Source organism: Myripristis murdjan, chromosome 23 (assembly GCF_902150065.1).
Source record: "Myripristis murdjan chromosome 23, fMyrMur1.1, whole genome shotgun sequence".
In the NCBI taxonomy this organism is placed as follows: domain Eukaryota; kingdom Metazoa; phylum Chordata; class Actinopteri; order Holocentriformes; family Holocentridae; genus Myripristis; species Myripristis murdjan.
Genome location: NC_044002.1, coordinates 1,371,960 through 1,431,162, shown reverse-complemented (window position 1 = coordinate 1,431,162; position 59,203 = coordinate 1,371,960). Strand labels below are relative to the sequence as shown.

General features: G+C 39.8%; 1 protein-coding gene across 1 annotated transcript; it reads right to left on the bottom strand.

Annotated features, from left to right (window-relative positions):
- Positions 1-1,896: 1,896 nt before the first annotated feature.
- Positions 1,897-47,806, bottom strand: cnot4b (CCR4-NOT transcription complex, subunit 4b). The gene is made up of 14 exons (XM_030045744.1): positions 47,583-47,806; positions 36,052-36,145; positions 34,673-34,909; positions 33,063-33,260; positions 28,008-28,094; positions 26,823-26,924; positions 25,400-25,525; positions 24,775-24,899; positions 23,387-23,590; positions 21,631-21,688; positions 20,207-20,462; positions 19,224-19,805; positions 10,109-10,348; positions 1,897-4,104 (listed from the first exon to the last, which is right to left on the bottom strand). The coding sequence occupies exons 3-14, from the start codon at positions 34,844-34,846 to the stop codon at positions 3,803-3,805; spliced, it is 2,454 nt and encodes an 817-aa protein (XP_029901604.1). The 5' UTR covers positions 34,847-34,909; positions 36,052-36,145; positions 47,583-47,806; the 3' UTR covers positions 1,897-3,802.
- Positions 47,807-59,203: the final 11,397 nt, after the last annotated feature.

Here is a 59,203-nt window from a genome sequence, read left to right as displayed (position 1 = left end):
TGACTTTAAGAAAAACTAATCTTGGCTTGGTGCGATTTAAGCCACCTACTCTGAGTGCATTGCGGCCTGCAAACCAATCACTTGCCGAGCCATCAAATTGACAAATGAAACAAAAGATCATTTTCTTGGAAACAACTTTTATTTTATTCTGATTGGATAACTGACTTGGATAATTGGGTCAAGCCTTGAATCGTGTCTATGGAGCCTGAACAAAACAGAAAAAAGTATACATATTTTTTTCTCCCTTCATGGAGGGCCCCTTCCTGCTGAAGGGCCCCAGGGCACGTGCCGTAGCAGCCGCACTCTGAGTCAGAGAAGTTAAATGCTGCAGCTTTTTCTTACTTGTTAACATCTTGCACAATTAATGGTGTGTAGTTCATATGTTGTAATTCAAGTTCAACATAATTTGTGTTTCACGCTTACAGATATATGTGTTAATTCTGACTACACAAAGCTAAGCTATCTAGCCATGCAACGTCTCCATAAGAAACCATGGTTGGAGAAGGCTGCACTTCAACAGAATGATTTTAGTGGAGTGCTAAGCCCAATATCCAATGTTCAAAAAATGTAAAAAGGTAGCACATCCCAGTTCATGAAGTCAAGGAGGACAAGATAAGGTTTTCTACTGTGATGTACTCGTTGGTTTTGACAGCAAACCTGTGTCCACATCCTAATGAGCTCACATTCACTGCTTACATGCATGAAGACGACTGTTTCACACCACGTGGCCCACGCTCTATAGGACTGTTTTGTCTCCAAAAGGGTCCAACCCAGTTGTTTTCAAAGTGTGGTCTGGGCCCCTTGAGGGTCCTCAGAAAAATATGGAATAGTTTAATTTCACTAGAGGCTGTGTTCAGTGTTCTGTGTTGTTTTTGAAAGAAATCAAGTGAATTTGTTAATAATAGTATAGTAAATTTTATTTTTATTTTATTTCTGCAATTTTGATTTTTTTTGGGCCATTTTCTGTTATTTTTGTGTGCCAATGTTTTGGTAATTTACTTTGACTTTTTCACTGATATTCTGCAAATTTCTTGCTAACTTGCTAATCACCTCCGTGTTATTTCATATCAGTGGGCCTCATCCATCAATAATTGACCAAGTTTTTCTTAAATTTGTTCTTGAGAAAGGTCCTAAAAAAAGTCTGTCAGATTCACAATGTGTTCTTAAACCATGTATTTGCTCACACCTGTTTTCTCATAACGATTCCCTCTGAGGACGTGTGCCAGTCGAGCCTATTTAGCCTGGGTAAACTTCACACAAATCCCCATAAAGAGACATGAGCTGTGAGCTGTGTGCACACAGTCTGATCAAGTTGAGAGAAGTCAAGAATAGTCAAACAGTCACCAGAGGGTGTAGCTCTGGATTCCAGATGTTTAAAAACCATCAATAATTCTGAAGTGCAGGTCCTGCTGCAGGAAGTGAACACCAAACCAGCTGTCATATTATATTATACTGTATAATTGAGGAAAAAAAAACATTAAGAAATGATTTTGCATTAATATGTCAGCACTCAAATGTGGGTAAGAATGACTGTGTGTAGATCAAATAAGAAAACATTGGTGCGATGTCCGCGAGACTAGAGAACCGATCTTTTTGAAAATTGCTTAAGTGGGTTGTAAGAACAAATTTGTTCTTAACAACAGCTGGTGAATGAGGCTCAGTGTTCCGAGACAAAATCACCTCTGATGGGGGTCTAAGCGAATTTGGTTTTTGACGCGCACGCACGCACGCACACACACACACACACACGCGCACACACACACACACACACACACACACGCACGCGCGCACACACACACACACACACACACACACACACACACACACACACACACACACACACACACCATGGAGAATGTTAAGGATATAATAAATAAGAAACAAACAGCACATTCCTTATGTTTTCTCTTTTATTTAAGATTTAATTTTTTTTCTTCCAGACCTGTAAAGGTGCAGTTCCTTCAGCTCTTCATTTTAAACTCATGTTTTTAGCACTGTGTAAAACCAGCCCATGGTTAAACTGCATCAGTGTCTTAATCCTCAAGAATACTGTTGAGTAGTGAAAGTTGTAAGGACCTTACGGAGAAAGAAAAATAAGACCATTTAAAACACTTGGAGTTTTTTTTAAGAATGAAGGGGTAAATGTTAAACCCCTGATGTTACCAACAGTTTGAGTTGCCTTGAAGCACTACTATCCCAGCACACATATCCTTGAGAGACAAAAACTGATGTGATAAAATGAAGCAGGAATTTACAGAAGAGCATTAGGGCCACACTAATTTTTGAAAATCAGAATTGGAATTGTAAGAATGAAGCCAGAATTCAATCAGAATTCTGACTTCAACCTTAGAATAAATATTAAAGTCAGAATTCTGACTTTGATCTTAGAATACTGCCTTTATCCTCACAATTCTGGCTTTTGTCAAAATTCTGAGATTTAGCTCAAAACTTTTTTTTTTTTTTTTTAAACTGTGGCCTTAATCCCTTCCGTAGGAACCAAGTAGGGAAAATGTGAGAACAGACTGAGTAGAGCAACCAGCTGCAGCTTAATCCAATTAAAAACAAACAATTTTTTTTGAACAGCTCAAAATATAACTCTTTACCCTGCTTTGAATCTCTAAAACCTGTGAAACACTGACAAATGAACACTAAACAAAGTGCTTTCTCTGTCCAAACACACAAACCACATGCCCACATTAGTGCAGTACAGGCCCAACATGAACAGGAACTGTGCTCAGCCTGCGCCCCAGTCTAAGACCATGGGCAAGGTCTCAGGGTCATCACAACTGACAATCAGCGCCACACGGTGGCACCTACTATGTTAAGCCCACTCTGTACTGTGGTGCTTCATATCTAGCGCCAGTCTCTACCCTCTGATACAGAGGTTTGGCTGACAGATCTCGTGGGGGTAAAGGGTGAAATTTCTAACTAAACCTCCACTCACAAAGCTCCTGAAATCCAGACCCCCTGCCTTGTTTTAGCAAAACCTTTACCAACAGATCCCAACTGAACAAAGCTTTACTCAACACAGACTTGGTTTTAGGGAATACAGACATTACTTGTCTTCCCATCGAATCAGATAAGGCTTAGCTGTTGCTTTTCAAATTTCTCCCCAAAATTCCTTTGATCCTGTGAATTAAAAAAAAAATAAAAAAAAAAATGCAAAGCTCCCGATCAAAGAATCGAGGCCCTGATGCTAAGACGCAGCGCAAACCTTGATTTCTCACAATCACTTGCCTCAGGGGTTCGAAGGAGGCAGCTTCTCTCATGTAGACAGATTGAGATGAGCTTTTTTGGCAAATCGTTTGAAGGCAGACAATTGTGTTCTGAGACTTACCCAATGGGAGTCAGTTGTGTCTATTCCAAAGTGCCTCTCAAACTTTGTCTTATTTCAACAACACAATGAATGTATTTTCCATCATGATCCAAGTGGCTTAATATCTGGATACCACTACTTACGAATAATTCAAAAAGCTTTGGAAATTCCTGTCAATTCTTAGCCAATCATAGGGAATGAATAGGTTTCTGTTTCATTAGATGAGATGCTCCCAGCAGAGCTGTGTAATCATGATGCTGGCAGACAGTGTTAGGAGTGTGGCTGGGGTAGCGCAACTAGACCAACTTCAATAACCAATTGAAAACTGAGACAAGAAAACACAAGAGCTCAGAAGATCATGAGGAGGAAGAAATGAAAATAGTATATCATCTTGTTATTATTTGTTAATAGTTTTGTATCTCTGCTGATTTGGTTGAGTGACTCTCTGTGGTTGTTGGAGAGGGTTAGGGTTTACACTGACAGTCCCTAGTGGCGGTCGACGGTGGCGCTCTGTAGCAGGTCTGTCTGGCTCTGGGCCGGTGGTCTGAAGGCCGTCTGGAAGCCTGGCGGGGGGGAGTGGAACTGGGTAGCTGGGGCTGGGTAGGGTGCCCAGCCAGCTCTGCGAGGGGGGGGCTGGCTCCCGAAGGGGCCACTGTGTGGGGGCTGGTGGGGCGATGCGGAGCTAGATGGGACATCCATCTCTGTGAGGGTCTGCAGGGACTTGAGCCAGTGTGGAGGATTGTCATCGTGAAGAGAGTCCAGACTGTTGCCACTGGAGGCCGGGATCCCTGCAAAAGAACACACCAACATTAAAATAATGTTTTACTTTAAAGACAAACTGCAACTTTTCTTACATATAGCAACGTTTGGGTATGATTAACATAGTTCCAAGCCCCATGAATCACACTGCAATTCAATGGGGTCTGGCCATTTCTCTATCTGATGATTTACCAACATCAGTGCTTGTCCCATCTATGAGCCAAGACCACCGGTCAGTATTAAAGTGACATGTGACCCATAAAACATCATCTAGTTTTTGAACAACCAACATCCATGTAAAACGCATGGGATCCATGGAGTCACAATTTTTGCCATTTAAAAAGTCAAAACATGTGAATTCCAGCAAGTTGTTGTTGTTGTTGTTGTTGTTGTTGTTGTGCCAACAGTCATCTCGGACCATCTAGCAGAACAAGCGCAGAGACAGGTGGAGTTGACTGAAGTATGTAGCACAAGGCATTGCGGTTATTTGAGTGTTTATGATTCTGGACCTTAAGACCCGAAACTATGACCAAAATCTAATAAAATACAATTTTTTGCCCACTTTTTAAAATTTTTATTAAAACATGAAAATTAAACGTTGTGTGAGGTTAAAAAGCCATTGGGTTACCATGCACTTGAAAGTAATCACAGGGTTAACTGTGTCATCGGGCATTGCCACAACAGCAGCAAATTTTAGCTTGGCTAATTGTTTGTCTTTCCACCAATCTATGCCGAAACATTTCTTGGCAACAGAAGAAACAGTTAAATCTAACTCAAAATGTGGTTGTGCCGAGTCATGAGGGGCTAGAAAGAGGCTATGACAAATATGACATTTGACAAATATGTCATTCTCTCTTGAGTGGGATTTGTGGTACCCCTTTGAAGCAATCAGTGTAATTTCAAAAATGTTAAAACATGATGACATGAATCTTTCGTTCAACACCAAATCTAGCAAGCACTGTCAGAGATGCCGTGTGTGATGATGTGACAGATGAACTAACATACACTGACTGAGCCATAGATTTCCCTTCATTGTCTCACTAACAGAACTCCCCTCCACTGATGCTAGACTGATGCTTTAGGTGGGGCTAGAAGCCAAGATAAGCAAGGCTGGTACTGAAGAGGCTCAGACAGAAGGGATCGATCACCTTCCATTAAGATGAGTAGCTAGAAGGAGTTGGCTCATCCCCGTGTAGGCCTGTCCTGCAGTTGAAAGCGTGGAGCCGTGACTTAGTGGTGAAACCCAGTAGCATAACAGAGGAAATCCCTTAGCTAGCACAACGGCTCTTCTCAAATCCAGGCCATTCCTCCTGGCCATCAGACCACACAAATTGAATGGAGTAAAACAGACTTTTGCAGTCAAATCAACATTTTTTGTGCATCACTGCCAGTGCAAAGAACTATAGTTTTAGTGTAGTGAGCTCACTTTCATATAAACCAAACTGCGGCAAGTCGCCGACTCTCAAGGTGAAACGTTTTGCAACACTGACCAAACGAGCAGTAGAGTCTGGAGCATGGAGAGGCGCCTTGTGCTGCTGGAGGTGAATTGAAGATTGTTGGACCAACTGGTTGTAACTACTTACGTTGATTACTGCTTTTATCAAGCAGCCATAGCACAGCATATCGTCTCTGTTCTCAAACTAGTGTGACACACTTCAAGGACCTACCAACATGCAGTGTACCATAGCAACTAACTACAATCACCATTTTGTGTACCAGCCAATGACCATGACAAACAGTTCAATGATCATTTTACATCATACAAGTTCTGTGATCAAGACCTAGCTAGAGAGTATCACCTAGACATTATGTGGGAATAACACTGTCAGCTCTGGCTTTTGGAATAACACCAATCTGTCTGTGTTAACTAGTGGCAAATGGGCTAGCACCTTGATTAACAGCAGAGGCAGATCTGAAATCACCACCCACCAAGCAGAACATGTCAGTGAAACTTGTCTGCAATTAAAATAAGTGGGGGTTTGACCACTGATGCTCCCCAGGAGTAGTGTATAATGGAGGAAACCTAAGTTGGGGGGTATGTATGAAATTGAAAGGGTGAATGAAATAGGTAGAGTGTTAAGATTTCTCTTTGTGGGAGCATAAATGTAGTTAAGAAATTTAATTTCAGTGTTTTAATTACATGCATTGGTGTGCTTGGTCACTGTCTCACCAAAATCAGCAGGATTGATTCTCTGGGAAGCATAGGTCCACACAGCAAATTATATGACAACCCATTCACTGCATTCGAAGATATGTTGCAGTCAAATATTTGGCCTCAGGGTGGTGCGAGGAGAAAGGTCATGGGGTCACACCCGGTCAAACTGACAAGGTGTATGTTCTGGGTAGAACATGCTTCTACCCAGAATGTGCTTACCAAATTTCATGGCAATCCCCGTAGAATTTAAAATGTCAATTTGACATTGTGGCCTAATGGTGGCATCAGAGCACGATGTGATCATCAAATTTCATGGAAATCTGACCAATAGATTTTAAGATATGAAATGACATTCTGGACAAAAAGGAGTCACCAAATTGTAGTGGTTTACACATAGCAGTAGCATCTCAACTTACGTTTCTCTGGATTGTCCTAATGGTTATTTAAGCTTGGAATCCATTCCATGTACACTGGTCAATAAATTTAGGTTAATACAATGTCAGTAAATTCAAAATGTCCTAGATAGGATAATCTTAAAATTGGTGTATCGTTACACACATAGACCTTAACCTTCTGGCTCTTCTTGAGAGAAAGCAGCGGCCATGGCTGGAAAAGTTAATTGATGGGTAATGTTAAATCTTAAGAAAAGGGTTTAAATTAAGTAACTGTTGTTGTGGAAATAAAATGTTTTAATCTTGCTGCAAGAAAACAGCAACTGCAATGCTCAAACTTATCCAGCTAACTCAGTTGCCTATGTTCAAAGAACAGGGCCCTGATGAAAGTGCAAATGAGCACATTTTATATTAAAATATGCTCTAAATTTTCCTGTCTCTTCATTGAGACTTTCAACACAGTAACTAATGCTTTACTTATTTGTTTGGCTGGGGAACATGCACATACAGTAATGTGTTTTTAGTTCACAAGCTCTTGGCAGATGAGTAAAGAATCTCATCCTGGACCCTCATTTTGAGAGTCCAGGATGAGATTACAATAGTATTGTTACAATAGTATACATACAACTGATACAATAGTATTGTTATTGTTAAACATTAGAGTGATGAGCAGGTGCTTGTGTCATATCTAGGCCTAATATCTCAACTGAATCCGCCTTTTCTTGACCCACTTCCCTTACTGATGTGAGCCCTGTGGCTTCAGCACAAGGCCAAACACCACACATTAGAAAAGCCTCAGGGGCGGAAACAGTGTAGACTGCTTATCACTGAAGCAAAAGGTTTTCTGCTTCATCAACTGGCATGTTTGAGAGCTGCAAAGTATGTGGAGCGGGGTGGAGTGGTGGGGAGCTGGCATAAGGGTTAGACTGAAAGCCATCATCATTACATAAACACACAGACTACAGAGTGGGAAGAGATTTGCCATTGTAAGCCTAATTGGCCTGGAGGCGGATGTATGAGCATCGCTTCTTCCTGGTGGAAAGTGTGGCGCCTTAGGCCAGTGACGGGAGGTAGGAAAGTTGGTTCTCCAGCCTCTGACACAAAGACTGATATTTTATATATTTGATGCCACTGGAAAATGGTGCTGTCAGTGAACCACAGGTCCTGACCAACACCATCAAACAGTGGGCAGTGTTGCTACTTACCATGATCATCCTGCAGTGGCACAGAGGCCAGTCAAGATTTTATTTTGGTTGTATGGCCTGGCATTGGAAAAAAATCTGACAACTGCTTGCTACCGGGGCAACTGATTTTGTAACTAGTAATTCTTGCATGCAGTATGATCCAGTGGATGAAATTGCTTAAGTGATCTCAGCAGAGGTCTCTGACACAATTTACAATGGACATTAGTCTGTTTTTATCTGAAATATTGCCATAGTAGTAGTTGTATGGTGTTAGCATGTCACTTTCTCTGATGGTGCACTTCTTCCACCTTCTTCCCACCTCTCCACCTCTCAGCCAAACCAATCCAGCATGTCTGATCCATGCGACTATCAGATGGATGTGATGTTACTGCTTGTTCCTCTATTGAGGTTCACAGCAGTGTAGACCCAACAGGGCATATCACTGCCCTCCACCAGTTGGTGATAAGGTCACAATTAGTGCTACATGAAAGGCGAGCAATGCTTTCTTATTAACCATTTTATTGAATGTTCATTACATCTATATGGTGTATAAATTCTTTCATAATAGTTATCTTTATCGCTTTATCGCACAGTCCTAGTCACTTAAAACAAGTTGTTGAGTATTCAACCTATGAGAGTTGAACAAGTTGCCAGAAGCCCACTGTATCATGAATTTCACACTGAACTTCTTTGGTCGTACCTGTTCTAACATATTTACTCTATTAAAATCAGTGTTATGGATGGCTGGTGCAAACGCAGCCTCATCTACAGCGGCAAAAATTCTGTCTGCCTAAAATAAAGTCATTTTACAAGGTCAGGAGTGATCCAAAACCAATGGACCCTATAGCTTGGACCCTATAACTCCAATTAGAGGTGAAATTACAATACACTCTGTTTCTTAATATCTTCCTCGAATGAGGAAAAAAATGTATATAAGGCAATGTGTACATGCACACAGCACATAATGCTGTGAGAATGAGGTGAAATCTGCAAGAGGCAGACAGAGAGAATGCAATCTGTTTAGTTTGTTTGCATTTGAAAGTATCCCCCCATGAGGCAGAAACATTGTTAGCGCCCAAATGTAAAAACGGAGCATTATCATGGCCTGCGGGTATAAACAAAGTATCATCATTGTTCACACAGGTAAAAACATCAGTATCGCCTGCCGGTAGACAGGAAATGTCATCATGGCCCACAGGTAGAAACATCATCACTGCTGGCAGGTGCTAGGATTACATAGTCATAGCAGACAAAGGAGAAATATAAACTGTACATTAACATTACCTGCAGGGTTTTTGTTGCCACCTCTTCACTTACTTTGCATAAACAGAAGAGGTGATCACAGTACACATGGGAATACATAAAAACTATGAGTAAAAATACAAGGGCATGACCAAAACATTCATTATTCAAGTAGTATATCAAGATGCAGATTGTGTTTTAATACTAAGTATATTTGTGTCCACTTTATTTCATTTTGTTATGCCAGGTTTCCCAATTAAGAGGAACCCTTTCTATGACATATCAACATCCATCTCTTTTTAAACATAAACCCTTGTTTTGGGGGGATTAATTCCTGTAGTTGGTTCAGATTATGCTCTAAGTGCTAATGAAAAAAAAAAACACCACAGTTCTCTTGGAAGAGGACTGAGACATTTTCAGGTATCTTGATGCGGTTATTTCAAGTATCATTGCTTTCACCTGCAACATGAACTGAACTAAGGAAGGTAACACTCGAGAGCCCGCCCCTCCCAATTGGTGAGTAGGCAAAAAAAAAACCCAAAAGTCATTAAAACAACATGGAACTCGTATCTAAACCTAACACAGACTTGGAATTGTTTTGGATTCAAGCCAGATGACAGAGGAAAGCCGGTGAATCTAGATGAAGCCATCTGCTGTCACTGTTTAAAAAAAAAAAAAAAAAAAAAAAAAAAAAAAGTGATGGCAAAATATGGAAACACTTCAAATTCTCAACAACACTTCTTGGTTTCTAAAAAGCCATATTGCAACTTAGCAAAAAACAGCCGTTTGCACTAGTTGTAACAGTGGCAAGCGATGTTTCTGTTGGATTTGCAAAGAGCAATTAAACTCCGGAGTTCCCCACTAATGTATCAAACTGTGGTTGGAGTTTAATGTCTGCTGCTACAGTTTCATGTTGCTGAGATAAAAAAAAAAATAGTATTATTGTCATTTCACTGGTCTAACCATGGAGTTCTGTAACCCTGGACATCCACAACTTGCTGTGGTTGTGACGTAGTTCCATCTAGCTTCATAGTATGCTTGAGGAAGCGTTGAGTTCTACCTGTAATGATAGCTGGGTCCATCCAGCTGGCTGTGTTGTCCCAACTGAGGCTGTGAGAGATGCCCCCCGTGCCCACTGGCGCCCCCGTGTGGTTGATGCTGGACGTTGAGGAGGAGGAGGAGGACGAGGAAGACGAAGAGTTGGGTAGCCCACCAAAGTTGATGTTGATGTTGGGTAAGAGCGCTCTGAGGCCATCTTGCCACTCTTTCACATTTATACTCTCTACACAACCGCTGTTCTCTGCATGTAAAAAGAGGGAAATATGCAGCTCTCAGCAAAAAAAACCCAAAACACTAGTAATACAAAAATTTGTTCACAACATATACACTCAGTGGCCACTTTATTAGGTCCACCTGTCCAGTCTAATGCAGTTCAGTACAGCAGCTCTGCCATAAATTCTACCTTTTAAGAAAGTTTATAATGTTCAGTTTGTGTTGACATTGTGGAGAATGTGTCAGTTTAATTCTGTTTTTATTACAGAGGTTGTAGTTTGCAGAGGTTTTGTACTAGACTACATTATATTGAGGTGTTTCTATTTTTTGTCCTCCCTATTCATATACGTACATGAGGGGGACAGAATATGAGAAACAGCTCTCAGTAAAATGCAGTCCAGTCCAACAGCCGTACTAACTATGAGCTCAATGCCAAAAACAGAAAAATCTGAAAATTTGAAAAAACATAAATAAATAAATAAATAACAAATAACAGGAAAATTATTATTAAATTACCACAGTATGACCAAAAAATGTAAAAGTTGCAAGAAAATCACCCTCCAAAAAAATGCCCCAAAATTTAAAAGAAAAACAAATGAAGTGAATTGTGTTCATATGTTTAGATAAGACTAAATAAAAAGGGATACACAGGGTTAAACTATTTAAATATTTGTCTTTGGGTGGCTCCTAAATAAACTTTTTTTTTTTTTTTTTTTGGTTAAAAGACCTCCAGGATATGGTCCTGGGATGGGCAGGTGGCTGGGTAGGAGAGGGGACATGGAGTGGATAGGGGATGTTAAGTTGCAATGGCCCTGCTCATCTCATTTTTGCTTCAGGACTGAGCATCTCCCCATGGACCAACTAGCTGCCTTCTAGCCAACACATATATATATGGAATTCTCATAAAAAGGTACATCAGGCCTTAGCCTCTGCCAGTCAGGTATTCTCCTGAGACACCTCAAAATGGAGTGCAGCAGGCAGCATCCTGTATGAGGAACAGGGCAGACCTGCAAAGGTAATTGTACCCTTTGCGGTTTGGCAGGCATAACACAGCGGCCTACAATGTTCTGCCTACAACTTAATAATAGTGGCATACCCACTGCACAGAGACCTGGGAGACTGGAGAGTCTATCCTCTTTTAACCAACTTCCACACACACCTTGTCTCTGGCCCTGACAGCTATCTTCATGCCTCTGGAAAAAAAAGCCTGACTGGAATATTCTTCAGTGATCTGTCCCAGCCTGAACCATCATCACCATCAATACTGTTCACCAACAGGAAACACTGCTGCACAATCACACCAACAAACTGAGAGCTGATTCCAATATTTTTGTGAAAAGACAAGTAGCCAGTGGATCCGCCTGAATTTGATTATCATAAGAGTGGAACACTAATCAAATTCTTTGAGGTTTAGGAGCAATTTAAGGCAGGGTTTCCATTTGTTTAATGATAGGTAAACTATATTAAAGGGACAGTTCATCCATCCATTCGAGTGCTGGATAGTAGGGCTGGGCGATAGGGACCAAAAGTCATATCCTGATATATTTTGGCTGAATATCGATATACGATATATATCCCAATATTTTTTTCTGCAAAGTGAGAGCAAATGTTCAGTCAAAGTCAAAGCCAAATGTGACATGACAGGGCTGGAGCTTTTTCGGGTTGTGGATGGCTTGTGGCTGAGGCTTCTGCAGTGTAGTATTTGGGGGGCAGGAGCTGCTACAGGAACATCCTCTCGCTCGGCCCTTTCACCTGCCGTGTCTTGACTGAGAGGGCTGAGTAGGAGGAAGGTTCCTGTAAAGTTACCGAGCGGATGCGCGACCATGACCGGGGCATCAAAATGCGTGTTGTTAAAAAAGCGTGTTGTTAGCGCTAGCTTACGTCTGCTCAAGCTAACGTTAGCGTCCCTAAAATGCCGGCTAAAAAGCCTGTTGTTAACATTAGCTAACGTTCCCTAAAGCGTCCCTAAAAATGCCAGCTAAAAAGTGTGTTGTTAGCATTAGCTAACGTTAGCTAGCACGTTATCGTTAGCTTGGTAGTGTTGGCCGTGTTGCTAGGGACGCCTAACGTTAGCTAAAGCTAACCCTAGCGCCCGGCTGTTTGCTTTCTGTTGACACCACATCGCATCGTGAGTAAATCCAATCAGCACCAAGTAAACCCCAGGCCCCACCCAGGAGTTTTTCGGGGCCGCAGGGCCTTCTTTTAGCCCTTGTAAAAGTTCAGGAACTCTCTCCTTTGGGGTAGTTCCTGCGGTGGAGACACGCGACAACGGCCCCGGCCACAACATTTTTGCCAACTATCTTTTTAGTATTCAAGAGAAAGGTGTTATTTTTGTCCTCCAACATATATACATGTATTCAGTAAAGAAAACAAATGATAGCAAACTCTATCTACTTGTGTCTCTGTGGTAGCTACTGCTGCTCTGGCACAGGATGATACAGGAAGCGCAGAAGTTACTTTACATATGTTGATAACAGGAGAAATACAGACATAAACAGTCATTTCAACAAAACTAGCATCTATGTGCAAGTGATGTTAAACTTTAGAACTTTATTGATTAAATTAGTTATTTTAAGAATGTTAACCAGGGGAAAGGCCACCTTAATGGCAGTAGGCTAACAGTTAGCATGTGGAGCATCGAGCCAGTATCCAGCACTCAGTAACAATGAGAGGAAGATAGCACCACTACTGTCCTACAGAACAGCTGGGGGGGAGTGAAATAATATCACATCTGTCAAAATCAAATATCGTGTCAGGTTCATTGTGTTATTTTGTAGTTGTGCTCTGCGAGTAACTTCCATCAAATCAGAGATGGACAACACTGAGTAGTCAATATCTCATATTTAATAAAAGGGCAACATGGCCATCATAAGCTGAATGGTAATACCACTGTTTCTCATCTGAGGCTATTTTCCAACATTAAAATGAATATGCTTGTTGGGACAGGTTGGTGCTAATAACTTCAGAAGATTCAATCTGGGCGGACCCTGAAAAAGTGTACAAGGCAGTGTTGGTACTGAGTGTGGAGAGGCTGCTGAAGCTAATTATTCAGCTGCCATGTTTTCCTCTTGCAGCCTAACAGCAATGTGGATGTGCTGCTGTTAGGAGTGGGCCTCATTTAGAGCTCTGCCTAATGAGAGACTGGTGACACCAGGCCTCATGAAAAAGAGAGCCCTTCCAGTTACCATGGCTCTGTGAATAATTCATACTAATTGACAGGATCACTGTCGGTCAACTTATTAACCCATACAGCTAGCTTCCCAAAACATAGCTAAGGGACTGCAAAGACACATATTGTGGGCTGAATGCTACAACATCCATCACTTGTGGTCCTGCGTCCTATGAACATTCCGTTAATTATATTAAGATGCTGAATTAAATAATGGCAAGCAACAACTCAAAAAACAAGAATGATTAAGAAGACACAAGTCTCCCTTTAGTATTCCCCTGTGATCCTCCCTTGGCACTCAACAAGCCCCTTCTTTTCATTTTAATCGGCCAGTCAGACAGGGAAGCATGGCTGGAATTAACATCATCACCTGTGTTGCCATTTGCATCCGCAGATAAACAAGTGCTACCATGTTTAATTCATGAGACAGAGAGACGGTTTCAAAATCAATTTTAACAAAGTTATAGAATGCCACTCCTCCAGTGGGCGGAATTATTTATCATTAAATTAGCTGGACCTCTTTTATGATGGTGCTATTAGGGAAAGGTCGCCTGCCAATGTAGCCTCATCTTCTTTAATTGCTTCCATTTTACAACCAATATCTTCTGTTTGGACATTGCTAGCCTCATTACAGATGAATTGTTAATGAGATGACTGCAGCTCACAGACACCGGACAACTGTGAGGGCCAACAAGCTGAAAGTCAGAGTCACTGCATCTCAGACAACCGACCTGTGAGAGAAATCGCTGCTCGGTTTGACTGCTCTGTTTCTGTACAACTACCAACCTCTTTCCAGTATCATCAATAATACACCAACCACAGGCAGCTGGGTGCTGCTGAGTAGATGCGACAGTCTGACACAATACATCATTTTCAATTTGCTGCTCATTTATCTGACTCCATCGCTGCAGCAGGACAAGGCGGGAGGATAAAACATGGCTGCCTGTCTGGCCTCCTCCTGACAACAAGTTAGAGGTCGAGAGGGAGGCTGAATAAAAACGGAGAGGCTGCTGGACCACGCTAAATTAAATTAACATTCGGCAGAGCTGCTGCTGAGGCAGAGAGAAAAGTAGAAGCAGAACTGGCATTCCCAGCATACCTTGCTGGTGTTATTAAAACCAGTGACTATATTGGTGTGGACCGTGGTGAGGAAAATGATAAATGATGATGGCCTGCGCACTGAGTAAACACAGAGCTCCATGGACAAATAGAGAGATCACGAAGAAGCAAAACTGATGTGTGCTCTGTGGGTTTTTGTCTCTCACAGGGGTGATGGTGAGGCTGATGGCTGGGAGATTTCTAACAAGTCTCACATTTGCTCCAGGACTCTGCCCTGCCCTTACAGAAGTATTGTAACCTAAAAAAAAAAAAAAGCTTGATCTTGCAGGTGGTTTTGTGAAAACATACAATGTGATCTGGTTTTGCTGTATAGCTGAATTTGTGCATATCACCAAAAAGTTGTTGTTTTATTTATTTATTTATTTTTTTTCAAACTACCTCCCATTAAAGAAAAGGGAAATTATGTGGCATCCAAGTGGCTTACCTGGTAAAGCATGTACCTTAAGTCGTTATCACAGTGACCAATGTTCAAGTGCGGCTTGGGCCAATTGCTTTATCTTCTGTTACTACTGCTGAGGCTACTTCTGTATTAGTACTACTACATTTTTACATGTTCATGAATGTATTGAATGTTATGGGAATTTAATGGGTTAAGCTCAAAAGAAGTCAAACTACTAGGCTACAACTACTTCTTCTATTACTTTAACAACTGCTTGAAATGCTTCAATTACTGATTCAGCTACTTCAGTTCCTGCTTATCTATTTCAGCTACTGCCTGAAGTACTTCAACTACTGCTTCAAGTACTTCACACTGTGCGTCAACGACTTTCAGTAATGCTTAAACTATTTTGAGCACTGCTGCAACCACTGCTTCAATGAAATCAAGTACTGCTTAAAATTCTTCAACTATCTACTTTTTCGACCTGAAGCGAGTGCACAGATTTTCTTAAGAGAATTTAGCCTTTTCAAGTTTTCATTTATGTCTGAGGTTGACTTTCTGCCCCTCTAACCAACAAGATGCAAATCACAGGCTCAGGATGAATGGAACGCTACTTATGCAGGTTAAATGAAAAACAAAGCGACTCTACTTCTTAAAGCTAAAGACAGAAGAAATACAATGAATCCACCTCCATCTGCTCTTCCTCTATAAAGCTCCACTGTCATGGCCGCAATAGCAGATGACCCAAACAGTTTGCTGACCAATGGTATGACACTGCTATTATGTGCAGAAATATTAGAGTTCTTTTACAAAACTGAAAACCTCTTGGACTGGTTCAATATGCATCAATGATCATATCTGTAAAGAAACCCCCGAGGGACTGGTATGAGAAGTTCTACCAGCCTGTAGGCAGCATATTCCTTTGAGTGCATCAGGTCAACATCAAGTTTAACAACAGAATGGTGACATGACACCAACACCTTGTTCCTACAAACTATGAACATGGAGGTCAGGCCACATCAAGGCTATGTCTTCATCTGGCAGCTTCAAATTCACAAAAACAGAACACACGCGTTCTCCAAAAGGAGTCTAGGCAACAGCCAGAGCTGCCTTTATTAATACTTTGTTATGGCTTGACTATGCATATGAATACATGAATAAATCCACATTTCTACCAGCTTCATTGGAAAATCATGTAATATTTATCTAAGATGATCATATTGTAGATTTCTAGTTAAAAATATCAATACTGTTCATCGTGATCATGACCTTGATTTATGAAGACTGCACTCAAAATCCCTCTGGAGACTTTGATTTTCAAATCTGCGATGTAATCATGCTGAATATGAGATGTTCATAATGAATCATTCATGATAATCATTCCTACATTAATGTACCATGAAACATTACATTACTTATGTGCTATGTTTTATGTGCTAAGCTTCTGGCAGGCTTGTTTACACAGCTCCTGTCTGAAGCGATTTCAGTACTTTACAGATAACGCCTGCTATGCTGCTTGTATTGTGATAGTGAGGTGGCATCTAAAAAATACCAGTATTTTTCAGGTGCTGCTGTCCTTTAGGTTTTCAGTCAAAACTTGATCATATGTGCAGCTAAACCAGAAAGCATCCAACTTTTAATATTGCACTTTCAACTATACATGTTCATAAGTGATTTTTCAATGTGTATTGTGTGCATCGTTTACAGAGCAGTCTTAATTTTCACAGCTAATTTTGATTTAGTGTTAGTCTTTCATTAAAATCTGTTTTCGTCACATTTTAGTAGATTGTTTTGTAGAGGTTTCAGTTGTTGAAAACTGTGCTTTAGTCTAATCTTACTGAATCATTTTTCACTTTTCCATCTCTTTTGTGAAATTTCCACTTTTAATTACTTGCCAGCGACCATTATATACAGATTATGCTAATAGTAGCTTCTTGTATTTTCTAACGTAGTGTACTCAATATCAAAATTAAAGTTTGTCCATATGTCAGTTCTTCTTTTACCTCCCAAAAACTGGGCCTTAGCAAAGACATACTGCACAGATATGTCAGGTCTGTTCATTTTAGTTAAAATTTCTGTTGAATCTACATTATCCAGTGGTTTACAAACTAATAACTGGATCCCTTCCAGACTGAAATCAGGGGCTGGTTTTATTCATCTATTTGTGACATTTTTCACTTTTTATTTGTTGATGTAAATTGTCATATTTCGTCATAGTTTTTTTTTTTTTTTTTTTTTTTGACAAAGGTTAATTTTTCTTATGTATTTGTGTTATTATTGTACTGAAAAAACTGTAATTGAAGAATACTTTTGTCATAGTTTTAGCTGATGAAATTATCACAGATAGTATCTCAAAATAAATGGTGGTTTCTGACTTTCTTCAGTTTGATTTAAATTACAGTTAAAAAAAGCAACCAGTAAGTATGGTTGGGAGCTTCTTTCATTTGGGCTGGTTGATAAAGCAGCAGTTCACATTTCCCTCAGTGATGCAAGAAAACGGTGTTTCTGCTCTGTGTGCTGTCTGGATGGAGACGAGGGATGGTTTCTAAGGTGCTCTCTTTAAATCAGTGTACCTTAAAGGGATTTTAGGGTAAGTCTACACCCTGTGGCTACTGCCAAGCTTTACTAAGCCTCCAAGACATTTTATTTTTACAGCCTCTCTTCTTATCACACATCAACAGTTTCAGACTTGGTGAACATATGTTTTTGAGCAACTTCATCCACTTACAATATTTACGACAACCATAATACTACTACTACTACTACGACTAATAATAATAATAATAATAATAATAACAACAACAATAATATTAGCAACAACAACAATAATAATAATAATAACTAATAATATTTTTCTGGTAATTCTTGTAACTTTTTTTAAAATTTCTTGCTTGTTTTCAATCTAGCATTACTGATCTGACATTCGAATATATAATTTTAGTAATTACAAATACAGTTTTCCCATGTTAAAGATATCAAGTGAATTTGCCTTTGAAAGTTTCAAAGCGTTAAGTGCTATTAAAATTACTGGCAGATCTTGTCAGCAGCTTTTGGAAGTCTTGGCCTGAGGTAAACTGGGACTTCAGGTACGGAATATATTACAGGCACAGAGCAAAACTGAGACCTGAAGTGGCAGCGCTGGGACTGGGACTGTGCTTGATAGGGTGACATGATACTAAGATACAGATTCTCTGTCCACTCTTCTGCCAGATGCCTCTCTCGCCTCTCTAAATATTTTCCCAGACGTTTCGCATGAGTTGGGGGTAGGAGCAGAATGCACGGCTGAGGCAACCTGAACAAAACTTAAAAACACAAGTTTAAGCTCAATAACGGCAGATAATTATCACCGTATCACAGTGACTGACTGATTGTCAGTTTGGTATAACGATTAAAAATTGTAGGCCTTCCATTACTGCATTCTACTAAAAGCCATGTAACCTCCAGCATTTTGCATATGGTGATTTCAGCCAGAATGGCAAATGATGTGCTGCCACCCAGAGGTCAACTGAATGATCTGTACATTTACCCACAATGCCATGGACTAAAATGACGTCATGGTTTGTTTATCTCTGGAAATCAGCTGAGTTATTCTGCAGAAAACAGCCACTGAGCCATGACTTTAGAGAGCACATAGCTAAGGCACGGATCCCTGTGTTCTGTGTTCCCAATCAAGATTAAGTGTCCATCCTAACTGGAAGAGTTCAGTAGAAGCAGGTGGACTGGGATATGCAGGATTTGTAGGATAAGAACAACATATGTAATGAAATAATGCATTATGAGGGAACCAGATCAGTGACAGAAAGAAGGCCTTGTGTGTACCTACATTGTTAAAGCCCTTAAAAAAGGACCATACCAGTGATTATGAATGTTTCTTTACAATTTGCCCACATTTTGCACTGCAACAATCTATATTAAATATTCTGAAGATTCACAACTGGGAACTACTTTCCAGCGGAGAGACTGTTTACTGTGTTACTAGTGTGAAGAAAGTTTGAAGTCTCTGAAAGTTTATTTTCATATTGTAGTGGAATGAATGGATTAACAAAGGCCAGATAAAAGGGAATAAAAATTATACTGGAGTTCTAAAACACGACTGCTTGATTTGGGAAAGATTGGCAGAAACTAGAAGTATATACATTTTGTAGATATTAGGCTAAACATGCAAGATCACTGATATGGTCCTATGAAACAACAGAAAACCATCACATGTCCCAGACAGCCTTGGTCCCATCTTACCTGTGATTGGGATTCCTCCTAGCCCAGTACTGTGATGCCCTGACAGCAGAGTCAAGTCCAAGAAGCTGCTGTGTGAGGTGGAGACTGTTGGGCTGACAGTGTGGTTCAAGTGCGCAAAGTTATTGCGTGAAGAGGCTGGGGTGGCACCCATCCAGGATTGGCGGGGAGCTGAGGAGGAAGTGGTGGAGGAGGAGCAGGAGGATGAGGAGAGTGGAGGGTGCCCAGGAAAGCTGAAGGAGTTGTAGACTCCACGGTGAACGTGCTGGTGCTGAGAGAAGCGGTGTGGGAGGCCAGAGTTGGGTGGGAGGTGGTTGGGGGCCAGGAGACCTCCAGGGGAACCGAGGCCTTTGGTGGGAAGGGAGGTGAGGGAGGGCCCATGGGGGCTGTGCGGGAAGGAGCTGGGCGACAAGGAAGAGGTAAAGCTGTCCTGAACAGAGAGCTCCTTCTCTATGAGGTCAGCCAGTGCCTTGCGGGTGATGTCGAAAGGGTCGAAGCCCAGGTCATCATCCTGCTGCTGCTGTTTAGATGAGCCAAAGCCGAAGGCCGCCTGCCAGTCTGTGGAGGATGACACTGGTATGGTGTCTGCAGGGGACACATGAGACAAACAGCACATCATCCACATTGTCCACAGTTTGAAAACAGACACATATTTATTATTTTGTTATTTTTTTAACACATAAATTTCACTGAGATTAAAAATCTCTTTTCCAAGAGAGACTTTTCAGATTATTTAACCATTTGAAACCTAAGCAAATTTACTTAATTTCTTTACCAGTAAAGTATAAAAAAAATTTAAAATTTACAAGAACATTATTATGATTACAGGTATATATTTAAAATTAAATTGCAAACAACTGCCATAAAATTCCCACAAAATTCAAAGTGTTAAATGACCCATGGGCAGCTTGTAATCAGCAGGAGCATGAACCAACACCCAGGCCTCTTTGTATGTTATTAGTCAGGTTTTGATCCCAAAAACCCACCTGAGGTGAAGAGGCTCTGTGGTTCTGGTGCTGTGGGCCAGTCAGCGTTGCTGTGTGGGGAGCTGGGAAAGCCAGCCAGGCCGCTGGGGAGGGGGTTTGGGTGCCGGAAGTTGCTGTTGTCTGAGAACAGAGACTGTGACTCTGCAGCACCGCCCTCGAATGGGGAACGAGCTGTGAGGCCTGCCACACTGATGGGAACCACCAGGCTAGGTTTACTGAGGCCAGGAGGGGGCGACGGAGAGTCACTCCCCGGGAGCTGGGAGAGAGAGGGAGGGCAAGTTGACATTTCATTACTAATTAATTCAGCCAGGTAGCGTAATCAAGACAGAGATCTCTTTTTAAAGAGAGACTTAAGAACAAAACACATCCATTAAGATGGACAAAAAAAAAAACCACAAGAAAATTAAGTCAACTGGTCAGCAACAGAAAAGGATATACATTATAAAAGAAACTGCAAACCTTAAACAAAAAAAGAAACTGCAAACACTGCAGCGACTGAGATATAACCCCATTAAAATTATTGACAGTGACAAGAAATTCTAACTTGAGAGGTGCTTTGTTTCAAGCACTGTGTGTCTTAATCAGTGATACAAAGATTATAATTTTTGGTTTTGGTTTTCTATCAACACAATGACAGCATCAGGTCTTAAGGCATCTTCCTACATGTCTTGTTTGGAACAGTTAATTGGAACCCTCAAGTCTTTCCTCCCACAGTGTGTTTTGTTTGGCAGATGAGAATAATGCCATTTGAACTCAGGTAACATCAAATTACAGTGGTGAAACATGTGGACAAGTATCTGCGTCCTTGTACAATAAATGTGTGGTGCACTACGTTAGGAGTGAGAATATAACCTGAACCAAAATGCACAGGATTATGCAATGAGACAAGTATTGACATCTGGTAGAAAGCCCAACCTCATTCTTAGAAAATCTAGCCCCCCCCCCCCCAAAAAAAAAACCAGTCTAGACTGATGTTCACATGCAGCTACTTCTTCATGTGTTCTTAAAAATGTAGAATAGAGTTTTCCATGTAAACAATGAGGATGTGTTTACATTCATAATAGGAGGGAAATGAAATAATATCAGTTTTTCAAAATGAGTGAACTATCCCTTTCCTCTCAAAAGTCAGCTGTGTCTATTCTGCTGTAATGATTACTACATAAACAGTCCGATTTAGTGTTTTGCCAGCCTTTTTCTTTTCTGATCGGAGAATAGAAATTAGTATCGGATTTCACCAATCTCTTATTTACACTAAATATTGGTCGATCTAACTGGCTGCTGATCAATCTGCGGCATCTCTAATTCTAATCAGTGTAGCTGCTTTAGGGACATGGCTCTTGTGATAAGAGTTTTGTACAGGAGCCCATGTTGCTTACTTGTGCCACTGCTCATCTTTAACTGGTAAAACCAAGTCCATTTCTTACCAGTTGTGACGTTTCACCATTGCCTATACTGATGATGTCTGGCAGTTTGTCACTCGGGCTGTAAAATAAAAGGAGAAGAATTTTGGTAAAGGGTCCAGCATCTACATGCCTACATATCTCACATCCTGTGGAATTTTCATAAGGTTCTTGCTGATTTGCTATGTGTGAAATGTCTGTGCTAGTAACCTTAATTGGCTATCTGAAAGTCCTCCTGGCACTAATTTTCACTGTAGTTACATTGGAAGATGGATTTTCAATTTCATATTTCTCTACTTTTCAAATTAATAGTGGACGTGTTTATTTAGCAAGTGAAAGATTAATCAAGTTTCCTTTTAAAGGACCACACCAGTGATTTTACCAGTGGTACATCTTTTGCACAGCGGCAACCTTTGTCAGTCTTCCTCGGAAGAGGTCCATCTATTGTCAAAGATGGCTACTGTGTATATAACCCAATGACCCACACTTACCTCAGTTTAGCTGATTCTTTACTGTATTGCACCCAGCACCCAGTTGTATTATAATGATATTGATTTTTAGGTAGTGTGGTGTTATTCTTTAAGGCGCGGATTGCAGCAACGTGATTTGGGTTGGTTTCGTGACGACGGAAAACCTTTTTGCCACTGTTTCCATACATCAACTTTTTCGAACAAGCGACGCAAAATGCCATACCTGGCTCGTTCAGCTTTTTGCACCATGTATTTAAATGGTTTGCCCTCAGCGCCCTCCTCCTTGACACTACATTTATTTTTCACCCCTCTCTCCAATTCTGCTGTATTGACACCGGGTTCAATGTATTTCGCTTCCATCTCTCTGCCCTGCTCTACTCTACTTCAACGCTGCTTAGCTCTCTCTATCTACTCTACCAGATGGTAGACTGCCGCATCCCCCTGTTGAACAAAACGCACACGCCATGCTGTTTTTAGACCCTCCCCACTCAGCTCCTATTGGCCAGCTGAGTTTGATAACACTATACTATTGGTGGATCTAACAATGTGCTTTGCTGAAAATCAGAAGATTATTCGTTAAATGCTAACCTATGCCAAATTGTTGCCACAAAAAAAAAAACAAAAAAAAAAAAAAAACAGAATGTCCGTCATGTCGGAAATGCAGCACCACACCAGAGTACTTTAAGCCCTGCATATAATTATAATCCCACTTTTTTCAAATATTATTTTTTGGTTATAATCCCCTTACAATGTTCTGCATGTACAGCTAACAAGGGCGTCACCATTCATAAACCACAGCACTGATAATTGGCTGTGTAAAGCAAACTTTTTTCCAGCAGAGAGACCACTTGACTCAGCCCAAATTCAATTAATCAAAACACAACAGTGCTGCTGCTTTTAGGAAAACTAATGTGGACAACTTTATTACAGTGATGGAATACTGGTGTGAACAAAGTTTGAAGTCAATGAAAGTTCATTTTCATATCGTAGTGGAATAAATGGCTGGAAAAAAAAGGGAGGAAAAATTATAGTGGAGTTCTAAAATATGACTGCTTGATTTGAAACATAAGAAACATGAAGTATATACATTTTGTAGATATTACGCTAAACATGCAAAGTCACTGGGATGGGCCTTTAGGATCACTAGTGTCACAAATTCAGTTGGCTTAATAAAGTAATGTAAGTGTAGCATTCCATTATACTATTTGCAAAATGAAATTAAAATTAAAATAAATGACAAATCACTTGAATAACTCAATGGAGGTAAAAAAAAAAAAAAAAAAAAAAAAAAAAAAAAAGAGCTAGTTTACCTGGCAGGATCACAGTTTGAAGAGAAAGGGGAGAGGGCTGCTACAGGGCCAAGACTGATGTCAGGTTCGGGCCCCTCAGGGGTCATGTGTTCAGAATCAGATCCGTCCAACGTGGGACTCTTCCTGTGGTCTGATGACAGACCGTTGGCTGTCTTTCCCAATGGCTGCAGCAACGGCCAGCCATCTTTGTTGGTACTGTTGGATCTGCGAAGGGATAGGCATGGCAAAGGTGAGCACATATGCATGCAGGGTTTCCGCTACATGTAATTGATCGTGGCGCACCGCCACGGCTAAATAAAAGCCGCCACGGCTTGGGAATGATGATTTTTTTTTTTTTTTCGGGTGTTAACACAATTTAAAGTATATTGTATGAATGACCTGTGAAAACGACCCTACATACACACATAGCATATATTTGCGCACATATACTTACTATGATCAGAGTTTTAAATGATAAATTAAATATCACGACATGTTACACTACGCCGCAATTAATTTTATTTTGAAAACGCACCGGAGTTATCACCCGCCTGCTTTGTGCTACTGCTGCGCGCTCAAGAGTGGAGGCGGTAAAAAGCAGAGGGAGAGAAAAGGGCGAGAGCAAGGTACCTAAGCAAGATTAAGTTTAATCCATTTTTTGTTCAAGCCTGTGAAAACGACCCTAATGTTATTAATGTTAACATTGCATTGCGACCGACAGTAGGGCTGGGCGATATGGACCAAAAGTCATATCCTAATATATTTTGGCTGAATATAGATATACGATATATATCCTGAATTTTTTTCCTTAAAGTGAGAGCAAATGTTCAGTCATAGTCAAAGCCAAATATGACATGACGGGGCTGGAGCTTTTTCGGGTTGTGGATGGCTTGTGGCTGGGGCTTCTGCAGTGTTCCTGGTAGTATTTGGGGGGCAGGAGCTGCTACAGGAACGTCCTCTGGCTCGGCCCTCTCACCTGCCGTGTCTCCACTGAGAGGGCCGAGTAGGACGAAGGTTCCTGTAAAGTTACCGGGCGGTTGCGCGACCATGACCAGGGCATCAAAATGTGTGTTGTTAAAAAAGCCTGTTGTAGCGTTAGCTAACGTCCGCTAAAACAAACGTTAGCGTCCCTAAAAATGCCGACTAAAAAGTGTGTTGTTACTGTTAGCATGCATGCTGCTCAGCATCAATGGGCCACCTCTGGCTGAGTTGAACTACAATAGAGCCTTAGAGCTCTTTTTCAAAAAAAAAAAAAAAAAAAGAAAGATGAAGTGCTCTCAAGCCAACCTCAGCACCACAGTTTCAAAAAATCCTGGGGGAAACCCTGGCATGGATACGACACATAATCCTCTGTGGATAACACCCGTGTCAGATAAATGTAGGAGTGGGCAGACAGAAGGGAAGACTACCTTTGTAAAGAGTTGGATTTGCCCTTTGGTTTCTCCCCTGCCGCAGCTGAGGTCTGTAGGAAGGTAGGGTTCATTTTGTAGAGATCTTGTAATAGTTTCTGCTCGTACTCTTGGTGCTTTCCTGCCTATAAGATGGGAAAAAAGTTTTCAAACACCAAAAACAGGAAAAAAATAGTGTGGTTTTGGTGAAACTCCACAAACTGGTTAGAATTATCTGACAGATACAAAAACGGACTTTCCCCAAGTCCTTAAAAATGGTGTCATCACCATAACGTTGGCGTGTGTGTGCATGCATCTTCATTTTATCACACCTTATCTTTTCGATAAAATGTTGATAAAATGTCTTCTAGTCTTTCTGATGCATGAAATGTTTTGCCTTGGTTTAGAGACACCCAAAATAATGTACTATATGCCTGCTGCACACATAGATAGATACTAACAAAGGCACCACAACTAAGACAATTCAGAACTGCGTGTATGGTCTGGATTGAAAACATAAAAGATTGTACAAGCTGTGGACCAGTACACTGGAGAAATCTGAAAATGGAAAGAAATGGAAGGAAGCCGTGAAACAGGACTTTCCTTGGTTGAGTAGCATATAAGTTTCTTCCCAGGCTCATCATACCTGCATCTCCTCTTTTGTAAAACTAGCAGCTTCGTCCCCGAGCTCATGCAGATACATGCAGTCCGGTTTAGGACACTGCATGCTCTTTAAAAAGTAACTGCAGTATTTTGTTGTTCCTAAAGAAGCCTGGAAAACAGAGAGATTAGAAAATAGATAATTTCAGAACATCCTCAAAATACACAATTTCAGAACATCTTCACCGTTTAGTTCAAGGCTTAGCGTACAGTATACAGTATATCTATCTATCTCTATCTATCTCTATGTCTATCTCTAGATAGAGATAGAGATAGATAGAGATAGATAGATAGATAGATAGATAGATAGATAGATAGACAGACGTGTTCTAAACCCAGCAGTGTGCTGTTGTGCATTCTATGTTCTGAGAGCCAGTTTAACCAAAGATTCACGATGAGATGACACAGCTACTTGCAAAGGAATCTCAAAGTATATGATCTGCAACATTCTGAAAGCTCCCAGTTTACACCAATAGGACTAGACAAGACTGTGTGTCATTTCCATAGCAACTACTCTCTTTACATCAGTGTTTCTAACTGCTAGCTTTTGAGTTCATATGTAGGTGGATACTTTGCAGCACAGTTACAGGGATGGGGCATCAAGAGTATCATCTATGAAACTGACACAACATGACGTTTACTGTGTCAACTCAGGAAAATGAATGCTCTTGTCCTTGGTATACACCATGGGAGAAAATTCATTGTTTCGTCTCCTTGAAAGCATTAATTTCTCCTGGGGTTATATCGACAACACCACGTTATTGCAGGTCAGATACAAAAGACGCCAATATGCCACATTAGCTGCAATATACATCTTTATATGTCATAATGCAAAGACAGAGGGGATGAAACTTTGAAACATTTGTTATTAGATAAATTGTTCGGCTGAACATTTTTGACAAACAATGTTTTAAAAACTACTTTTTAGTCCACTTTTATTTGTGCTGTGTTTTATCTGTGTTGCCCCTATCTTTTAACTAGCAGCAGTATTGTATATATGATTTGGCATTAAGTATGTTTGTATTTCATGCCAATAAAGCCCACTTAAATTGAAAAAAATTAAAGTGATATTCCATGTTCTGACTTCCTGTGAAAGCAGCTTAGCATCCAGACACACTATCTATATTGCAGTGGTGAGGAAGAAAACAACCAATCTAAAACTTGTGATTTCAAAATAGGGTGCACAGATTTTCTTTTTTTTCCCAGCTGACCCCGGGGGGACTATAATTTTACAATTAGAAATGATTTCAATGTAATGGCACTTGAGATAAATTACATAAATCAACATGTTGATACTAACAGTAATTAGAAAATGTTTCACCACTTATGAAGTAGTATTGATGAATTTAATAATTTAATACATTCTACCTAAGTTCCAAGTGTACAGACACTAAACCCTCCAAGCTTACCTTAAGTGTTCTGCCATCTACTACTACATTGTTGACACACTGGATTGCCCTGAGGGCGTCTTCAGAGCGAATGTAAGTGACATAGGCACTAGCACTAGGCCCCTGAAAGAACATGAAAAGATAACAGAGTTCAGTGAAAAGTCAGGTTATCACTACAGCGCTGCTCATTCATATCATGCAAGAATATGAATCTCTTGTTAGACATGCATATCTTGATACAGTGTTGGAGAAATATCTTCACAGGTTCATTATTTAATAAAAATACTTATTTTTGATCTCACACAATTTAATACAGATGATGAAGCTTAATGAAAAATGTTTTTATTATGGGGTTTCTATTTTGACTTGCAGGACTGAAACTGTAATGAAAGATAATAAATATAACTTGGCAATCAGCTTTATGCTACAATAAAACAGAAATCTCAGTGTTGTGATCTTTCCATATAGGCAACGCAAAATGGTTTGCTGGAAAATATTAATCACCACTTAGGATGATATTATAAAGTATATATATTATATGATATATGTTTGAACTGAACTTGCTTCCAAGCTTCCTATATAACTATCTCTGGTTATGGTAAAAATGGTAAATGGACTGCACTCTTCTAGTCTACTGACCACTCAAAGTGCTTTACAATGTTTTCCTCACATTCACCCATTCACACACACATTCACACACTGAGAGGCTGCCATGCAAGGTGCCTAGCTGTCCATCAGGAGTGGTGAGGGGTTCAGTATCTTGCTCAAGGACACTTTGACATACTCTGGAGGAGCTGGAGATCCAAAGGGGAAACCTCAAATTACCAGACAACCGCTCTACCTCCTGAGCCACATCGCCCTTACAATTTGTAGAAAATAATGAGGAACTTTCCTTGATCACTTTTTTGAGTGATAATGCTTATAATAAAACAAGTCATTTGAGACAATATAATTTTGCATTATGTATTTCTGAAGTAAGAATGTACAGGAATAATGCTCAGGGAGCTTCCACTTCCTGCAAAGGTCATCATTCACCCAGTCAGAGCTTATTTTGCAAGAATAATTGGCTCACTGACAATCTACTGCCTGAGCTTTCACCTGGTCTCTTTGGTTTGAGTCGCTACACCCGGCCTGCTTTCCAAGAGCCACATTGGAAAAATCAATCCACCTCTAATCCATGACACAGAGGAGGTTTGTGGGCCTTACCTGTGAGCCCGCGTATGATGTGCTGTTGTTGATAACCACTTTGTGAATCTTCCCAAACTTCCCAAAATACTCTGGCCTCTTCAAAACCTGTTTGGCACAAAGCCAAAAAGGAGATTTACCTGAACTGTTCACTGTTCAATAGGACAGTGTGATTCTTGTCACATCTGCACCTGACACTTCACAACCTGAGCAAATTCACTTGATTTCTTTCAAAACATGGGAAGAAAGGCAATTAGTAAATAAATTACCATACCAATAGTAAATAATAATAATAATAATAAAATAAAAAAAAAAACACTAGTAAACACCCGAAAATTTGCAAAAACGTAAAAAATTTAAACAAGAAAATTACAAGAATCTACTTTTAGAATTATTAAAATTACATATTTAAATGTCAGATCCCTGATGCTGGATCAAAATCAGGCTTCTCGTCTTAAAATGTTTGTGAGAGACATTTAGAGGCCACTCACACTGGCAAGTTTGATCCGCGCCCAAGCACGATTGCCCCTAAGATAGATACCTTTCAAAAACATTTAACCCTTTGCAACATGAGCAAATTCATTTGATTTGTTTCAAAAAGAAGGGAAAAAGGTGATTAGCACATTACCAAGAAATGATGCAGAAATAAGTGACAAATTACCAAAAATCATAAGAAAATAATCCAAAAATTACCCCCCCAAAACTTCCCTAAAAAATTACAAATAAAAAGGAATACAATGAAGTATTTTAAGAGGGTTTCAAGATTTCATTTAGTTGGGTTTTCAACAGACCATGAGGTGGAATACATTTCAGAAGCCTGGCAATAGTTGTGAATGGAGCGGCGGGCTGCATCTCACCATGTGGATAAGAACCAAATAGGACTATTTTCAGATGAAAACAGAAGTTGAAAGCACTATGGCAGAATTATGAAAACAATAAACAACTCTGAACACACAAATAAACACAAAGGAATATCATGCACTGAATCCCTGTGTGTGTGTGTGTGTGTGTGTGTGTGTGTGTGTGTGTGTCAGTAGACTGTGGATTTGACATTCTGGTCAGTCTTGGCTGTGAGTGGAAATTTCTTTGTAGCCTTTGCTTGACTACAGCTGTCCGGCCTTCACAGGCTCCCACCCTCTTCCTCCAAAACCCAAAGAGGGATGCAGATAAACATAGAGAAAGACAAACCAGTAATCCCTTAGTTCTTGTGGTAGCTTGTTTGGCAATGAGAAAACAAAGGAGTGAATTAGAAGATACAAAGCCTGACTGTGTGGCTCACTTAAAGGCAGGGCCAAACTAGATGTTTTTAACACTGATGATAAGCCGTGAGTGCCTGGGTGACCCAAGGCAGAGAAGGGTAGAGGAGTCCACTCAGTCAATTTATCCTGTGGTGTGGGGGCGCCCCTGGTGGCTAACCTGGTAGAGCACATACCACTCAAGTCTTGAGCCAAGCCCTTTGCTGCATGTCATCCCCTCTTCTCACCACTGTCTTTGCTCTCTCTCTCTACTGTTGCTATCAAATAAAGAAGAAATGCTATCAAATATGATCATTAAAAACAAAAAACATTCTCCTGTGTATAAACGGTGTGGACACCAGACCAAGGGCTCATGATCCTGGTGACAGCCAAAGGGAGTTTAAAGCAAGTGAGAAGCAAAAGAGAACTAGCATGTTCTGTTGGTCACGATGGTGTGGGTGTACCCCCCGCACAAGTTTAGGAGCTGTTGCCAAAGTAGTTTTGTCAAAATATTTAACACATACAAGTTTTTTTCCAAATTACTTCTCACTCAAGGGGAGAAGAAAGACATTTTGCCAAAAACAAATTGTGATCTCTACAGTGTTCTCAAGCAATGTGTCTGTGAGGGCATAGTTTTAAGGAAAAATGGCAATACTGTTGCCTCGGTAATGAAAACCGATAGGTGTTGTGGCCTAACCACAAACCTGTGCCCATATCAGATACTTAAGTAATCGTCACAGCAGCTACTTTGACATGAAATAACAGGTAAGCACAAGTCTCACGAGTGACATGAATTAAGCTTCCTTTCCACTGAAATGTAGCAGAGCCTTTAGAAATGAACCTGAATGGACAAGACCAAGGCCCTGGCTCTGTTAGACCTTAATGGAACAGAGTCTTGATTAATGTCGTTAAGGTAGTTGTCGATCTCTTTATTTCCACCGCAGTCAAAAGACCTATGAAGATGAGGCAAATTAGCCCGTTGATGTTTGCAACAGCGGTAGCCATTTTACACATCACTTTTTACAGTCATGAACCATCAGGCTACTTCACCTATTGCAAACCCCACTTGTTGACAGATTACTGACACGTTCTACAGTGTTTTTCTCTCATGAGCAGCGCTCCTTCTTCCTTCCTACAGGAGAAAAGCCGCTAAACAATGTTGACAGGGATGGGGGTGTTTCAGTGAACAGACAAAGCAAAGTGAGAGAGGGAAAGGAACAACAGAATACATATTTTGAAATTGTATTTGTAATACACAATGAACAGCTGTGGACAAATGTTTCTCAATGACAGTGTGGTCTCAGAGGGCTAGAGCATTTCCAAGGCCTTATCCTTCATAATAATCTTTATGCCACTTGTAAACTTTTGACACTTTTCCCCTTTGGTGGACAGATGAATAGTCTGCTGAGGACTATTCATGGCATGGAACGTCATCATGGATGCCATCAGGCACGAAGGCAACTCTGTTTTTCAGGACTGTTGTGCGTGGGAGACACACTGGCAGACTAAACTGCTACTGTTGCCTTACAAACCATTCATTTTTAGAATAGTACATAGCAGCTAGTGCAGCTGACGTGGCTTCACTGAAATTTTACCAAAATCCAAAGTCAACATCAGACCAGGGTCGAGCATTTGAGATTACAATTTGGTGTCAAATGAAAATTGTGTGAAACATGCAATAAATCAAACAGCATCATATAAAAGGTGACTGGTCAATGCCTTATTTCTCATAAAAGAACACTATAATTTCCTGGTTTGTATCTGTTTATACACTGCTTCCTAAACATTACATTGTGCTGTGAAAATGAAGCCTGACGTCCAGAGCTGCACCTTCCCAGTTCAGTTTCTTTCCAACGGCCTCAAGGCTTACAACTCCAGCTAATTACATGAATCTCCAGGAAATAGGAGGATAATAACTTAGCTCACAGTGAACAAATATTCCCCTGTAGTGCCTTATTGTTGCGCCTCTGTCATCCCCTTGGCAGAATGACTCTAAGAAGAATCTGGTCACTCAGAACACTGATGTCCCAAAAAACCTTAGCATTGGTGAAGGGGTTTGGCCAGACATCCTCAGCTCTTAATGCCTGTACTCAAAATTATGCTAAAAGCAAATAACAAAAGACTAAGACAATGTGGTTCATTTTTTAAGCAACAGTCTGGAAATATAGCCATATTTGCTGCTTCACGTGAGAGTAAGGGCCTGCTCATATTACCGAGTTTGTACCAAGCACGTTTGCCCCTAAAATCCGGATTATTTGGCTAGTGTGATCGCTCTGTTCTGTGCTTGAATACAGCACACTTCCCCCGCTCTGGCACGGTTGGATGCTTCAGTGCAGTACGAGCGTTCATGCATGAGCACATGCACGGTCATGCACGCAGCGCGTGAACATGGATAGGACGTAAATCCTGAGACTTTCCTCCTGCCTCTGCAAAATTGTTTAATGCGCGCAGCGCGATTACCGGCGAATGGCCACGTTGCGCAATCAATAATCAACCATGTTGTCTGTGTCACTGTCCGTTGTGCTGCTGCAACTGCGTATAAACAAAAGTTGATTTATGATGAAAGGTATATATGGCAGTCTGTGTGGGCCGGCTGCGGCACCGCATGGTGTGCGCGGCCACCCAGTTGTTGAATGTAGCAGCCAGCTTACATGCCGCTCCGGCTGTCAGTTGGACCTTTCTGAAGAAGGAGGAAGTTACCTCCGAAACTGTCAAGGTAAATAAACATCTCTTAACCCATGTCTGATTAAAAGGACCAAAAACGTCTTTTAGTTAAAAGGACGACATGATGAATGTATCTGAACTATATTGATTTATGATGACGTCGGACCATGCCTGTTGTCGTATTTCAACGTGATGACGTGCATACCAGGGGCAATCGCGCTTGGGCACATTTGGGCTTTAAATAATGTGAGTGCAGGCCAGCCAAGGACTGGGGAGAGGGGCATTTTTGCTTTAGTACAATACGGTGCAAATGGCCCTAATGTGTGCAGGCCCTAATACATCCATCAAGTTTGGCCCCTCAACACCTTCTCTGTTGCAAGAACGAGAGCCTCACCCAGCAGTGTACTGAGTGCAAGTGGATAGACACCAGCAAATAACATGAATTTGAGCATCAACAGAAAAATGTTTCGAAGGATCCACAACAAACACTTGTCATTGAATCATTGTTAACACTCTTTCCAGCCCCCTTGTTCCAAAAATGAAGAATTTCCTTTTCCTAGAACTGCCACTGTATCACTACACAGCAGCACAAGCTGCTAGCTCTAGCTACACAAACAGAGTAGCTTGACTATGGGACCCGAGTGTCACTGAGTGATACAGCGGCTGTTCTACAAAACAAAGAAGTTCTACCATTTTGAGAAATTGCGTTGTTTGCTGTTCTCTATCAACGTCATTTTGGAGCTGTACGCTCCTGGTGAGGCTCTCGTTCTTGCATCAGGAAAGAGGTTGACGGATCAAACTAAGGATCTATTACAATTGTATAAACTTGCAAACACGACACAAAATTTATTGGGGATGCACTCAAATGACCACCTGTGGGTCTAAGGGACTCTCTACATCATAAAGTATGTTGTTTTACTATCACAAAAGATTTGGCACTATTTTGTGATACTTCCTTGTACAGCATCCATGCAAAATAACCAAAACTGAAATGAGGGTTATGAGATTCAAAGTATGATATAAGACGTGAAGGTTCACAGTCAACCTTAAGTTTTACAATATAAAGTTTACTTACTTTTATTTATTAGATAATGCTCATTTAAAAAAGGACTTTATGCCCAGTCTGACTTTCAGTCTTGACAGTGGTAAAAACTCAAGTGTGTATTTTTTATCTCACCTCAGGGTCAGCCAGCCTCTGAGACAGCCCCACTACAAACACCAGGTTCCTCTGGACCACGCGAACACTGGCCAGATGTTTGCGGTTCTCTGTGATCTTCTGCTTCTTCTCGTTCTGTTTCTGCTTTTTCTCATTCTTTATCCTCTGCAGCTCCTCCTGTGACAGGGGCTTATACACCGCAGGGTCTTCTGGGTAGGGCTGCACCACACAGGACATACATACACCATTGAAGGAAAATGCAACCTTTTGATTGCTGTTACGTATTATCAATCCTTAATGCTCAGTACAACAGACAGAGAGATATTTTGTGATGACATGTTGTAATTACATCTCCAAAACTACAGGTCAGGGATATTATAGAGTTGCCACTGCAGATCCTGGCTGTGAATGCAATCACAAACTTTGCTTGAATATTTAAATGTTTGCTTACTAAAACAGTTTTTGAATCTTTTCAAATTAGTTGTATAGGGCCATAGTTACAACGTGCCATTAAGGATTCTGGTAGTTTTGAGGATATTACCCTCTGTCCTTTACAAAAAGCACATCTAGTTTGGTTTTATGATGCACCCATTTTCTCTCATTCTGCCTCATCTCCTATTTCAATTTATGATTTCCCACATTTCTCAGAATGCCTTTCAGCAACCGCCAGAGTAGGGATGAGAGTAGCGATGGACAAAATCACAATTAATGTTTTTTGTTGTGAATCACATCACACCATTTTTGACCAAATACTTCAATATCAATATTGTGACGTTACTGCAGGAATGTCTGTTGGTGCTTTTACACAATATTTACACAATGAGATTTATGATAAACAGTCATTATTAACATGGGCAACCAGGCAAGTAGCGGCAAATAATAGAACAGCTACAGCAGTCTATTAAGTTCAGACAATTGCATCTCCTTTTCAGGAAAAGACATCACTTATGTCATATCACAATACTACAATACCCAAAAACCTGGACAATATCTAGATTTATTTCACAATATCAACATAATATCAATATATTGCCCAGCTCTACCACAGAGAGGGGGTATGAACTTACTTTCAATCAAACTGGGCAGTGGGCATATGAGCATAAAGTATAAAAACAGCTAGCTGGTCAACTGGTGTGCAACCGGTGTGCAATTTTGACAGCCAAATATAGCAGAAGCATACTGATTATCAAAAATCCAATTAAGTACTTTTTTCAGTTTGCTATGTGTGGATAGTTGTGTCTCATCTCAAGAAATCCTGGAAAAACATGTTTCTATTACTTAAAGTTGAAAAGATTTTAAGTGCATTCATTTAGCACCACTATGAAATCAATTGGTATATTTTTTGTTACCAGAGTAATGGGTGACATTTCCAACTAGTTGGGTCATTGTAGTTCTTATGAGCCAGATACAAAGAAGAAAAATGCAAACAAAATCAGTGGGGCTCAAAGTGTTTGCACGTCTAATAATCAGGGTTTCAAGACTACATGCTTGGATTGTAATAGTTTCACCAATCAGTTCTTCTTCCATGAAATCCTGCCAACTCCTGTTCCCAATGGCAGATGTGTTGCCCATTCATTCCTGAGATAAAGGAATACTGGCTAAAACTGGCTACAGAGTAGAATGTGGTCTACCTTCCTGCAGGCGGGACAGAGGCCATTCTCGTCTGTACGGATGCGATGCCAACAGAAACGGCATATCTGGTATCCACAGGTACATGGGAAGAAGTTGACGTCATCAATCTCCAGTGGTTCCATACACAGTGGGCACTCCATGGGGTCGTCCTTCACGTCAGGGCTCCGGGACATCCTATGATACCACGCTACAGGACTGGCCAGCTTCTACAGGACAGTGAGGGACTGTGTGCAAGGCTGAAACAACAGAGAGATGAAAAGTTAAACAAATGCTAAATCCTGAAGAAAAGCACCATGACGTTATCAACTGAGTGGTTTTTCAGTACGAATATCAGGCTTAGTCTGAAATGGCCCCCAAGTTCAATTTCTGTGGGATGTAGTTTTCAGTCAACACAGCAGCTGCTTTATCCACTTGAGAATACGGCTGTGAAGATAATTAAAAACGGGTTGTTGCAATGTGCCACCATACAGTGGTTATGTGATGTCTACTTCACAGTTGAGCGCATCACCATCATCACCGCATTTTCTTATGGGCCAAAAATCAATTTAAGATATGCAAAATTTTGTCCAAATTTTGTGTTTCTGGAAAACAGATAGAAAATGGCTCCAAGTCACTGGGGTGTTTGGTTCTGGAGATGTGGGCCAAAAGGGTTTTTTTATGTGTCAAAATTTTATGTCTCTGGAACAGAGGGTTGTAGAGACACAGGACAGCATCTTCAAAGACTCCAAAAACACAAAGATTGTCTTTTGTTCCAAGTTGCTGGGAGGTTACAGAGATTCTGAGTGAATCCTTACCATCATAGCCCTCATTTCCAACACTATTTAAAATCAGTCTAACTTAGCTGCTTTAGCCAACTACAAAACTGTCAGTCAGTGTTGACACTTTGCGCTGTTTATGTCAGGTCAATTTGTTGGAAAAAGGGCTCATAACTAGCCTGGGGCCAGGCCTGTGAATCGTACTTTTACTTTTAGAACACTGACCAAAACAGAACAGTCAATCAGTCTGAATATCAGACTACTGGTGGGACTAGTTGATAAATTAAAATTTAGCCAAATCCCTCAGCAGAACACAGAGATGTCTTTAACACACAATGCTGCTTTGAGTGTTTTCTGTTTAAATTTATTTAAAAACAACATTGATAAAAAGTAATAAAAAGTAAATGTTACTTTCCAACTGTGATATTGCGGTTGAATTACGCAACACCAGACTCACTGAGTGGCTGATTTTTTTAAAGGGAACCTGAAATTCACAGGTCTGGAACTAGCCAATATGACAAAACCTGAACAGTCACTCCACTTGTCAATAAAATAAATGACAAACACTCTTCCCTCTGTCAACTACTACTGAAATGCCCCTGAGCAAGGTACTCAACACCTACCTGCTGCAATGGAGATGGTCAGTGGTCAGCAGTAAAAGACTGTGGCTGTACTGGGCAGCTCACAATATGAAGCATGGAGATCTGTCAATTTTCCCTATAAAAAAAGAAAAAGAAGCTAGTGATGTCTCCAACTTGCAGTTGTCCTCAATGAACAAAGGAAATTCAACAGCAAGCAAATGCCAGTGTTGTCTTCCAACTTCTCTACTGCCAATTTTGTCAGTATATGTCGTCCAGTGGTTTTCAAAGTGGGGCCTAGGGACCCCCATGGGTCTTCCAGGGAGTCATACACACAAGGAATAGTTTAAAGCACCCCTCAAGTTATTCTCCGTCCATCAATATTACATATGTACAAGTTCTTTTTCCCATGGAAAATCATCCCTTTGTGCCTTAAATACTGTATAACTCAAAACCCTGTCATCATTAATCATAACCATTTTAACAATAAATGACCTGAAATATTTTTTTTTAAAAATGACCCCCCCAAAAAAAAAAAAAAAAATTTGGGCTGTAACCGGTCAGTTGCAGGGGTATTTTAATTGACCAAGATTGTGGTTGGTTTGTTGGTCACTTCATTTCTTTTAATTTAATTTAATTTATTTAGTTAGTTAGTGTAATACTCTTGTAATTATTTAATATTTTGTGGCAACTGTATGGTAATTTTCTTGTAATTTAACTGAACTGTAACTAATTGTTTTTCTTGCAACTTTTTACTAATTTCTTGGTAATTTTCAGGTTATTTGTTGCTAATTTGCTCATTCCCATTTTTCTTATGTTTTTGAAAGTAATCAGGGGAATTTGAGAGCTCTGACATAAGCATAACTATGTTATCAGCTCTGTTTCATGGACTCAATGGTGGAGTCAACACAATGGTGGAGACAAGAGGGGTGATTAACTGGCGTGATTAATTGTTTTATCGATGGGAAAGAACGGGATTTGGTTGACCAAAAAAGCTGTTAGCTGTGGACAGCCCAAGGATTTATAGTGGTTACTTCATGGCACTTACTACAATGACTTCCAAACAGTACTCAAAAGGCAAGATTTTTGTTTAATACATTTTATCTATATTATGACAAATGTTAGAGGAGTAAAACTGTAAAAAGTAAAAAATGCTCCTTCCTCCTTACTGACAGGTATTGAGGATTTCCATGTGGGTCTGTCCCAGGCAGCAGGGGATGGCAAGACTGACAGCTAAAAATACCCTGGCCTGTCCCTACCATGGAGGGGTAGCGCCAGCCCACGTTTCTCTCTTTTAAGGGAAGTCAAGACGGGAAGCAGAGGGATCTGTGGAGGCTCCCCACTCCTCCCTGCTAGACATGTATGGTAATTAGGCCTTCCTCAGTCAGAAGAGCACAGAGAAGCCAAACACAAGCTAGCCTCTGCAACTTGCAATGAGCAGATTTGTACAGTGTATCAAATTAGTAACAGCATTTTTAGTAGGCTCTGCATTGCTGATGGCAAAGCTGGCTGCTAGGCTCATATATCCATAACCCTGGGATCCCCACTGGGCCTGACAGAGATGAAAATCTCACATCATTCAGCTGAGAGCTTGAGGTCCTCCTGCAGACCAGAATTCCTTGTTTAGCCTAAAGCAAATAGTATTCATTTTGAAGATCTTAACTTCCACCACCACCCATCCAATGCGATATCAAACACTTAAAAGGACCACACCAATAATTTTCAAGGTTTGGCCCATCTGCAACAATTTACCCATATTTTACATGTAAACAAACCATTTTGCAAATCATTCAGGGGTAAAATTTCGCTATATTTAATCAAAATGTGTAACTGTTGTAAAATACTACTGATTGCTCTGGGAAAACAGCAGAGATGCAATATACATTTTGAAGATATTACGCCATTGTATGGTACTTTAATCATATGAGGCAGAGTTCTTGAAACCAAGATGCCACTTAGGCCTAGACTGTGGTGAAAATGTGATGCAAATATCAGACAGGAGAGCCCACTGAAATTTGAGCTGTCATGGCAAGTGGTCGGTTTTTGTCAAGTTTGAGGAGTTACCGGCTGCAATCAGTTTCATACCTGGTAGCTTAGAGGAGAGCAAAATTATACGTAGATGGTATTGAGGAAGCGGACTTCAGCATGTTGTATAGAACACATGCCAAGAGAAGGCGTCTGTGCACTTGTTCAGTGATGACTCAGAAGTAAAAAGATCATGCTGAGATTCACAAGATTTCTACACACTAAAAAGCAGTTTAAGGATAATTCCAGTTATTTTCAACCTGGGCATTATTTTCCAAGGTTTTACCATCCTGGTAATTGGTTGTCTTCAGAGTGTCATCACTTACGTGACTACAGAGCTTTACATACTTCATGGCTGCCTGGAGCACTACTGTCCAGTATACACAAAGCAACAGGGAACCTCAAACAGCCAAATCTAAAATGAATTAAACTGAATGTCACTGCAGCACATTAATATTCACAGCAGAAAGGGGCTTTCCTACATCCAATGTCTTAATATTCATTGGCTGAATCTTGTGTACACTGTGATATTACATCTTATTTTAGCTAGAGTGAGCTTAATGTTAAAAGGGACAGTTCACTCATTTTGAAAAATCTGATGTTATTTCACTTTACCCCTAGCTGTTACGTAAAAATGTTGTTCAACATACTGTTTATAACTATAATTATAACTTCTGTGCTTCCTGTATCAGTCCATCCACCACCACAGAGAAAGATGTAGGGTTGCCTAAGTCTGATATTTTTTGGTTTTCTTCCCTGAACGTGTATGCATGCTGGAGGACAAAAATAATAACTTCAACCTGAGTACGATAGCTGGCAAGTCATGTTGTGGCTAGCTTCTTTTCCTCCATTCTCCTCTATAGCACACATTTCGCATACCTTTCACGCACGTACTACACATAATCAAATCCAACTTTTGTTTAACAATTTGAGCTCAGTTAGGTAGTCATTTTTTTCCAAATGCTAGCCAGGGGGAGGTCCATTAAAATGGCAGCAGCCAACTAGTATCCAGGACTCAGTAATGATGATAGGAAGACACATTTTTCAAAATGGGTGAACTGTCCCTTTAATGATCACTCCACTACTCAGCACTCCACTACTCAGCACCTTAACTGTTTATTTATTATACATCACTCAGCACCTTAACTGTTTATTTATTATCCATTACCCAGCACCTTAACTGTTAATTTATTATTTATTATCTATATATTACATCCTAGGTTAATATACATTCACACTGTTTTTCAGACTGGAGGGGAAGTGGTGATTCCTTAAGAGGCCGAATCAAGTCGGTTAGTTCCTGAATCCCAGTACCGGGCGTCAGGTTCTGCCACTTGGTTCTTGGTTTCATGGTTTCATGCTAACTCTCCTTATCTATACAATCATGTATATACTTCAGCTCCATCTGTATATTGTCATATTCATTACCATCTGTATATTTCACATCTCATATCTCTTTTTCTTAGGTTAGCCCTTATTGTATATTTTAGTTTTTAGCCTTTATAGTCTTTATTGTATATATTTAGCCTTTATTCTTTTTTATTTAACTTTATTGTATGTTTCTACTGTTGCTGCTGGAACACCAGAATATCCCTGGTTGGGATCAATAAAGTATATCTATCTATTTATCTATCTATGATAAGTAGACCACTGTTCATTGCATTCATTGCATCAATGTTGTGTAAATGTAAAGTTCCAACTGTGAAAAACTTCATATCAACTTGCAAGTGGTAATTACAAGTAAGAGATGTGTGGATTTTCAGTAGGCTGTGATAGCTCCCACCTGGCATCTCAAATTGTGGAAATGTGTCAGCACAAGCAGTAAAAATAGCAGCAAATCCACCAATGTTGGCAGCCCAATAGGCCTACATGAAAAATCACAATTATCAGTTATATTAATATCAACACAATCAAGCACTAAAAAAGCACAAAATATCAGCCCTATTTCATTTATGATTGTATAAATACAAAAGAATGTGGGAGTTAAGTAAAACACAAAGAAAGCTTAAGCAAAACTGAAGCAACAAAATCCCCTTCTTTGAAATGGTGGAAAACAAGACCAGCAGCAAGCAATGTAAACAAGAATGTGTATGATCAACGGATAAAAATGATGAAATTGATTATTATATCTGAAATACTGTGAAATTTGTTGAATGACATTTATTTGAAGATATTAGCAGCCGCGGTGTGTTACTGTAACATAAAATACATCTGGACTGGACATAAAGCAGCATCCCTGCAAAATGGAGGTGATCAAATTTGAGACAATCATCATTACACTAAAAAATAAGAACCAGATTGAAAAAAAGTTTGGCATGTGTCCCTAATTCTGGTTGACACCAAAGGTGCTTTGTCAAGACACTTCCAGCGAAACAAAACAAAGGCTTGAGGAATTGACAAGAGGAAAAACAAGAAGGGGAGTGACCATGTGCCACACGTGGGAAAATTAAACTTAAACAGAAGCAACAGTCTTCCTGCATTTTGATATGCCTTAGACAAGCATATGTAGCCAATTCATCAGAAGGTTCAGAAGTAACACAGAGAGAAAAAAAATGGATCTTGAGCAGGTAGGGCTTAGGCCCAAGTCTGTTTTATTGGGAAATGAACACACTCAGGGAGTAGTCAACCTGTGACCTTGCAGTTACAGGACTGTCTTCATAAGGCGTCTTTGGCAATCCAAACACAAGCGGACAGCTGTCAGCCGTCCATACACAATGGTCATTAACATGCATCTCCAAATGCCTCTCGCCTGTACACTTCTGAGTGGATCTCATTTTCCCGCTCTATATACAAATAAACACACATCATTTCAGGGGGTGGTGGGGGCACCACAAAATAAAATTCTTACTTTGATAGTCCTCCTTTCACACAAAAAGTAAAAATAAAATGGCATTGAACAGGCAGCAGATAAAAGGAGACATCCTTGCGAACTCCAGCCTCATTTTAGCTCATTGTCAATTACTCAAGATGTATTTCACGTCTGTTACAGGCTCAACCCGATCACATTCAGGCTCAGATTATCCAGCAGGTTTGAGAGCGTTCTCTGCTTAGGTGAATAAATAAACCTGTAATATTTCTGTGGTATTCCTGTAGTAACTGCAACTAGCAGATTCACACAGCCGCCTATAATATTTCTGTAGTATTCCTATAGTAATTCTATTGCGTCTAGGGTTAGAAAGAGTGTGCTTAATTCCACCAGGGCACGAAATATAAGGATTTAATAAACACAGCTGCTTCCAAATTGTATATAGAAGAAAAACCCTGCATATTGTCCATGCATATTTTAGAGACACCCCCAAAATTTCTTGCATAATGTTTTAGGGGAGCTCATGTCTTATTAAGGGGAGTTTTTATTCATTACCCAACTGCTCTTTAGCCGACCTGCAATTCAGAGGATGTCATGTTAGCAGGCCATCCTCCAGTGCATCTTGGAACATATCTATTTACACCTCTAATGGGATGTGGATATAAGCATCACAGGCCACCTCCAAATGCATCCTAAGATCGCATCATTCAGAAGGCACTGAGAACGCATTGCTGCTGTTTACAACTGTACTTAGAGGTGTCCGCTTGAATCCGGATCTCTCAGGACAGATGTTAATACCAGGTGGGAACAAGGCCTAAAAGCTCACAATCTGCACATAGGCCGTCCTGTAAAGTATGCCACCATCATAATCAAACTTATCCAAAACAGAAACAGTCAGACATGTCACCACACACAAATTTGTGTGTACTTTCTGTGCCTTTGTATTGTTTGTTTACTGCACTCCACAATAGTGGGGGCGCACCATGCAGCCAGGATCCAGCACAATAACAATGAGAGGAAGATAGCATCACTACTGTCCTACATAACAGCTAACAGGGGGATGCGAAATAATATCAAGTTTTTCAAAATTGGTGACCTATCCCTTTAAACCCCTCAGTGGTCAACAACAGAGACATCCAGACAACATACAGAACAGAAATATTGTACTCATGCAAATACAGAGACAGATAAGACCTGCATACACTGAACTACTAGACGACAGTCTATCCGGAACCTGCCCATTCTCACTGTTGTCCCTCAGTAAGTTATGGCTTTTTCTCATTAATGATTTACTCAAATGCCAAATGTCTACATACTCATTTAAAGTATGACAACATCTAGGTCCTTAGGGGAGGGCCCTCCTGGGCAAGACAAGAACACTGTAAATGGAACAGTGACAGGAAAAAAATGCGGAACTGAACATGGCTTGTATCTGTAATTGTTCACAGAAGACACTGATGAGCTAAAGATCTGTGCAGTGTACAGGTTCCATTTCCAGTCTTCACTTAGGCCTACTACCACTTGAGTAAGTTCCTTGGTTATTGAAAGCCCCTTCACATAAAACATTTTCCTCAATGCATAATTCCCAATTACTTTACAACAGCAAAGTATTATAGCTGTGGAAAACGGTGAAATGGATTTGTTCTACATAAACATCGCACAAAAAGTAAGGAAAGAGAAGATTTGGCAAATTTTTCATGGGCGCAACCCCATACTCAGCTCTGCTGCCCATCCCACAAATGCATGTTCCTTACAAATGTGGCACCATTCAAAAAGCGAAATAAACAGGCTTTCCAACGGCATACGATTTATTGCCAAGAAGCATCATTACAACAAAGAAATAATCTACCAAACACAAATTTCCTTACTTTTTGTGCAATGTTTATTTGTTCTGTGTGCAAATATGAGAAGGTGTGGAATGTGCAGGACTGACTTACAGCATGGAGGAGGAACCTCAGCCAAAACAGGAAGAAAACTGCTTCACTGTACTTACACTACACTGTAGTAGACTGTACACTGTATTTATTTATAGCTTGGAAGCACTATATTATAATAAACTACATGAAATTTAGGGGCTGGGCCATATATCAATATTATATCAATATGGCTATGAGACTAGACACTGTGTGGGATTATGTATATCATAATATAGAGATATGGTATAAGTGATGTCTTTTCCTGGCAGCTTTACAATAAAAGGATGCAGCTTTTTAGACCACAAATACTAGACAAGGTATTCTGTGCTCAGGATAAAGACCGAGTCTTGTTCAGATAAAGACTGAAGTGAGCATTATTTTATTGTCATTTCCATTCTTTTAAGGGAAACACATTTTGATACTTTTGAGAGTAGGCCTGCTTTTTTTCTTACTTTCACAATGTGAGAATGGCTGTGAAAGGTATTTATTTTTGAATTGAACTTAATTACATTTTATAGGTGTCTTTGTGATGGCCACCACTCTGCTGGGGAGGAATTTTAAGTAACTGGACCTACTAAAATTTTAACTGAATGCCCCTGCCTTAGAGGGAAAGCTTACTGTAAATCTCAACCCAGCTAAACACTAAGGCAGATTTTGGAGCAACATGTTAGACAGCACTGTTCACCGTCGCCATCAAAATCAATCAATCAATCAATCAAACTTTATTTATTTTTTATTATCTTTATTTTGTTGCCATCATCCACCATTATGCTTTCTGTTGACAGAAAGCATAATGATGGATGATGAGTTTCAACAAACTGCAGTTTCTCCAGCTACAAGTTGAAGAATGCTGCCCAGCATCTCATTTGCTTTAAGGCACTAAAGTAATCACCAAAGTTAACTAGTTCCAATTTCTACTGGTAGCAGCTCTATACATGACCACACCATGAGCAGGAGGACAAAAATCACACAAGTATGCAAAAAAAGTTTACATCAAGAATAAAACATCATGGGTAAGTCACAGACATATACACAGACACCACCATTACCAAACCAAGGCTCAGTTTAAGGGAGTTTCAACCCTGATAGCTTTGCAGGTTTAGTTACACAAAAAAGTACACCATCTTATCATTTTAATGACAAAAGGGTGAAGAAACAGTTTCAAAAACCAGAAAACATCATTTCCCACCATCCTCCACTGCCAAGCTCTGCAGCTACAAAGTTTGTTTGAGAGGTCAGAGTGACAATACATCAACGACAACAATGATGGAGGCTGTGGATTTAAATCGTGCATATAATTCCTTTCTCCTCGTAGTCTCTTAGATTCTACTTCCACACAATTATGTCGCTGTAATTTTGCTGTGTTAAAAGGAACTTTAAGTGTAAGGAAATTAAACTAGCAAATAACAAAACAGCATCACAACCGCAAGGTCAAACAGTCATTATGTTAAAACAATGCTAATGAGTTTTACATCTGAATGTTCCTTTAAGTGGCCACAGTCAGCTACAACTCCCACTGAAGAGGGAAATTAAAACAACGTTGTTTGGTCAGTTGTAATGTGATGAGATAGATAGTTTGCTTTAAGTCTTGGCTGCTCCCTGATTGATGGCATTAATGTAAGTAGTCAAAGTCACAGTGATGCCCTAAAGATGGTTCCTGGCACAAAATATATAGGTCTAATATGAAGCCACGTCATCAACACTGACAAATGTGTGTTTCTGAGGCAGGCCTGTGGACAGCCAACTTGTTGAACCAAGAAGGTGGCTACACAGGACCCTGCCAAGGAGAGAATACACTACCTCTGGCACTAAACAATACAAATGACTTGAAGATTCCTCCTGACAACCTTTGGCACTTTCCCACAGTTAAATGATGGCCAGGTCGTCCACTATTATTCCCCAATAAGCCAAGATCTAGGGCTGGGATGATATGTTTATCTCCTGATTCAATACTATGAAGATAATTGCTGATTTGATATGTATTGTGATTCTTAAGCATTGCGATTTGATATTATGATTTCTTGCAATTTTTGTTTGTTTTTTTTAATTATCCTCTAGTTTGTGAATGTTGAAAAGTGAAAGTTTTATAAAAAGTTCCATAAAGCTGTGATTGTCCTCAAGGTTACAACAGGTTTAAAGAGTGATGTCAAGTTCCAAAAAATGGTCTCACTACAATAAATTGACCACTCTAGGGACTGCCATCAAAACACATGAATCAAATATGGGTCACTGAATCCAAGAGTGACAGCTTTCCAGTCAAAACCAATTTATGCAACTCCAAGACTGTTGCACAAATACACCATTTTACAATAGATACAATTTTACAATACACATTTCTACTGTATTGTTTGTGGGTCAAACCGCATGGGATTAGCACAAGGTGGGCATGGCTGCAAAGGGGAGACCCGTAGGTGCACACAGAACCCATTTTCATTCAGATATCTGGAGGTCAGAGGTCAAGGGACCCCTTGAAAATGGCCATGCCAGATTTTCCCCCACTAAAATTTAGCCAAACTTTGGAGCAATATTTAGTCCCCTTGCCGAAAACTTAGTATGGTATGCTTGGTACCATCAGATTCCTTAGGTCATCTAGGTTCATGCGATACTATTATCTTTACTTTAAATCTATTCAATAAAAAACTGATTTAGAAAACATAAAAAAAGAAAGAATTGTGATACTTAAATAGATTTTTCGTCACCTCCTACCAAGATCTCCAGCCTCAATGCCTACAGGCCTGACATCAGCGGTCATGACAGCCTTTGAAAGATTAGTCCTGGTCAAATCATACATGCATAGCTCTAACTATGTCAGTTCACACCTAGCATTAGTCTCAACATGCGTCTCGAGTGACCACTTTTGATCAGATCTCACTTCCCTGCTCTGTCTGCAAATAAACATGTAAGTCATTTCCGTTTGCAAAGACCAAATGCTTCTTGTTGTCAACTGGACTCTGAAACTCTGAAAACCCTGTAGAAAGTGTCAGAGGCTGCTATGATCTGACATATGATCTGAAGCTGTTTTGATGTAACTCTGCTTTTCAAAGTATCAGCAGTGTCTTGACTTGACTGTTAGAAATACTGATCTATAATAAAAATGGTAACAGATCATGCATTTGGAAGAGCAGGTCATCCAGTGCCCCGCCAAACAGTGGGCAAAAATAAAGTAAGACTACAGCAAAGATTAAGCCTGGAGCACCGTCACAGAGGATGTCAGTTAAGCAGGTGTTGCTTCAATATGGCCCAGACCACCACCGAAGCTGGTCTGAGCAATCAGATCACATGACACAATGAGGACGCATTGGTTGCATTAAAATCTGTACTTACAGCCATCCACTTGTGATCACATCACTGTCTGTTACAGAAGTACACCCAAACAACATAGAAAATCCAACTAGATTACCAACTGCGGCCACCATTCCCCAGGATACGGACAACTAGAACTTTCTCTTGTGACTTTAAATGTACATATGTGACCTTTGCACTGTTGTTTCACTGTTGGTACTGTCCTGATTGTTTTCTTTTACATTTACGCTGTTGTGTGCAGTGAACTGAAATGAACTCTTCAAATTTGCACTGAAAACCAATTCCACCAGCCTAGTGTGCAGTAATAAAAGAAACTTGAACTTGCTACTTCTTCCTGAAAACCTCTCAAGTTGCTAAACTTCCTGTTGTTCATAACAAAGACATGAGGAATCAAAGATCAAGCAATGATTGCGGAAAGCCATCTGAGACTTGTGTGTGTGTGTGTGTGTGTGTGTGTGTGTGTGTGTGTGTGTGTGTGTGTGTGTTTGTGTGTGTGTGTGTGTGTGTGTGTGTGTGTGTGTGTGGCAGATTTAAATCTTAGCTCTTCAGTCATTACTTGTTAAGAGTGCTTTGTTTGTTGACATGAGCTGACTGTTCACATTAAAATGACATCCACTGTGCATTCAGGCACCCTGGTAACTTACAAAGCATCACTGATTCTAGGTAAGCTATCACTGGCCACAACATGCTATTTGTTTTGGTCCTGTGTGTATGTATCACATCATTTGAACTCAATCTGTGCTCCTGTATGATCTAACAAAATATCTGCGTATTACAAACTGGGGGGGGTGAGGGGGTGCACACATTTTACATTATGCCTCCAGTGACTGACGTCAATGACAGGGTTTCATTAGCCATATGCACAACTATATTGAACTGCAACATTAGCTACTAATAACTATTAATCGTGTCGCATACTCACTAACATCGCTACGTGGTTACATGAGGAACAATATAAAGGGGTTTGCTGCCATTAAACCGGGTGAAGTGACACCATAACGGGAAGATGCCGGCGCTGTTTAAACGGCTAGGCTAACTGGTTAAGCTAACCGGCTAAGCTAACCCGCTAGGGGACCTGATAGCTTGGAATGCTGCTAGCGGCTGTCTGTCTTATCTATGGCGTCGGCTAACGGTGAATAGCTAACAGGCTACCCTTCTTCTTGCGCTCTGCTTTGTCTTTAAATATCACACCCACGCCCGGGTAGAACCACTAGCAGCACTATTATAACGCCAGAGCGGCTTGGTGTACACAGACAAACATGTTGTTAAGAAGTTCGGGTCCTGACAAAAGGCTGTCAGACAGGGGAGTTTGTGCGGCCTGTCCTCCCCCGGCCAAGCCTACCGAAACACCGACAGAACCGGAGTGAGACCAATTTCCTCCTAAAACATGGCCACAGTGAAACGGACAGCCGTTTGATTAATGTTGACGTATGTGGCTGAGATTCCTATCTGACTTTTGTGTACCTTGGGAAATGATGGTTCCCTGAGTAGCCTAATTTATGGCGATAGGTTGGTGGGATACTCACCCTGCCTGTGTCTTGCTAGGGCTTCCTCTCCGGGCTTATCGGGGAGCAGCCTCCGTGTGAGCCGGTTCCGCCGTTACAGCAAGTCGCTGTCCGAGGAACTCAGTAGCATATGCTTTGTGAAACCAGTCGGCCTTTACGCTTAGCCTCTGTGTGTGTTGGCTACCTAGTTCTACCAGAAACCACCATCTTACACTGAAGGAGGAGAGAAGAGGGGCAACTATACAACTCACTGAGTCTGCGCAAATGGTCCTGATGTTACACACGGCATTGTGGGTATTGAAGTCCTAACCCTAACCCTAACACAGAGGAATTCTTCTTTGGGACACAGAGAAGAATTCTGTGTGAGAAGAATTTTGTGTGTGTGTGTGTGTGTGTGTGTGTGTGTGTGTGTGTGTGTATATACATATAGATATAGATATAGATATAGATAGATAGATGTACACAGGGAGAGAGAGAGAGAGATGAGTCAAAGATAGATAGATATAGACAGACATTATAAAGTAATTGTAATGTAATTAAATTCTACCAAGGAAACCTTAGAAAATGTTGCTTTACATTGTGAATATACAATTACTTTATCAAATTAATGTACGTAAACATTATATATATATATATATAGAGAGAGAGAGAGAGAGAGAGAGATAGATATAGATAGATAGATATATATCTATAGATATATCTATATAGATATAGATAGATAGATATATCTATATAGATATAGATAGATATAGATAGATATATCTATATATATATAGATAGATATAGATAGATAGATAGATATAGATATAGATATATATAAAGTGCTAATCACTGCATTTCGGATAAATTTAATATCAATAACTATAGGATACGATTCAATTTGTTGATAGTCTGACAACTTCAGTGATTTTTAATTAGTTGACTCATACCTGAAGGAACAGAATTAGCGACAGAGGCAAATTCCTTGTTGATTAAAGGAATGGCTTTGTCACTGAGAAAATATTAATATTTTAAAAGATTACAGCTATTATCAGACATATCACAATCATGAATATTAGTGATATTGTCTCAGTGCTACTGGTAAATACTTTTGATTATTAATTTTTGCTGAACATGGGGACCACTGATCTATAATAGAGACCAATGTGAAGGGCCATCTCTTGGATCAGCAGGGGGAGACATTTCCTTGAAGTCAAAATAAACCTCCCTAAAAATGACAGAAGGGACACATAAATGCCACAAAATACCAAGAGAAAGCATGCTGCCTCCTTGGAATATTTCTGAAATGCTATAGAAATCAGAATATTTACAACAATGTAGTCCTTGCACTCACCAACATGTGGGTTCATTTGTGATCTCTCCTCCACTCTCAGAAAATAAAGCCCAATTAGACCTTCAGGGGTACAGCGCCTTGTCCTTGGCCTCGAGGCTGCAGCTTTCGTCCTCTTGACATTGGCTCCTTATTTGTCCCCTTGTGGTTTGTACCTTATAGAGAGTCTTGTTCCTGTATTATAACCACAATATTGATTGAAGAATTTATTTTCATATCCACAAATCTACAAAACTTATTTCATTTCAAGGCTTCTCAACCATAGCCTTCAAGTTAAAATCTCCCTAAAAATGATATTTTAGATTATTTATTGATTTATTAAAGTATTTATTGATAATTTTATTTATTCATTATTTATTTATGTATTAATTCATTGAATTTGGCTTAACAAACGCTTGTTCCCTGATATTGTGCCTTACCATTTAAAGGAAATGGTACATATTTGTACTTTTTACTGTTTGGAAACATATATGGACCTTTTTGGCTGTGAAAAAGGTTCACATAAGGATTCAAGGATTCAAGGAACTTTATTGTCATACCAGCTCACATTTACACATTAGTGGTATGAAATTAGAACTCAGGTCCCAGTATAAGCCTAAATAAATAAATAAAGCAAGGTAAAAAAAAATAAATAAATAAATTAAAAAAAAAAAATGTAAAGATAAAATATAAATTATGTAAGTATGAACAGTATATATCAATTATAAACAACATGTATAAATATAAACAGTATGTATAAATGTAAACAGTGTATTAAATAATATAAACAGTGTGTATGAATAGATATAAGAAGCATATATAAATGTACCAAGTGACAGAACCCAACGCCTGGTACTGGGATTCAGGAACTGTTAGACTTGATACACAAACAGTGCTGAAATTAGCTTATGAATATTAAACACGCATGTTAAAGTGATTTGTGCAGGAAAAAGGGAGAAAGAGAGAATGAGTTGGGAGAGGGTGGGAGACTACAGAGCATGGGTTGAGTTCAACAGTCTGACAGCTGCAGGGAAGAAGCTGTTTCTGAGCCTGGTGGTCTTGCTCTGGATGCTCCTCAGCCGCCTGCCTGAGGGGAGGGGCTGAAACAGACTGTGAGCGGGATGGGTGGAGTCCTTCAAGATGCGGAGGGCCCTCCCCCTGCATCGTGAGGTGTAGAGGTCCGACAGTGGATCCTGACAGTCTGAGGTCTGTTGGTCAGGAAGCCCAGCACCCAGTTCCCCAGTGTGGGACTCAGTCCAAGGGAGGAGAGCTTCTGCACCAGGGTCTGAGGGATGATGGTGTTGAAGGCAGAGGAGAAATCCAGGAAGAGCAGACGGACGTAGGAGTTCCTTCTCTCCAGATGGGTGAGAGCTGTGTGGACCACCGATGAAATAGCATCATCAGTGGAGCGGTTTTTCCTGGAGGCATATTGATGAGGGTCCACAGTGATGTGATGTCGATAATTACCTTGAGGTGCAATAATTAGCCCTAAGGAGGACATTTGTATAGATTGTACTTTGGGGATAGAAATGAACTCCTACTGAACTCCTATTTCTGACAGTGTCTCCACCCTGATTCATAACCAGGACATATTTGTATACCACGATCACAAATACAGAAAACAAGAGCTATGGCAGAAGATGTGATCATAACTCAGTAAAATTGCTAAGCAAATAAAGTTGTAGTTCCAGGATGCAGAATTTTTATGGCCTAAAATGAAGCAAAATATTATCAATGGTAGAACTGTTTTCTTTTTCTTTCATGTTTTTAGTATTCTGGAGAAAGCTGATATTTTTGTCCTCCCACACGTGTTCATGTGTTCAATGATGAAAACAAATTCTCAAACAATCTATCTCTGTCTCTGTGATGTTTACTGCTCGTCTGGTGCAGAGTGATACAGGAAGTGCAGAAGTTACCGGATCTTTCTGGATGCTGGTAAGAGAAAAAATACAGTTTTAAACACTCATTTAGGCCAAACTGTCATTTGTGTGCACTGGGTAGTTGTATGTGCATTTTAGTCTAGGAAACCGACACATATAAACTGATGTTAAACCTTCCTTGAGTGGATTAAGGCAGTTATTTTCAAGATGGTTAGCTGGGGAAGTCTACCTCAGTGGCAGGAGGCTAACAGTTAGCATTTGGAACATCCAGCCAGTATCCAGCACTCAGTAACAATGAGAGGAAGAGAGCACCACTACTGTCCTACAGAAGCTAGAGCGGGAGGTGACATAATATCACATTTCTCAGAGTGGGTGAAGTATCACTTTTAACATTAAACTCACACCAGCTAAAATATGCTGTAATATCACAATGGACATAAGATTCAGCTAATGGATATTAAGACATTGGATGTAGGAAAGCCCTGTTCCTGTGTGAATATTAATGTGCTGCAGTGACATTCAGTTTAATTCAAGATAATTGCATTGATACTGATTGTGTGATTAAGCCCTAACCCTAACCCATTTGTTAACACTGTTGTTAATGCATCATTCAAGTCTTTGAGAAGGTTCTCAAATATACCAAAATTCCCACAATGAGACTCAAAGAGGAGCACTTTCTGCAGACAATTACAAAATCAAGGATTCTCAGTTCTCTCAAAGGAAGATTAGCAATAATAGTTATGAAATTTTTCGATACATTGAGACCCAAAATTCCCTGAACCAAATCATTAAGTGGGCTGGCCGGCTAATTGGGGAGCCTCAACTCACTATGTCAGCCCTCTATGGCATACAGCTGCAGCGTAAAGCCAGCTCTATACTTAACAAGAGTTCTCATCCTTTGCATGGTGAGTTCCAGCTCCTTCATTCTGGCTGTCGTTTTGTGGTCCCTAAGGGTAGGACAAAATGATACAGAAATAGTTTTGTACCCACAGCAATTGTAATGCTGAATAGTAGGGCCACAAGGTGAACAATTTTGTTCATATTGAACTTCAGAAGGATCCATGGAGATGTTCAGGCACTTTTATATTCTGTGATGATTGCATTGTTTTTCTATTGTGTGATTTGTCTGTCTTGATGTCTTTGTGTGGCTGTGATTTTATATTGGGATTGCTGAGTTCCTGTCTGCACAACTAATTTACCTTCTGGTACTAATAAAGAAACCATGACAGTGTGAAAATGACACTGAATCCACATTTTTGCCAAGATCTGGGCTTTTAAAGGCAGTGGTCTTAAACTTTTGATCAGCTGATGAACAGCCTATTTCAGTTTAATGGTTGTTTGCAATAAATTGCTTACTCAATTTATTTTCTTTTTTTTTTTTTGTCTCACTCCCATTTCTTCTTTTTGCATTTTGAAGCTCTACTTAGAACCTTCTTAAGATCCAACAGTGAAAAATGTAAATTCTTGCAATTTCTCAACTGGTCTTAAGATTTTGATCAGGAGTGTAATAAGGGAATTTTATAAAATGATAATGCATGACTGTCATGTTTGTCAACATTTGGCATTCTGGTTGTTTTGTAATTTGCAAATGTCTTTGATAAACTTCTTTCCACATGTCACAATGATGCTTTAAGTGAACTTTTGTTAAAATCAGAAGACTGGCCATTGACCTTTAGCTTTTGGGTCCATTTACAACCGGCTTCTGAGGAGAATGGGAGATGGTACTCGGATCGGTTCATTGCAGGTTGCACCCAAAACACAAGCATGATTAATGAAGAGAACAAGTACAACCCTTTGGAACCATGCGCCTTGCGCAACCACCATTTTTTCCACCATTTGTTCCACTTAGATTGGTAAAATAGAGCTCTTAGTGTTAAAAAGGTCCACAGTCCTGTCTTCAGTGAACTTTGTGAGGAGTTTACCTGCTAGCCGCCATGGCATCGAAGGACCCAGCTTCAAACCAGATTGTCATCAAGGCCTTGGTATTTCAGCTGCAGACAGCCACTTCAATCCTCTAAAACTGAAGAAAACCTATAGTTTTCTGAAACGAGTGGTAAACTTTGTGATAAAGTTCTTAAGTAAGTCTAAGAAGACCAGCAGCAGCGACATCCAACATGTTGCGATGAGACAATGAGGAGGCCAACGCAGAAAATTAATCAAGTTCTTTTCAGATGCAGATGTTTCCGACCTTAATTATCCTGCCATCCTTTTGCTCTTTCCCCTCATTGCTTATCATCTTGAAGCATACTGCATTCATCTTGAAGAGAGAAATTCTCTGGTTTTCTCCTAACAGTGATATCTTCTCTTCCAATACACAGATCTGTTTTAATTGTTGGAAAGGTATGGCAAGATTGGTGTTGCTTTCTGATTCCTAACTTCCCATTTGAAAGTCAGGATAACATGGAATTTAATCTCTAATGTGTAACCCTGCAAAACATACAAGTGCACATTTCTTTATATGCTGCTTTTTATATGCCTTGCTGAAAAACTACTCACATAAAAGTGAAAGTCATCCCTAACAAAACTAATTAGCAAAAGCTTTCGTATCTGATATTAAGTGTAATTCACTATTCAAAAGTACAAGTAAGTTGTGTTTAATAAAAAAACTTTTTTTCCCATGCAGACATTTCATGAAAAATAACTTTGGTAAACAAACACATAAATAACTAAGTAAGCAAACAAATTAAATAATAATAATAATAATAATTTTTTGTTGACACCCACCAGTAGAATGAAGATCAAGAAAGAAAAAAAAGTGTTTACTAATTTTGATGAAAACTAAAAACTTGATTTCTTATGCTTGTGGTAAAGGTTTCATGTTCATAATTCAAATTGTCAGTAAAATAATTTCAAGGTAGTTAGTCACAGAGGTAGTCAGGGAAACTGTAGTGGAGTACAATGTATTTATTTTCAAACTGTAGTGAAGTGAAAGCAGACAGAGACATAAATACTTGAGTAAAGTAAAAATTCCTTAAAAAAAAAAAAAAAAAAAGATTCTGACAGAAATTCATTGCTGTAATCAAGATATTACACAGAGATGGGAAAGCATGCATGATACAAAATGATGTTTTTGCTTTGAAAACCATGGGTGGGCTTTTATTTTGAAAGTTTTTGTGTCATTCCCTGAGCAAAATTCATTTATTTATTATTATCATTATTATTACATAGTTTTCATATATAATAATATATAGTTTACATCATTTAGTTTAGTGGACTTTTTAAAGTTTATTTTCTAATTTTATTTATTTATTTACACATTTATTTTTACACATTTACACATTTTTTGCACATTTTTTACTAATATGCTGGTCATTTTCTGGTCATTTTCTTTTATGCTTTCTGTTATTGTTGCTAATGTTGCTAACCCGATATAGCCATTTCTATGATATATGATACACGTTATCAAATAACACATTCCGTTTTCAATTTAATCAAAATACTGTTGTATACCTTTGGACACTTCCACTGTTCATGCTGGACCATACCATTGGCACTTCAAGTTTTTCTGTTGTATATGATACAACAGAAAAATCATATGTAATAACATCTTTTTTTGCATCTTTTTTTTTTTTTTTTTTTTTTTTTTTTTACATTTTGTTATAGGACTAAATAAAGGGCTCAGTTTCAAAAAATTGGAATTTTCTGCCAATTCTTTCATAGTTCAGACTTTATAGGGCTAATGTTCTTCTTTTGGTAATTCTTTAATTTGGCAAATTCTTTTAAATTTGAGGTAATTTTGTGCAAGTTTAACTTTAATAATAATTTTTGAAAGAAATTAGGGAATATCCTCAGGTTTCAGAGGATTATGAGAGCGTTATGACAATGGGAATTTACATTTAATGTTTCTTCAGTAGATTTTGATGGTCTTGCTTTGGTATGCTTTATAATGTGTTACAACCAACTGTTCATTTCATTTCCATTCTCCACACCCATTATTTACAAAGTGATATCCCGGGGGGCGCAGGGGTTGCAGCTCTTGGCAACCAGCAATTCAGTGAGACTAAATTTCCTGTCGGAGCAGCCTCAGCGCGCAGGGCTGTGACTAGACATCTTGCAGGGTCTGGAGGAATTTATCTGCAAAGACAAAACAAAAGACTTCAAAAACAATGTCATTTGTGTCCCTCACTGGTCAGTGAAATAATATCAGTTTGTTCAAAATTGGTGAAATGTCCCTTTAAGGAAATTCTTACTGAAAGTCATGTGATTGCATAAAGAAGCCACTTCAATGGCAGGAGGCTAACAGTTAGCATTTGGAGCATCCATTCAGTAACCCTCTTTAACTTTATAATGATAATATTTTGGCACACATGCTGGACAGAACTATTTACCAGAGATGATTTAGGTATCAATCCCATCATCACATACTGGGGAGCAATAGACCATATTCACAAGTCGGCCATTTTCCTCTGACATCATGCTCAAGGTGGGAAGCTCTGATTCTCTAATAACGCTGTGCTGCGTTGCAGGTTGTGTCTTTTGTAAACATAAGGAATCTGACAAAGCGTTATTGCTTCACACTTCCCAACTGATCAGCAACAGAGAAAACAATGGAGAGTAAAAATCTGAAAGGCTATGGGGCCATATTACAATGTAAAGCAACACGATTGATCACCCATTACCTACTGTTAGCAGCTAGCACTAGCATTCAACCACTTCCCAGCTAATGTCACTGTTTCCAAACACAGTGTGTATAGGCTATCCTATCCAGCCTGAGCAGGACATCAGGGGAAAATGGCTGCTTTGCGACTATGGTCTGTGGGACAAACTCCTGAGAAGGAGTGTTTTTTGACAGCAGTACATGTACCTGTCCGCTGAGACAGTCCCTTCAGCTGGCACTTTCCTAGGGACGGATTACAAGTGTAAAGTCCAAAGCATCCTGTGCAGTGTGAATATGAACTGCAGCTTCTGGTCTGGATCCCACTGCAGCCATGCTGCAAGAAATGACAGTGAAATGCTTTTATTATTGTCACATCACAGCACTAACTGCTGCTGTCTGGGAGGCAGAGTTACATTTGTGCTGTCAACCCTCTACAACTGCAACTGTTTTGTTTGTTTGTTTGTTTGTTTGTTTATTGTTTGTTGGTTTGGTTGGTTGGTTGGTTTGTTCGTTTTTTGGAAAGCACAGATTAAAAAAAACAAACTAAAATAATAATGACAATAATTAAAACCTATGTACACTGCAACTATACAAAAACATAAAAAAAGAAGATTTTTTAAATATGAGAAATAAAAAATGGGAATTATATATATTATTAATTTAAAAGTTGCTGTTAAATTCGACACCCTCTTATAAAAATAAAATAAATTTAAAAAAAAGAAAACATCTCTATCGGCCACAGAAGCAAATTCTGAAAGAAATACAAAGAATTTTATTTAGGCTTCATTTTCTTCTCCGTCTTCCTCTTTGTCTTCTTCTTCTTCTTCTTTTTCTTCTTCTTCTTTTTCTTCTTTTTTTTAGTTTCATTCCTTTTATTTATCTTTATTCCCTTTCCAAAAATATGTTTTTTAAAACCACTGCTTTACTCCATGAAGATGCATTTTATTGTTGCCAAGCATGGAGTCTCTAATCTATCTATCTGTGTCTATATCTATATATAGACATAGAGATAGCTATAGATAGATAGATACACACATATTATACAACAAAAATGCTTAAATTACATCTTCTGTTCTTTCATCTTACTTCTTAAATGATGTCTTCATTACATCTCTGTCTGACTTTGTAAGGGAGATAAGAAAATGGCCTGCCTGTGTATTAGTTGCCATTAAAACTCACCGTGTCAGAGTTAAACTTGCCAAAACGCATCACATTGTCTCTGCTGGTTGCTTTTTTCCTTGAGAATCCTCCAAAACCTTGATGTGCAGGGTCAGCAGTTGTTTCCCCAGCCGTCCCAGCATCAAATGAATATACATGTCTCTCCTCAAGTCCCATGGATGCCTGTCTCCCTCTGCCTGAAGCCGTTGGAGGAGTGACATGACTGTGGCTGCTCCAGTCGGCACGTCTTTGCCAGGCTGTGCTGGGCCTCATACCTGACTCTGCAGCTAAAACCTGCACACAAGCTATGTGGAGGATGAGGAAAGACTTCATCAGGGAAAACTGGTGTTTCATTGTATCCTTAACAGGCACCCTGGGATAGAAATGAACAGTGTACAACTCTGAAAGCACATATATACCCCTCCCTGTACTCCGCCTCTGTCACAACCTGCCCTCAGTGTCCTGCATTGACGTCTTTCAGACTTATCACTTTACCCAACACACCTCGAAATAAAGGCCAGAATATTCTGTCTCTACATCCAAGAGGCAGGTGTTCGTTGTTGCAGAACATAATAACAATGTAATTTCCTGATTGATTATTCATCCGGAAACATAGAACAAATTATTATTTTGGGTTCTGTTTGCCTCCAAGCAAATTGCTGAGGCTTTACTTTAGTGGTTGGTAGTGTTGCTGATGACGTTACAGTGAAGCAAAAGCCATAAAGCCAAATTAGTTAGCTATCAGTCAGGAGTCAGGAATGATGACAGCCTGCAGCATTTGGGATCGTGGCCAGTGCAACTTTATCACGGCATGACAATCAGTGTGTCAAAGCAATGGGTGTATTCAGGCAGGTTTTGGTTGTGGATAAGAGCACTTTATCCCAGTTGAGTTTGAGGTCTGAGTCTATCTTGTGGCAGGCATAATCTGTTCTTTACAAGATGGTCCTGGCACAGATGGTTGGTGGATTTTATAATTAATGATATTGGCCATGGCACAAGATGGAATTTGTTACTTTTGTAGTAAGCTTCAGTTTATGAATATATTCAGCACTTTCCTGTTATATTGCTCGGTAAATTTAGAGAATAGAAACAGACAGCTTTTTCTCCCAATTCTTTGCACAGATTAAAATCACTTTTTTCTTTGTGTTTGCCTTCATGCCCACATGTAATGTTTTTCTTTTCTCCTCATTTGATGAACCCTCTCCAGGGTTTTTCTTTGTTCCACTTGTTTGTTCAATCTTCAGTTCTGATGACAAACCAAATAAATCACATGATTTATTATGGGATAATTATATGATGAAAGCCCCAGACCACGCAGTAGACCCCTTTCTCGATTCTCCAGTTTCGTCCAATGTACCTCCAGCCATGTGATTTTTGATTCTGCAGCAGGACATGGAGAAGGAAAAACGAACCAAATGGACTTGAAAGGATTTTTTTAGCTGTCACCAAAGCAAAATACCTCTTAATTCTAACTGTTCTTGTGAGTGAGCTTCATTAGTGCTCACAGAAGTGCTTTGCATCTAAAAATGTGAATTCAGTATTGAGATATGCTTGTAATCCTTTGTGAAACACTGTAAAAATGTGAATTTTGAACTCATCTAACTTTGATTTCTGAGGACTGAAACTGTTCTGCAAATATATTTTGCCCTTTCCGGTATATTTCCAAATCCTTGTTGTAAAGTGTAGAAGGAGCACACTTCTGGTCAAAGACCAGTACAGAGGAGAGGGAGTGATTTCATACTTCTTTAAGAGCTTTGATCAAGGCTGCAGTGTCATGTTCAGTAATACACCCAGCTTTGCCTATTCAAGCATGTTTATACATATATATCCTCCATTGAAATGAAGCTCTTCTCTTAGGCTTAGTCACCTTGGAGAAGTACCTTTTTGCTGTCTAATCCACCAGTCTCCATGTCATGTTTGATGACCACTTACTGTGGACAGCTGTACTGATTTCTTTTTTTATCCCTCTCTCTTCCTCTTTGTTTATCCTCTGCAAATAAGCCACTCCTGCATTTGTGCACAGGCAGCAGTGCACTCAAATAGATTAGTCAGCTGAAGAGAGAGAAAGATACTTCAGCTTCACTGTGTGAAGTCTCCACTGTGGACACATGGTCAAAGGGATATGTAGTGTTTACTATGGGCTTTTTGCACATACACAAAACTGATGTGTCGTCTCTATGGAGACCAATCCAGAGCACAGGATATCTGGTTGGGTGATGAGAGTCTGAACAATGTCGAGGACAGTGTTGTGGTATCATCCACCAAAACATGTGCTGTGACAAAATGAACAGACTTACAAATTCAAACAGTGTCAATGAAGTCATGTAAGCAGCAGAGATAAAGGCAGCAATAGAAACACAAATGCCTGCTGCCTGTCTATTTGCTTGGTTTCCCTATTGATCCTGCACTGTGGGCTTAACTAATCTTGGGATCTGAGCAACATAGTTTCACAACTGTGGTTATGTAGCTGAAAAAAAAATTCTGAGTGCAAATTTCCATTGGTAGCTGGACAATCTAAAAAACAATATTTTTATTCAGAATCGTCAGAATGTATTACCTGTCAGGGCAGAAAACCCTCTGAAACAGCATTGAGACCATTGCAGGGACTGAAAACACTGATTATAAAATTCCTTTGGGTTAGCAGCTCTTGTAAAGTCAGGGTGACCCATCATACATAATCAGTGGCAGAGAAAATCTA

What these genes read in the sequence shown, in the direction of transcription:
- cnot4b (XM_030045744.1), bottom strand. Translation starts at nt 34,846, where the DNA reads ATGTCCCGGAGCCCTGACGTGAAGGACGACCCCATGGAGTGCCCACTG. An exon ending in TCTGTCCCGCCTGCAGGAAG is followed by an intron (nt 33,261 to 34,672) that starts GTAGACCACATT and finishes TGTGTGGTGCAG; the next exon opens with CCCTACCCAGAAGACCCTGC. An exon ending in CATCATACGCGGGCTCACAG is followed by an intron (nt 26,925 to 28,007) that starts GTAAGGCCCACA and finishes ATGTTCTTTCAG; the next exon opens with GGGCCTAGTGCTAGTGCCTA.